The 70,000-nt window shown below is 42.2% G+C and overlaps 4 protein-coding genes across 4 annotated transcripts; 1 reads left to right on the plus strand and 3 right to left on the minus strand.

Annotated features, from left to right (window-relative positions):
- Window positions 1-4,230: 4,230 nt before the first annotated feature.
- LOC117447248 (dynein axonemal heavy chain 1-like) lies at window positions 4,231-39,924 on the minus strand. The gene is made up of 63 exons (XM_071203259.1): window positions 39,831-39,924; window positions 38,720-38,899; window positions 38,537-38,618; window positions 38,215-38,407; window positions 37,113-37,263; window positions 36,868-37,000; window positions 36,622-36,780; window positions 36,256-36,493; window positions 35,978-36,135; window positions 35,685-35,896; window positions 35,242-35,540; window positions 34,445-34,595; window positions 33,810-34,003; window positions 33,467-33,692; window positions 33,215-33,334; window positions 33,033-33,115; window positions 32,758-32,899; window positions 31,426-31,581; window positions 31,111-31,309; window positions 30,759-31,012; window positions 28,432-28,644; window positions 28,172-28,336; window positions 27,976-28,097; window positions 25,668-25,773; window positions 25,397-25,576; window positions 25,143-25,283; window positions 23,755-23,918; window positions 23,083-23,196; window positions 22,816-23,004; window positions 22,632-22,737; window positions 22,115-22,228; window positions 21,884-22,033; window positions 21,641-21,727; window positions 20,881-21,067; window positions 20,448-20,539; window positions 20,183-20,337; window positions 19,910-20,087; window positions 18,999-19,193; window positions 18,259-18,378; window positions 17,028-17,186; window positions 16,815-16,916; window positions 16,570-16,710; window positions 14,727-14,887; window positions 14,484-14,641; window positions 13,972-14,145; window positions 13,848-13,877; window positions 13,045-13,223; window positions 11,879-12,109; window positions 10,705-10,901; window positions 10,153-10,288; window positions 9,805-10,013; window positions 9,138-9,309; window positions 8,612-8,803; window positions 8,409-8,519; window positions 7,592-7,777; window positions 7,319-7,510; window positions 6,946-7,113; window positions 6,672-6,863; window positions 6,360-6,491; window positions 5,124-5,249; window positions 4,879-4,998; window positions 4,485-4,634; window positions 4,231-4,395 (listed from the first exon to the last, which is right to left on the minus strand). The coding sequence occupies exons 2-63, from the start codon at window positions 38,894-38,896 to the stop codon at window positions 4,231-4,233; spliced, it is 9,888 nt and encodes a 3,295-aa protein (XP_071059360.1). The 5' UTR covers window positions 38,897-38,899; window positions 39,831-39,924.
- A 7,164-nt stretch (window positions 39,925-47,088) lies between these two features.
- On the plus strand, window positions 47,089-54,154 carry LOC117447097 (netrin-4). Its single transcript, XM_034083701.1, has 10 exons — window positions 47,089-47,668; window positions 48,306-48,757; window positions 49,375-49,689; window positions 49,975-50,101; window positions 51,012-51,200; window positions 51,940-52,156; window positions 52,581-52,708; window positions 52,807-52,875; window positions 52,998-53,168; window positions 53,702-54,154. The coding sequence occupies exons 1-10, from the start codon at window positions 47,578-47,580 to the stop codon at window positions 53,836-53,838; spliced, it is 1,896 nt and encodes a 631-aa protein (XP_033939592.1). The 5' UTR covers window positions 47,089-47,577; the 3' UTR covers window positions 53,839-54,154.
- Window positions 54,155-54,392: 238 nt separating this feature from the next.
- Window positions 54,393-58,630, minus strand: chchd4a (coiled-coil-helix-coiled-coil-helix domain containing 4a). The gene is made up of 3 exons (XM_034084032.2): window positions 58,429-58,630; window positions 57,110-57,208; window positions 54,393-55,707 (listed from the first exon to the last, which is right to left on the minus strand). The coding sequence occupies exons 1-3, from the start codon at window positions 58,448-58,450 to the stop codon at window positions 55,286-55,288; spliced, it is 543 nt and encodes a 180-aa protein (XP_033939923.1). The 5' UTR covers window positions 58,451-58,630; the 3' UTR covers window positions 54,393-55,285.
- A 1,238-nt stretch (window positions 58,631-59,868) lies between these two features.
- On the minus strand, window positions 59,869-64,911 carry LOC117446824 (protein transport protein Sec61 subunit alpha). The gene is made up of 12 exons (XM_034083278.2): window positions 64,799-64,911; window positions 63,910-63,977; window positions 63,748-63,813; window positions 63,579-63,657; window positions 63,244-63,375; window positions 62,977-63,086; window positions 62,505-62,658; window positions 62,261-62,421; window positions 61,974-62,171; window positions 61,117-61,308; window positions 60,947-61,023; window positions 59,869-60,840 (listed from the first exon to the last, which is right to left on the minus strand). Exons 1-12 carry the CDS (start codon window positions 64,803-64,805, stop codon window positions 60,654-60,656), a joined length of 1,431 nt encoding a protein of 476 aa, XP_033939169.1. The 5' UTR covers window positions 64,806-64,911; the 3' UTR covers window positions 59,869-60,653.
- Between the last annotated feature and the right edge of the window lie 5,089 nt (window positions 64,912-70,000).

A 70,000-nucleotide genomic window follows, 5' to 3' on the forward strand; every position in this document is an offset into this window, starting at 1 on the left:
TCATGAACGGCTGGTGTAGCACCATGAACCACTATGTTGTCCAGGAAGACGACCACGCCCAGGATGCCGGCGAAGATGGTGGACATGATTTTTTGACAACAGCGGGGGGCCGAGCTGAGGCCAAAAGGCAGGTAGCCTTGACGAAGGTCTGGTTTCGTGAACATGAAAGAGCCGTAGAATTGTGCGGCTAGCTCCTCCACTGTGGGCAGCGGATACCTGTCAGCTATCACGGCCTTGTTCACCGGCACCGAGGTCGATGCACGGGTGCAGGCCCCCTGACTTCTTCTTCACCACTACCAGGCTTGAAATCCACAAGGAAGCAATTTCAATGCGTTCGATGATACCCGCGTCCAAGAGTTTTTGCAGGGCTGGTGGTCAAAGGCGGATGAGGCAGCCCAAACCACTGAACAGGGCAGGCCCAGCGCTGATGCCACGGCGAGCCAACAGACAAGATTAGCGGCCCCCAGAATTGTCCACAAGGGTGAAACCCAACTCACAAAAACAATCAAAACCCATGAGGTTGGCCCCCTCGTGAGACACTTGAAAGGTGAATGCGGGGAGAGCCTTAGTCCCGTAACGCACAGCAAAGGTGATTGTGCCCGCCATTCCAATTTTAGAGTGTCCATACCCGTACAGATCCTCTGCGTCGGGCAGTGAGTGTTCGGAGCGGAAAGAGACGCCGGACCGTGGAAACATTCAGGAGCAACTTGGAGGCCCCCCCCCCCCGTATCCAGCTCCACCGTGCAGCACTTTAGCGGTCGGTATAGATGGCGCCCCACTGAGTGGATGGTCGTCGGTGCATGTGGCCCAGGCGTACGTGGAGGGGGGCTGTCGCTGACGGAAACAGAGCGACAGACCCGTTGCAAAATGGTTCTGTCTGCCACAGCGTTTGACACCTCTGTCCCTTGGCAGGGCAGTTCGGAGCTCGACTCTGTTGCGATGGTGAGCCAAAATTACCACAGGCCGGCGTGCTGCCGTACCCTGGCGTGCTGCAAGGTTCACATCAAAGTTGTCTTCAGGGAAAACCTCCCCTGGAGGCTCCATGGTAGCGCCACCGTTTGAGTTAGTAGCATGGGTCTGTGGGGAAAAGAACCGGAGGAGGGAGCTAGCTGGGATGCTAAGGCTGCTGCTGACTCAAGCTGGAAAGCTACCTCCACTGCTCTTATTAAAGTGAGCTTGTCTGTCATCATTAGCAGCTTTTCTCTGAGCGTCGAGCTGTTAGTGTGCTCAGCCAGCTGATCCCATATTAGTTCATCCTCCAGCGCCCCCCCAAATTTTACAGAGGCTGGCTAGTCCCCTCAGATCAGCCAGTAATGGTGGACGGACTCACCCACCTGTTGCCGGCGTTGCCGAAAAACAATTCGCTCGGAGCATTAACATTTTGTGGAGCAGCAAAGTGTCCAGTGAGCAGTGTAACACAGTCCGCATATTTCGGAGCGAGTCCGAGAGTCATAAAAATCCGCTGTCCCTCGCTGCCCAGTGAGTGTATCAGCAGGGCTTACTTCCTGTCGTTGTTAGCTTCAGCTAGCCCCGCGGCTACTGTGAACGTTTCGAAGGACTCAAGCCAGCGAACCCACGGAATCGGTGATTCGCCGGGCCAGTGCGACGAACGGGGGAGGAGAGGTGAGAGTAGAGAATCCATAATCCTTGTCGCCAATGTTGTATATATAAAGACTATGGACTACGACATTTAGGTTGACCGTTTATTGAACACGTTGTTACATACGCTCCCATGACAACACCACAACAACACAACTGTATCCGGTTCACACATCCCAAAACTCCCAGTGCCATCTTAAAGGCACAGTCACACCTGATGTGACACATACATAACACACTGCCTGCTGACCAATCAGAGCTCAGTTGCGGCTTTCACACCAGCGCTTTTCCCTTTCTAGCTCCGAGCGGGAGCTTTTCTGGTTCAGCTCCGGTTTCCCTTTTCTGCTCCCGCTCTGTTCACACCGCCCAGAGCTGCCGCTGCTGCGTCATGAACGTCACCGTTTACGTGCCTGCTTCATAAAATCCAAACCGTGCGGAAATCCCTCACATCAACAACAACAACAATGGCCGATTGTATTGAAGCACTGTTCGCTTTGATTATCCCTCTACAAAACGAAATGGAAGGCCACTGCTATTTATTCAGTTTGAGGTTTTCCATCGTTGTGTACAAACTGGATAAAACGCAGGCATCTTGTTGTTGTATCAGGAGGTTGATCCCGCCCATGCCCCTGCCCCTGCCCCCGCCTCGACGTAAGAGAGACGTAAGAGAGACGTAAGCGACGCCGCCTCTTAGCTCCGAAGCTCTTGCCTCTAGGCCGACAATTCTTTGGAGCTGGAAGTTAACCGGATTCCGGAGCTAAGAGGCGGCGCCTCTGCGGTGTGAACAGGAAAAAAACGGTACTTTTCAGGCTCCAGCTCCGACCCGGAGCTGAACACGCGTTGGTGTGAAAGGGGCAAGTGTGCGGGAGTTTAAAACGATCAAGTCATATTACAGGAGAAAGGAAATACAGAAAAGCTGCCGTTGCAGGAAGACGGCCGGCAAAAATCACCGACTGTGTGAACGTGAACATTAATAGAATATCACCTCCATCTTCAGAGCAATCTGACTATTATAACATTAGCGTTTAAGAAAGCTTACTTAAATATCTGCCACAACATAAGTAACCGGATCAGAATAAACATTAAGTACAGTCCGCGGCATATCACTTCATAATGTATCATATATTTTCTTATCTGAGTCAGCTGAGCCGTATCTGGCCGTGCAACACTCACAGTATTTAATTCAACAAGGGGAAATTCAAGTCTCTAAAGACTGACTTACTACCGCCCAAAAAGATGATGACAGACTTGCAACATCACAAATCACTTAAAATAGAATACAAATGCTATATACTGCCATAAATAAGACAATGCTATCAGAAATGTTGTCTTATAAAACGTTCATATTTTATTTTTAAAACCTCTCCTATTCCTGGACTTGTTGCAGGAGAAAATGACGGCATCCCGATGATTTCCATCCTCAAGATCCGCGAGAGCCAGAGGATGAAGCCCACTAATCCCTGGATGCTGCCCACCAAAGCCTGGCCAAGCGACCACGTGTTCATCTCCACACCCACCATGAACTACACCAACCAGGACTACCAGCGCCTCTTCACAGATATCAACTATGAGGACGGCTGGTAATTTACAGATTTATCTAATCAGGGCTGCCCCTCTGAGTCGAATAGTTATCTCAGTGGTGGTTTTGGTCTCTTTTACATAGATTCTTTGATCATTGATAAGCTATTTTAAGTTCTTCTTCAGTTTTAATGCTGAATGACTTTATCCCAGAAACAAAGGACTATGTCTTTGTCAAAAATAAATACAAATAATTATAGACTCATCAAGGCAATCGGAAAAAAATTACAATTTAAAAAAGGATTATTATTATATATTTATACATTTATTTATTTTGTATATTATATTATTTTATTGAAGTACAGATACAAACAGTGTTACAATTGAAACAGTTTTTCGTTCCATTTGACTTTTCCCCCCTGTCAGAACTACCCTCTTAACACCTCAATCATCCCCTCCCCAGTTGAATCCAAAATGACAACTAAGTAAAAATAAATAAAATACAAATAAATAAAATACATTATTAAAATGTATTGGAAAATAATTAACATTAACTAACAGTGCTTATTACATGGCTTCGTTGAATACCTCGATTCTGATTGGTCAATTCAGAACACGTGACACGTTGTTAATACCGAACAGACAGACCGCTGTCAAGACTTATTGACCGTTGTTAAAGGATGCTCACATCTTCAGAAAGAAGTCCGGTCGATTTAACTGTATACAGTTGGGGCCGAAAAGCAAACTGCATGCAGTTTGCTTTTCGAACTGGGACAAGAAAAACAGCGGAGAAGTAACGGGGCAGAAACCCTCCTTTTTACGCAGCGGTCCAGACATAGACATCAAACAGTTACTTTGGCATTAGGGCAGACCCGGCGCCAGAACAAATCATGTTACCTACTAATACATGCTTGCACTTGTAAAATTGCAATAATTACACCACATGTGTATTTTGGATGCAGTGTCAATTAGGGCAAGACATGAGACTTGTTAGACCTGGAAGTAGCTAAGTAAAATGAGATGATAACTAATCAAAATGGTAAATCTACAAAAAATTAAATATAGCTTAATTTAAACGAACTGGATTTTGCCTTTTTGGGTTTATAACATGTGTTACCTTGGTGACAGGGTGAAGTTAATGAGGGTGACTTTGGTGGCCACCTCTGGAGAGTAGTGTGGGTTAGGCAGCTTGGTGGTGATGTACATCTTGAAGCCTTGTTGGTAAGGGATGACTGTGTCCCCCAGCTTCAGCATGGTGCTGCCTCTCTGCACAAACGTCTATGGGCCAAAGAAAGTGTATCATCAGCCCAGTGAATGGTGGATCGTGGATATTTGCACAAGAGATTCTTGTCTGGGTATGTATTAACTTGTTGCAGCAAGACAGGCTCTAGGGCAGGATCCAACTCCTCTCCTATATTCTCCAAGAGGCAGGGTTTCCCAAAGCGAATGGCGTTCTCAAGACTGCGGAGGAAGTCCCGGTCACTTAACTTAATGACCTCCAACCTACTGTCCTTCTCCTGGGGGACAACAAGAAGCAGGTCTGAATAAACAGAGGATTAAATACAGACACTGAGAAGCTATCACAAGGAGTTCAGGGTAATGTGTACACATATTTACTGAAACCAGTACAATAATATATTTAACATCTGCATTTGATACTCTGCTATTTTAAATCTAGACACAGCTGCTTTCTATCTCTTCTTGTCTCACTGGCACCCTCTGCAGTGATGGTCGGATCAGTACACAGATAAGAGACCGTACCATGTTTTTGATCCAAGTGTTGGCTTGTCCCTGAGGATCGATGAATAAAGGCCAGCGCAGACAGTACTGGGTGATCACACCGTTCTCCACTGAGAGGTTATCCTTGGGCAGACCTGATATCTGTGCACATTAAAATGACAAGGTACGATGACAGAAAAGGTAAATGACCATTAAGTGAAGTCAGCTCACTGGCCCCGAAAAATATATTTAAAAAATCAATAGTTAACACAAAATCTTGTTCCGACCTGCCACGAGCGGATCTTGACCGGGTCTCCGAAGGTGTTGATCAGGTTTGGTTCGGCAGTGTGTGGAACATTGAGCTTTTTGAAACACTGCAGCCACTCCTCTGCCATGGCTGCCCTGTACTCTCCCTAAGCATAAAAACAATACTGATCAAAGTCACACAATAGTGCTGCACTGATTGGGAACCGGAACAGAATCAGAATCCCTTTATTAGTCCCACGGAGGGGAAATGTGCGTAGTTACAGCAGGAAAGAGCCACAGACAGGTTAGTGTTACATAATGTTAAATATGTGACATGCATTTAGTTACATCATTTAAAAAAATACACATCCTGTAACAGTTCTTAGGAAACTGATTTGCTTGACTGTCTCAAATTGTAATGCATTGCTTGAATTGTACTTAACAGACTGTATGTGGTTTGTCTTGTGTGTCATGTTTTGCATTTTGTCTTTTTGTTTATGGATGTCTGTAAGTTGTTGCTGTTGTCGGGACCCCCTTGAAAACGAGATGGTGCATCTCAAGGGGTTTATCCCAATCAATAAAAATGTCTATATATATTTAGCAGCCAGGTGTATATTACAGTTATTAACGGCATCTATATATATTGCATATCTAGCACATATTGCACATAGGTGGTTGGTATTTAACAGCAGCAAGTTACACGACAGGCAGACAAACAGTGACACAATAATAACCTACCGATAATGCATTGCAATTCTTTCAACAATATTTAACAATAATGTACCTGATTATTTAACATAAGTCTAGAAGAGCAAAAACTAAAGTTGTACTTTTTCTCTCCACCAGAAAAGCATGACATTTGAAGGTGGGGTAGGTAGTTCACTTCAGAAACACTTTTTGTTATATTCCATGGAATGCTCTTAACGTCCCGATAGCAATGAATATCTGAAATGCTTTGACAATAAATATATAAAAAAATGTCATCTGTGGAAGCCGTAGCGCTGTAAAAAGCACGACCAATCATCTGAGCCGGCTAAAGTAACTGGATGGCCTACCTGCCTGTCAGCCTTTCATCTGTGCACAGACTTATCTCGTGCCCTCATTGGTCATGTGCGCGTTCATGTGTGTTGGAGGAGGGGCTCTGTGAGGAAGTCTGAAGGAAGGGGCCGATGTTTTCAGCTGCGTACTTTCAAATTCTAGCGCACTCGAGCTGGTTTCTCCATTCTTACCTACCCTACCTTTAACATACTTTGTGATATGTATTCACACATACTTACAGTGAAGGGTCCCAGGTATGCGAGGTATCCAGCAGACAGAAGCACATCGCCGGCCACATTATTGACCATGTACTCCAGATTTAGCACTGTTTCCTTCCAACGCACCTTCTCATCTGCCAGTCCACCAATAAGCTGAGGAAATCAAAGCCAGTTTATTATTCAACTACCAATACAAAAACGAGTTAAATATGTATAGACAATATGACACTAAGTACAGAGACAGTATCCTGTTCCTAACCACCTGCTGGTGTAATTCTAAATTGCCCCCTGGGGAACAGGGAAGTCTTAGCGTATCTTGTCCCTCCTTCTGACCTTGTCTGCTCGGATGAGGCGGGCCTCACACAGTTGATATTTTTGGTCCAGCTCGTCTTTCTTGGCCACACAGGCCTGGTACTTGGCCTGCAAAGTGGCAATGCCGCCCTCAACCACCGCCAGCTTTTCATTGGCGTCATCCAGGATGAGCTGCGTGGCTGCTAAGTCCTCCGAGGCCTCCTTGAGGGCTGTCTGTGAATATTTACATATTTAATGTTAAAGTGGTGTCTTACATCGATGACCTCATGGCTCAAATGTGGATTTCAGTTCTTACCCTCTTAACTTCCACACCCCTGGAAACAAAGTGATATATATGCATGGCTCGCACCCACTGGCAAATAGAGGTACAGGCTTTGGAAACTTTGGCAATGTTGGCTGGCTGGAACTCCTCGTTATCTATGTAGGGCTGGACTAAACTGATCACGCTCTCTGGGATGTTTTCCTGCAGAATGATTGTGAGCAGAAAATGAATACATCTCCTAAACAGGAAATAACCAAATCGGAATTGAACACTGACGTTTTTGAGAACTTTAGGTACTGAAATAAAATCTAAAAGATACTAAAATAATGTTCGTTAGAAGTACTAATGACAACATATACTGTACAAACAACGACTTGGCAATAACTGTACTAGCTAGGAGCCTTACCTTATCAAAGTTAAAGAGGCTCTCCAGAAACTTGCCAGGGTCTTGAAGCTGACCCTTACCAACCTCCCAGTAGTCGTCCACCTTGGTGCCAGGCTTCTCTCCAGGTACCCTTTTGGGTTTGATGCCCTTCATGATGCACACTGCCTCCATAACCAGCTTCACCCCCTGGGGAGGGCGCTGCATGCCTCGCACCTATGGACAAAAAGGTTATTTTCTACATATGTAATACTATTTCAGGAATATGTTCAACTGACCATCATTTAAATCCCTGACCTCAGTGATATCGTTCTTGTTGAGGGACTTGAGGCTGTTGAGCGCAGAGTCGAGGGCGGGCAGAGCCAGGTCCAAGTCTTTCTGGGCATCCGCAGCAATGGCTCCTGCAAAACGAGCTTTCGCTGAGGCCTTGGCTTCCTCCGCTTGCACCAACTTCCGGGTATCCTCTGCAACTACCGTGTCTATCTGGCAAGGTAGAGCATAAATCACACTGAAGGGTAAGTTTTCCAAAAAACAGGCTCATGCAGATATACACACAAACCATGAAGAAAAAAACGTTCTGTTTTTTACTTTAGAGACTATAAGACTTTAGTATGGCTCTAAGTCAGGGGTGTCAAACTCTATTTAATCGCGGGCCACATTTGCATTATGGTTATAACTTCAAGACTATATCAAAATACATATATAAATATTTAATATATATAAAATAATGTATTATATTACATCATTGCCTCTGCATTGGATTAATATCAGATAGGGTAATAACTTAATAATTAACTACGTCTGAAATCAGAAGTCTAGGACAAATAATTGCAAGTCTTTTCAGTGAGAATGTCACAAAACGATTTCAAAATAAAAGCAAAATAAAAAAGTGACATTTTGAAAAAAAATGCAAATTCTGAGAAAAAAAGTCAAATTCGAGATGCATTGTGGGACATGTAGTTTATGGGCAACGTGCTTCTGTAAATCGCCATGTAACCGTATAATAAACATATTATATTCTTTGCAAGCTCTATGGGGCCGCAGAAAATGAAGTCGCGGGCCGGATTTGGCCCCCGGGCCTTGAGTTTGACACCCTAAGTCTTAATTCCCTTACTTTGATGGTCTCCATGGTGACTTCAGTGTCCCTGGTGGCCTCCTCCAAAAGTGGTCTCATCGTCCCCAGCTCTTCCTGCATCTTACTCACATCATCTGCTGTGCTGAGGAGCTATGGGATGACAGAAACGCTTATTCATCATAAGTACACAAAAACAAATGTATTTTCTATTGCTGTTTACTGCCTTTGTTTCAGCGCCTTGCCTTGTCTAGGCCGGTCTTCATGCGCTGACGAGCACTGCACAGTTCTTGCTTCTTGCGCACAATGAGATCTGAGAAGATTTTCAGCAGCTCCAGGTAGCTCTTGGGGGTGACGTAGTTGTACCTGGAAAGCTCGGCCAGGTACTGATCACACTTCCTGGCTACCATCTGGTGGATCTCCACACACATCAATGTCTGCAAAAGGGTTCATTGTTGAGCGTGTGCTTAGTAAAAAGTTATTTCAGTGCGGTTTGATTTTTGATTGTAGTTTATTTTCTCTGCAGACAAACTATATTCCCTATTTATTTGACAAAGGTATAAAACTACATTTGCGCATTTGTTTGGGTGATTTTTCCCCATCCTTGTCAAATGCTGTGCAAACTGTCGACACATTATGAATGACGGTGAGATTTGTTTCTATGTTTTCTTGATCAATTTTATATTCAAGAAAATATTTTTTTGAATGTATGTTACGAAAAACCTTCAAACTTATCAATAAATCCCACTGACACACACGCAGCATGCTCACCAGTCCCCTCATGGCTGTGGGGCTGACGTCTAGCTCAGGCAGCTCATTGAGGAACGATGTAGCCACAGCCTGCAGAGCCTCCTCCGGCCAGGCGCTGAACCAGTCTATGGTGCAACATGTCACCAGGGAGGGAAACTGCCTCAGCCGTGCACGAAACACCTCACCCATAGGACTGCAGAGGAAGGAGAGGAAATGATGAGTAAGAAGAACACATATTAAAGCTCCCATATTATACTGTTTTTCATCAATATATTACAGGTCTCAGATATATACAAAACATGTCTCTGAAGTGCTTTGCTCCAAACACCAAACAGATCATTGCAGCATTACCCATAATCCCCTCTGTTTCAGCCCTGTTTCTAAAGTGCTGATTCTCTGTCTGATACTTTAGATGAAAATAAGGAGCCCCTCCCCACGCTCCTCTGAGGGAGATTTGGTTACAAAGAATACAATGGTGCTCTAGGAGGAGATTCAGGTGATAAGGGGGGGGGTTACCTTGGTTGGTGATTGGCTAATGGTTACTCAAGCCAAAACAACTTTATGACATCATAAAGTGGCCAAAATCTGATCAGCTCATTTTCTGACAAAAAGTGAGCGAATCTTTTTTCCTGAAGCTTTCAGAATCTCTTTACAAAGTCAATGTAACTATGTAATCTGAATGACTAACCTCATGCAGAGGACAGTGTGGATGTTGCTGCGGACCCTCCTGATGTAGGCGGCCATGAGGTTGGGTTTAGTCAGCTGCTGGCCTAGTTCCTCCACCACTGGCTTCATGGCTGCCAGGATGCGCTCCTGCTCATCCGACGCATACAGGTTGGGAACATCCCCGGAGTTCAGAATGTTGTTGATATCCTCCAGGAATGACTCACTCTTTATCTATTCGGACGAATGGGTCTGGTGAGCATTGATTCAACAGCATTCCTCGCACAACGTTACAGTACAGTGTATGTGTCAGGGATGATATTTATTGACTGTACACATGCAGTATACCGTGGAAGGTGATAATATATTGTACCTGTGTGTCCACAAAGAGGAAGGTGATCTGTTGATTCTCAAGGCCGGCTTTCAGCATTATACTTTTAAGATCATCTCTCCACTCTGTCTGACCGTAGTTCTTCGACAGCTCAATCTGGAAACACTCGTAATCTGAACTGAATGTGGACAAACGTACTGTGAGGAGTGGGCCACAAGATACTTATTGGGGCATACTGAAGTTAAGCATATTAGCAGTAATGTGTGTTTGATTAATGGTTGATCAATCATAGATACTTTCCCACCCCAAAATATTACAAAGAATTGCATAAATCTCTGGAACTGAGTGTGGATTGTTTTTAGTGTATCTATCGATGAACAATTTCAATTTTAAACAGTGAACTTCACTAAATGGAACCAGCTGTCTATTAAGCAGAACATTCATGGATTAATCCCAAAATGCGTGGAGGCTTTGGAAACAAAAGATCAGAAATGACTGAAAACCAGCAGTTGGATCCCTTTAACAAGCAGATACGTGGGGAATAAAACAGCCTGATGTTGGCATGTGAGTTGTAAGATTGTGTGTAAATCTCACATATGTGATGCCAGCTTAGTGAGGGACTGGCGCCCGCTCCCTCCCACCCCGAGCAGCAGGGCGTTGCCCAGAGGCTGGCGCAGGATGCGGCTGATGCGGCACACGTGCTCAATGGCGTCCATGAAGAGCACCAGCTTCATCTTGGTGGTACTGAATTGGTTGTAGTCTTCCATATATTTTTCCATCACTTTCGCCAACTAAATAATCAAATGTAAGGGAGAACAAATCAAACATTTTGGTAAAGTATATACTAAACTTTAATGAAGTAAGATGGAAATATTATTGGGGGGTAAAAACACACAAAGCACAAAGTAAAATACACCTAATTAAGTTAAAATGGGACAACAAAAAAATCGACCGTGCACAAAAAATGAAGATTTCATGAAAATATTTTGCAAATATTTTTACATTTAAATGTTGATGTTTTTTAACTGTACCATCACATAAACAAACATTTAAAGGTTTAAAATCCACCCAAAAAATAACATGATCACTACTGATGGTGGATACATTTGACTGTTGACACTTTGAAAGTGTAATTAAGTCAAAATAAATGGTTTTACGGCTGTTTTTCAAAAGGAACATCAGAGCTACTTTCTAAAAGGGATGCAAAAGGATAAATAATAGTGCCATCCTCTGTTAGCACCAAGCCCGCAGGGAGCGCCCCGGACTCTGAGGAAAATATTCGTTGTGTCCAAACGGCGGTACTGCAACTTCCGTCTCAGTCCGTGATGTCCCTGGGCCCGGAAATATTTTTCCCATTGACTAACATTGGGAAAGAGACGTCTGTAAATCGTTGGATTACCAAATAAACTACCCAGTATGAACATTTGTATAGCCCTTATTAAAAACATTAGGTCATCAAGTTGTAAAATGTGCTAATAACGTTATTCTGAGAGTTATTTTCCTCGGCATTATGAACGCGCATCTGAGAGTGGGAGCTCGGGGGGCGGGGCTTAAGGGGTAACTCAACTGCGCATGCTCTATGAGCGCACATACGGGTACTTCTGCTCTGACAGCCAGGCATGACGGGTAATCTGTGACGTTTCGCTCTCTCAAAAGGTGGGCCGTTTTGTCCTCATGCGCCAATGAGCAGCTCTCATAGGAAAGAACGAGACCCAGCCTCCCACGCTGTATCCAGTTCTTATTATACATCCATGTTAGCACCACTGACCTGTTCCATATCTTCTATGAGTGTGTAGACTTTGGGGTCGGCTCCAGGAATCATGAAATCTCCGTACAGAACCGGCTGGCAGGGCACGGCCTCCTCAAAGTTGCAGTCAAAGTCCTGAATGCAGTCTTTGAGGAGCCTGTTGAACCAGTCCACGTCTTCAGCACACACCAGGCGGTCTCGGAAAATCCGACAGCTTTCATGGTACCACAGCCGCAACAGCTGCAATTTGTCCTAAAAAGCACCAAAGTAAACTAATTTTATGATGTGTATGCAAGATATACTTTCAATCCTTTTAAAAGACATTTTCCCTCCAACTTGATACGTGATTAATCTAGCCAGGCTTATATGTGTTGCCTTAGCCATTCAGCCCACTGCTTCCAAATAAATTACATTTGTAAGTACTTAATAGATAAAGTGACTAAAGCTGAAAGAATTTCCGGTACCACTTTATAATTAGACTACCCTTATAAAGGGTTAATGAATAGTTTGTAATTCATTTATTAATTAGGTTGTGAACACTTTATAAATCATGAATAAGCTTTTATAAGACATGAGAGAAACAGGGCAACTGTGACCGGTTGCTTGCCAAATAGTGAGCCCACATTTATCTGTACTGCTAAGCCTTATTAGAAATGGTAGTAACTTTCATTTCATTTAATGATTTGTTTGGCAGGGACAATGCACAGTAATGAACACTCAAAACATTAAAATGTGTCAAGCGTAACAGTGCCAGATTTAGCTTTGAGCTAATTTCCATCCACAGTCCCACATAAAACATTTAAGAAATTTACATTTTACAAACATAGCAAAAACTAAATACATGAATGATATGCAAAAGGTGCAAAAGAGCAAGAGCAGCATACACAAATATTTATGACATGGTAATACAATATAGCAGCAACGACATATAAAGTGCAAGGTGGGTAGCCAATAGAAGACTTAGTCATCTTGCCAAATAGTGAGCCTGTGTCGATGTATGAACACTACTGTATGTTAGAACTGGTTAATAAATGGTTCTTAATGATTAATAAAGTGTTTACAACCTAATTATAAACCTTTATGAATCCTTTATAAGGGTAGTCTTATTGTAAAGTGGTACCGGATTTTTCAACAATTGCAATGTTGTTCTGTCAAATGAATTAGATTCTGTTAGATCATCTGACTACCTCGATCATCCCAGCCTCAGCCATGAGGATGCCCTGGAAGACTTTGGACAGGTCTCTGAGGTTGAAGGTGTAATGGGACTTGGCTGGAGTCGGGAGGAGCTGGGAGGTGATGGTGGAGTAGACTCGGATTGTAGCGTCTACGAGAGGCTCATTCAGAGGCTGGATGGCTGGCACAGGTCCTGATGGAAAGAATTGCAGTATAGAAGGGATAATATTAGGCATGGCAAGGCAATTTTATTTATATAGCACTTTTCAGCACGTGGCGATTCAAAGCAAACAACATTTAAGAACAAATACAGCACAAATACATTATTAAAAAGGCATTTAAAAACAGGCATAATAAGCAAAGGTAATGAAATAAATAAACACAGCACGTACAGAATAGATGACTGAAAAGGCATACTATAGTGTGAGTATGGGCAGCTCAATTAAAAGCAGCGGCAAATAGGTGCGTCTTTAGTCGGGATTTAAAAATAGGAAGTGTTTCGGCGGACGTGCACGAACAGTTTGTTCCAAATTGTTGGGGCATAATAACTAAAAGCTGTTTTATATATGTTTTATATTAATAATATGAAAATCTATTAACTGGATTTCGAGACAATATTTTATCAGAAGACACATCCACAAACTCTGGTCAACACTTGTTGTTTTCAAGTGTGCCTTTTAAATTAGCGTTATGTATATTATGGCTTAAAATGACAATTAGTCAGACATTTTAGTTTTGTATCGCCTCATATACTAACTGATTATAACTGACACTCTACACTCCTAATCTAATTATGTTCTCTCTGTCCCTGACTTACTGCCTGGTTCTCTCTTACTCATACATCCATCTGTAAAAAGCACAAAGATTAAGTTAGAAACTGTTGTAATTATTTTTGCACAGACTAATGTTTGTAGTCACTAACGAGAGAACCCCCAACTCACTCATCCAACCGCCCAGAATGGTGGAGAAAATAGTTTTCTTGCTGGCATCGTCCATTTCAGTGAAGGACAAGAAGTTGAAGTGGCGTGTGAAGCGTTGGGTGATGGGGTTTCGGCCTCCGCCTGGGGGTCCCATGGCACAGGCAAAATTGATGTCCACTATTTGCCTGAATGTCCCTGTTCAGAAAAGACAGGAAAACAACAAAGAAGCTCAATCTGAAGAGATGCCAGCAGTCAGTAACATTATACAAAAGTCAATGATATAGGTTTTCATAAATGAGAAAGAGAGAACAATGTATTAGGCTGATGTGTCCAGTAGTATGCAGGATTAGCAATGAATAGATAGTGAGATGGTTACACATACTAACACACATAACCAAACACATTATCTTCCCATAACGGATCATTAAGACATGAAGAAACACTCTAGAGCAATGTACTGTTAGTGCGATAGGCAACAATGAAAATCAAAAGTAAAGGAACCCATGATGGGAAAAGGCCTCCAGTATTCTCACCTATCTGTTTCCTGTCGTACCAGCCTCCGTGGTCCATCCACTGCCTCAGCAGCTCAATAGGAGGCTGAGCGCCATAGGTCTCCAACATGGGCATGTTCAGGTCATCAATGAACAAGATGAAGTGCTTTCCTATTGGAGGTCCAAACACTCCTTTCCGCCTGACACACACACACACCAATGAAATGGTGGCTGACAACTAGTTTTCGTTGTTAAGTTATATACACAATAGTAGATCTGGCATACCTTTTGTCTAATTTACTGTCAATATAGTCCTGAGTCTGATTGGCCGAGGTGCGTGCAGAGAACATGACGAAGTGTGTGATGAATTGAGAGGGCATGTTCTTCAGCAGCTTGTCGGACATTGTCAGAGTCTTTCCAGTGCCAGTCGGCCCAATACAGAGCACCTGGATCACACACAGGGACAAATATAAGAATTGAAATCAAAGAATGTATTACAATAATTGCATCAGTATAAAATAATCAGGTGATACATGTTGGGGAATAATTTGCCCTGCATGTCCTCCTTCGCCCTCTGACGCAGCTGACCAACCTTGAGCAGCCGTTATCTCCCTTAAGGAGGGGCTGCCCTAGCAAGTTGTTGTTGTTACCAGTTTGTGACCGGGCAACTCTCGGTGAGAGATAGTTATTGTTGTGGGACACCTGGAACACATCCTTCTCGGGGTGTAGATGACCCCGAGCCATAAGCGACAGCAAATGTGATTCAGTACTACTCCTACTCCTACTCCTACTCCTACTCCTACTCCTACTCCTACTCCTACTCCTACTCCTGCTCCTACTGCTGCTGCTGCTGCTGCTGCTGCTGCTGCTGCTGCTGCTGCTGCTGCTGCTACTACTACTATTGCTAATACTACTACTACTACTTGTGAGGGAATAATTCTCCTTTACTCTTAAGATATCTAACCTTTTTGCCCTTTGACCTTTATGACCAACCTGTTATCTGTCTTAAGGAATGGGAGGCCTCAGCTATTGTTGATATTCCCAGTTTATGACCGGGCAACTCTCGGTCACAGATGGTTTATGATTGTGAGAACGCTGGCTTCGAGCCTAAGAGTCAGACAAGTGATTCAGTGTCTCCAGATGTTGGGCTATCTCCAGTGTTCCCAGATGTTTACGTTATCTCCCCCAATATGTTGATTAACCCTCTGTAAACTAGTTAAAAAGGTCTATCGAGAGAGAGGCTCGGCAGAATTGATGTGGCAACTCTCCGGGGCAGTCAGAACCTCTGGCTGCTGTGACTTGTGATGTGAATCCTCCGGCCGATACTTGTAATACACCATCAGTGTTTGACATCAAAGCTCCAACTCTCCTCGTGTCTCTCTGAGTCCGGACTCTCCATTGCTACAGAAGTTTCGCTTACACTACTACTACTACTACTACTACTACTACTACTACTACTACTACTACTACTACTACTACTACTACTATTGCTATTGCTACTACTATTATTACTACTACTGCTGCTACTACTACTACTACGACAACTGCTGCTACTACTATTATTACTACTACTATTGCTATTACTACTACTACTACTATTATTACTACTACTACTACTACTGCTGCTGCTGCTGCTGCTGCTACTACTACTACTACTACTACTACTACTATTATTACTACTACTATTGCTATTACTACTACTACTATTATTACTACTACTACTACTGCTGTTGCTGCTACTACTACTACTACGACAACTGCTGCTACTACTATTATTACTACTACTATTGCTATTACTACTATTATTACTACTACTATTACTACTACTACTGCTGCTGCTGCTGCTGCTGCTGCTGCTGCTGCTGCTGCTGCTGCTGCTGCTGCTGCTGCTGCTACTACTACTACTACTACTACTACTACTACTACTATTGCTACTACTATTACTGCTGCTACTACTACTACTACTACTACTACTACTACTACTACTACTACTACTACTACTACTACTACTATAATACAATAATTGCATCAGTATAAAATAATCAGGTGATACGGTGTTGAATTCATTTGTAAAGTTACAGTATTTGTAGACACACCCGTAAAGCTCAACTACTATCTAAGTACTCACAGGTTTCTTATTGGTCAAAAGCATATCCATGAGGAAAGATATCCTCACTGTGTCAGCGGTGGGAACGATGATGTCAGAATAATTGGTCTCTGGGGTAATTACAACACTCTTTGCATTTTTCATCCAGCTGACCCACTGGACCTGGATATACATGCAAAAAGACAAATTGGTTAAAAACAAAAATGCATGTGATGGTCTTGGATGTTGGAAACATTTTATGGTAAGATACCGCATAATAAGTTTACCTTTTTTTCCCCAGTTTCATCCTCGTCCTCAAAGTTGCTAATGCCAGCATCCTCAAGCCGATAGTCGTACACCAGCGCCTCCTCTGGAAAGCATAGCTGAATCTGAGAGACAAATATGTTTAAATTAATCAAAAATACTGTATACCTCTAGTCAGAAACAATCCTCTGAACTATGTTGGTGTTGGGATGCAAAAGCAGAGATGTCCTTGTCACCTTTTCCTCTGCCATCTTCCCCTTGAGCCAGGCACTGAAGCGCTTACAGCTGGCTGCGTCTCCCGTGGCCCCCACACTCCACACCAGAGAGAAGACGAACCAAGGCTCAATCAGCTCCTTTAGACGATCCAATTTCTTTTTGGGCGGTGGCCTCTCATTCTGAAATACATTATTCGGAACCACTTTACAATAAGACTACCCTTATAAAGGATTCATAAAGGGTTTATAATTAGGTTGTAAACACTTTATTAATCATTAAAAACCGTTTATAAACCAGTTCTAACATAGTTTTCATATACAGGCTCAGTATTTGGCAAGATGACTAAGCCTTATATTGGCTACTTAGCGAGAATCAACTCAGTGAACAACAGATACCAAGGATGCTGGCTGATGAACAAGATGAAGTAAGCTAGGTAGCCAATATAAGGCTTAGTTATCTTGCCAAATAGTGAGCCCACATGTATCTGTACTGCTAAGTCTTATATTGGCTACCAAGCTTACTTTGTCTTCTTCATCAGTCAGCATCCTTGGTATCTGTTGTTCACTGAGTTGATTCCCCCCCATCCATCTTGATGTTTCTTGGCATCTCTTATGACCATTTATTTATGAGTTACTAACATTTATAGTTGCCAAAAGGGAGCCTTATTGTAAAGTCTGAAACAAATCACCATTTATTAATGAGTTACTACCATTTCTAATAAGGCTTTAGCAGTACAGATAAATGTGGGCTCACTATTTGGCAAGATGACTAAGCCTTATATTGGCTACCTAGCGAAAATCAAGTCAGTGAACAACAGATACCAAGGATGCTGGCTGAGGAAGAAGACAAAGTAAGCTAAGTAGCCAATATAAGACTTAGCAGTACAGAAAAATGTGGGCTCACTATTTGGCAAGCAACCGGTCACAGTTGCCCTGTTTCTCTCATGTCTTATAAAAGCTTATTAATGACTTATAAAGTGTTCACAACCTAATTAATAAATGAATTACAAACTATTCGTAAACCCTTTATGAGGGTAGTCTTATTGTAAAGTGGTACCCATTATTATATAGGTGAGGAGAACATAATCAACACTTTTCACTTATACAAAGAACAGAAAGGCTTTTGTCAAGGTGAAATCAGTAACTTCCTGCACATGAATTTACACTCACGACTTGATGACTGCTCAGGTAACATGAAATTGATGGTTAAGATAAGTTGCGTGTTAATCTAACAGAGAGAAGCTGCACACACCTCTTTAATGTTGAAGGGATTGAAGAAGCAGTCCATAACTTTAAGCAGACTGCAGGTGAGGTTGCTGTCCAGAGATGTGATGACCTCCTTTACTGATGTGCGGACAAATGTGATGGAGTCCTGGGTAACAGCACAGAAAAATTAAAACACATGCAGCCAGGGCCGTTTCTAGCTTTTTGGGGGCCCTAGCTTTTTAACTAAAATGGGGGGATTCCGAAGCCTTTAAGAGGATCTGTGGCGATGCATCAATCTGTTACACTTTAAGCGGAAAACAGGCTGATTTCACGAAAACCAAGCAATTGAAACTTACAACAAATTATATTAAAAAGGTAAACAATAAAGCTTCTCTACGTCAATAAATGCAGCATTTTTTCAACAATGTATAATTTACATTTTTCATCTTCCTCAGACGTCACTCATTGGCTGACAGCCCAACGATGATTTGGGCTTTATTGATCCCCAAACACAAGCCACAGCTTTGCTATCGTTGCAGTTTAGTTGGTTTTGTATCCTACATTTGATTTTTAAGCATATAATGCTTCACCGAACACAGGAGGGGACTTGGCTGTCTACAAATAAAGACGGGACATTTTAATTCTCCCCAAATATATTGAGGCTGAACCTGAAGTTTCAGCTTGGGGGCCCCCTACTGGCCTATAGGAAGAAACGGCCCTGCATGCAGTCATAACGAAAAGCTTTTGGATTCCCTGCTGCTGCTGTCTCTCAGCTCCGTCTCTCACCTGGAGGAACCTGGCAAAAAGCGATTCGAGCTGCTTTGTGAACGGTTTCAGGGCTTCAGGGACTCGTCTTAGCCAACACTCTGTGAAAGGGACGAGGCCCAGAACGCTGGGCTCCAGGTAGACCATCCCGCAGCGAGACACTGTGGCTGGGGAGGCCACCGCTAAGTCCTGCACCTCAAACATCATGGTCATCACCTGCAGGGAGAAAACACAAAACGACAGATACGGAAGTCCTTAGAGGCAAGTGAGAAACAAATATCTTTGTGATCCATTTTCTTAGGCTAATCCAAACCTGTTTTTATGATTTAAAAACACATGACATTTTTTTTTTACAAGATCATTTTCTTTTGGTTATTTTCAAAGTTAAATATGAAGTTTTGTCAGGATCATTTTCTAACTTTGTGTGGCAAAAATGTTTTCATGTTTTTTTCCTGGTGATTTTTTTGTTTTTCCCTGCACTGTGAACAAATGGTACATATTGGGTGTTTCTAAATGTCAAAGAAGGAACCTCCAGAGCCACTATTTCAAGGATGCTACGTCATTGAGTCCCGCCAAAGGACTGTTCCAATGTCCAGGCTCCTTGGAATTCTACCGAGCCCGGCGTCCTTCGTAGCGCGAAATTTCGAGGCTGTACATGTGTATCCTCCGCGGTCTTAAAATCCCCACAATGCTTTGCGCACGGACCAATTTCCAAATGTTTGGCAGAAATCACGCTCCATTTAAGGCGGGGCCTCGCATATGACGCACACCTGCACACCTGTTAGCCTGTTCCACCATTCTTTGTTTTCTGAAGAAAGTGACTCGGAAGACATGTCCTATGAAGGAAGCGTCCTCAACATTGAGAAACACCCATTGTATATTGTGTGTTTAGCAACAGGGACAAAATGAAGACTGTGAAAAGGTAACCTTACCTCACTGAGCTTGATGATTTCCCCCGAGCTGAGGCACAGTTTCTTGTTGTCATCGAGCACAGTGTTCATGTTCTCAATCCAAACTGCGTCCACTGGCCCATCAAACATATACCACTTTTTCACAGTGTCCATGGATGATGCACCTGCACGGATAACAGCGGAGAGGATGCCATCTGTCCTGTAGGGGTGGAGAAAAGTGTGTCTGTTTATAGTATATGTTGGAATTTGTAAAGGTTTATTTTGGTAGTTTTTGAGGAAGACATTATAACTTACCACTCGTGTGTGAGCAGGTCAAACTCCCCGTAGAGCTGTCCCATGGTGATAGACTTTGGGTTGAGGACATATATCTGAATCGCTTCGTACACATCGCCGCTCACAGAGGGCTGGCCCTTCAGAGCTGTTATCGCCGCACCTAGAACCTCATAACACTAACACAGACAAACAGTCAGACACAACAGTGATGCTTACATGCAAAAACTAAAATAATTTCCAACGTTGGAGGACTGTGATTTAAACTGTAAACAAGTTAAAGACTCACCTTGGTTTTACCGGATCCAGAGGGTCCCACCAACATCAGGCCGTGTCTCACCACAGTGGTCTCATACAGCTGAATGCACTTAGAAATAAACCCTGCAATCACAACAGTACTTTTAAATACTCATCCTAAAAATACAGGGACCTTCGACAACAAATCAGAGCCTTTATAGATACAACAGATATATATATCACGGAGCCGTGGAAGGGACATAATACTACGAGGAAAATCTCAAAAATATCCCTAGATTAAAAGTAGGAATAAAAAAGGAAAATTTTGACTTCATAATCTCAGATAATATCACAAATGCTTTCTTTTATAATTTCCACTTTAATCCCAGAAGTTTAGATGTTCCTCTTTGCTCTTGACCTACCGTGGCCCTAATAGTTGTCATAGGTACTTAGAACATAATTTCAGTGCTTTCAGCAACACTAACCATCCACATCTTTGAGGTTCTTCTTGGTACAGACATCACGCATGGACTCCTCCAGTGTGCCGTAGTCGATTGGCTCCTGTTTTGTCTTTGGGAAAAGATCGGACACAATACCGTTGAAGAGCTTCAGGTCGTCCTGTAAAAACTTTGGTACGTTGACATCTTGAATGGCTCGCAGACAGATCAGCTCCTGGGAGGTTGCAGAAGAATGAGATATTTAACAGGAGGGGTATTTTTTTTTGTAATCATTTAAAGGTGGGGAAGGTAAGTTTCAGAAACCGTCTCGAGATACTCTTGTTGTTATATTCCATGGAATGCTCTTAACATCCCGATAGCAATGAATATCTTAAGTGCTTTGACAAAAAATCCATAAAAAAATGTCATCTGTGGAAGCCGTAGCGCTGTAAAAAGTACAACCATTGCCGCCCTGTCTGTCAGCCTTCCATCTCGTGCACGCACAAATGTATCTCGTGCCCTCATTGGGCGTGCCGTCATTGGGCGTGCATTGCAGCAGTACTTCGATGACTCGCCAGCAACAGGCGGCCACTTTCACCAGTCTGCTGACGTCATGTGCGCGGTCATGTGTGTTGGAGGAGGTGCTCTGTAAGGAAGTCTGAAGGAAGGGGCGGATTCTTTTCGGATGTGTACTTTCAAATTTTAGTGCACTCGAGCCGGTCTCTGAAACTTACCTACCCCACCTTTAATATTTGCGTCATATTTCTTAAACATTATTTCCATTATCAACAGAAGAAACATTTTATACCTCGTTCATATCAGGATTTTCTCTCTTGAGGTTTCCAGCAGCTGAGATCACAGTCTTCACTGCTCTCATACCGAAGTCATAATGATCCTTCATATAAACAAGAGCAAAAGTCAGTCAAAGTATATTATTACCTACAGCGATTTCCCTTTCAAATTAGCGCATTTTTCTTGGGATATACTGTATAACATGTATTTGGACATTAAACCGATCCAAATTCTGATCTTCTTCAAGTCCATACGAAACCTGAGCGCTGAGCTGTTCGGAGGAGAGCTTGAAGGTGGTGGTGATCTTCTTGGAGAGGATTTTGGCATCACTGAAGCCAAATGAGTACAAGGAGATCTCAGCAATCATAGCGTAGTCAGGTACCATCATCGCCACGGGACGAAACAGTGCCTGTGGAATGTAACATCTGATTAACCCCCCATCTGCTTATCTTTGGTGTGACACAGCGAATTCAAAAGGATCTTTTCACACCTTGAGATTGTCAGGCAGCTCCGTGCGCCCGGCGTACCCAGGATTCATGGTGATGAACACGGCGCAGGACTGGACAAGAGGGATCTCTGCCCCCTCAAACATGAACCGCTCTGCCTGAAAACACAACACACACACATTAGACAGACATTTTATCGGGATTAAAAAGGCTGCCTCTATGTGTGGAATTATATAAAACAATATTTACAAATGTCAAAACTAGCAATGTATGATATTAAACTGTTTAGTAATAACAATAAAAAACAATAATACCATGTTTAATGCTTAACAGATGACTGAAACATGATAACCTATGTTGGTTTTTACATATACTGTAAGGTTATTCAACTCAAAAATATAAAACATATCAAACTAATACAGCAAAACAAACAAACGTCTTTTTAAATGAAGTAGAAATACAACATACAGTATATACAATATGTACATACAGACTGTACTTATACATAACTCAAGCACTCTGTTGAAAAGTAAATGCATTTCTCGTGAATCAGCTTCTCACCCTTTGCATTTGGGCCTTTTGAATGGTGGTGATCTGCTGCGCCACAACAGACAACACCTCCACATCAATACGATTAAACTCATCAAAGCATGCCCAGGCCCCGGAGCTGCGGGAAAGGCAAGAAGGCATCCATGAATGTGACTAACTGCAGATTTTCTTTCACACTTTAGTTACCGCCTCTCACCTGGCCAGTCCTTTGAGAAGCTTGCCCATAGCAATGAAGTCCAGCTGATCAGAGCAGTTGAACACAACGGTCTGAATAGCCAGCGCCTTCCCCAGATCTTTAGTGGTTTCTGTCTTCCCTGTCCCTGCTGGACCTGCAGGAGCCCCTCCGAACTTCAGGTGCAGAGCTCCTGTTAGGGTCAGGTAGCATCTGGAAGGGGCAGGGAGTGGTGTATTAAAAGGGAGAACGATACAAAACAGAGTAGAACACATTATACTTTACACCTACCTGTCAGTGAGCGGGGTGATGACCAGACGTCCGGAGTTACCAAGGTACTCGTATCCGTACAAAAACTCAGCATTCACTGCCCGGATGTACAAGTCATTTTTTGTCCAGTAATATCTACAAACAATCACATCAGTGTCATTCTCATTCTGCATCCACAGTATTGCACACATGTAGCGTTAGAGCTAGTTTTGTGAGAATAATATTGCCACCTAGTGGAGTCAAATGCAGTCCATTAAGATAAAGGACTACAATTCCCACAGCACCTGCCAATTATAGGGCTATATTTGGCAACCTGTGTGCCAATAAGACACAGTTCTCAACCGTAATCATCCAGCAAAAAGAAATACATGTTTGCTGTAATGTTATTTGAGGTATGCCTCTTCTGTTTTTTATCTTGTATATGCATCATTTCTTTGTTGAATGTGTGTGGAAATAACTTTGTTTTATTTTGATTAACCACACGAGCAGCATACCATCAATCCAGCATCACAAGCTGGACATGTTTTGACTTTGAATGAACTAATAACTGGAAGGATAACGTGTTGGACATATCTTTTTGAATTGCTTCTATAGTGGCTTTTAGAAACGCAGGAAAGAAGCTGTGACGGATAAAGTGGACCGCAACGTCAGGAGTTACCGAACCAAAGAGAGTTCAAAATACAAACAGCTAACCTGAGCTGGCTGATCCACTCAAAGTCATTGATGCTGGAGACCTGCTGCTCCACCAGTTTGGCTGCAACCTCCTTAGCGTGGACCTCTATGACGATGAGGGCAGACAGCACCGCCCGCTGCATCTTAGACAGAGGTCCTCTCACCAGCTGCACCAAGTCGCCCAGCTTCACAAACAAGAGGGGAAGCCTTTAGGATGTCAGCAGACTGTGGTGTGCACAATGATCAATGCAATAGGGAGTATAAATGTTTATAATGTTCAATTCTGCAAGACTATATAAGGAACTCCAAGTCTTTAAAAAGTACCAAATACAAAAAATAATCTTTTTAAAGTATAGATTGTAAATATTGTGAATGTCAATCAAGGTTATGAAGCTCAACGGAAAGCCTTTATCAAATGCTCAGAAGCACCTCTCCTAAAGTTATAACTTTTTTGCAAGATTTATACAAAATATTTAATACATTTGGGAGAAAACAAAACATTTGAACTGCGATGAACTCCAGGACTATTTAATTTAATATCCATCAACAGTTCAACAACATACTTATAAAGATGAATGAGTGTAGATGCTTGGACATGTAATTAAATAAAGAAATGACTTGACACCCGACTTATTGGGCATACATCATTTATGATATCTTTGTAATTGAAAGAGTCTTTTTTTTGTTCTATGAGGCCTTTGGGAAATGTAATTTGATAACACTTAAGAGTTTGAAAAATGTGTAGTTCCCTCAAAGACCCTTATCTCAGTTCATTTCCCTTTTTTTAAATCCGAAATGGAAAACATCCTATGCTCTATTATCGTTCTACAATTAGATTGTACAAATCTGAAGAGGTGAAGTATCTGGAGAGGAGAGAGAAGAGAGAGGAGAGAGGAGGGGAGAAGAGAGGAGGGGAGAGGGGAGAGGAGAGAGGAGAGAGGAGGGGAGAAGAGGGGAGGAGAGAGGAGAGAGGAGAGAGGAGAGAGAAGAGAGAGGGGAGAGGAGGGGAGAAGAAGGGAGGGGAGAGGGGAGAGGAGGGGAGAGGGGAGAGGAGGGGAGAGGAGAGAGGAGAGAGGAGAGAGGGGAGAGGGGAGAGGGGAGAGGGGAGAGAGAGAGAGAAGAGAGAGGAGAGAGGAGGGGAGAAGAGGGGAGAGGAGAGGAGGGGAGAGGGGAGAGGGGAGAGGGGAGAGGGGAGAGGGGAGAGAGGGGAGAGGAGATGAGAGGAGGGGAGAGGGGAGAGGAGAGAGGAGAGAGGAGAGAGGGGGAGAGGGGAGAGGAGAGAGGAGAGAGGAGAGAGGAGAGAGGAGAGATGAGAGAGGGAGAGAGGGGAGAGGAGAGAGGAGATCAGCCGATGCCAAATAAAGGCAACAAAGGGTGTTATAAAAGCCTGTCTAACATGAAGGCCATACCTGTGTCTGTAGTTGGGGGTAAAGGCGCTCCGTTAAGTCTCCTTGCTCCAAAGCCTCGGACACCTCCGTAGTCCAAAAGACCTGACAGCCGGCTATCACCACCTGACCCGGCCACGACAACACCCACTCTGTACGAGGTTGCTGAAGAGTCAAGACAGCACACACAGATTATAGAATAACGATTGAAATATGCCTTCAAATTAGAAATAGGCAATACATCGGAAAAGTTCGACTTGAGCGTCAGGGTGTCGGACCTCAGGGTAAACTTGGAGTGAGCGGTTAATGTTATCACTCAGTGTTGCCTTCATAGATTTCTCAACCTCTCTGAGCCAATGCTCCACATTCCCAGTGGGATACACCGGCAGGGCCAGCTTCACCTCCTCCCCCTCTCCAGAGTACATGTGTGTGATCTTTAGATCTGACTGGAATTGAAGCTGAGGGAACCAACAGAAGTCTCAGTTTTATGTGATATGCATTTTACATTTCAGTAGCATATGATACGTGTAATAATGTATCGGAACAAACCCGTGCAATGTTTTCAAAGCATTTGCGCAAGTGAGGTTGAACAGCAGTAGGATCTCTGGTCTGGGACAGGATCTCCAGGAGTTCATCGTCTGACAGGAAGTAAAACCTACAAAGAAAAGATTTAGAAATGTTTAGTTCCAAGCATCTCGTGATTTTGCATAGAAACACATTTTTGCGTCAGAAATCATCTATTGTTAATTGTTATTAGAAGCCATTGCTTCTTTTGTTTTTGGTATCACAGCTACCCCCAACACCCAACAAGTTTCTTCTGCCACTTAAAGGTAGGGTAGGTAAGAATGGAGAAACCAGCTCGAGTGGAGAAACCAGCTCGAGTGCGCTAGAATTTGAAAGTGCGAGGCCAAAAAAAATCTGCCCCTTCCTTCAGACTTCCTCACAGAGCCCCTCCTCCAACACACACGGACGCGCACATGACCAATGAGGGCACGAGATAAGTTTGTGCCCAGATGGAAGGCTGACAGGCAGGTAGGCCATCCAGTTATTTTAGCCGGGCCGGCTCAAATGATTGGTCGTGCTTTTTACATCGCCACGGCTTCCACAGATGAAATATTTGTAATGTATTTATTGTCAAAGCATTTCATTTATTCATTGCTATCGGGACGTTAAGAGCATTCCATGGAATATAACAAAAAGTGTTTCTGAAGTGAATTACCTAGTTTAGTTTTAGTTTAGTTTTATTTATTTTTTTCGAGCGTGTAAAACCAAAGAAAATACAAATGAAACAAAAGATGATACAGACATGATACAGTACTATACAAATGAATGCAATAACTAAACGAAATATTTAAATAATAGTTGAATAATCTGTAGTATCATTGTCTGATAACAATAAACAACAAAACTTTAGCTAATTACACGTCCGAAAAGGGGTCGGAAGAAGTTTACACTTATTTAATCCGACCCCTTCTCCCTATTGTTTTTCCTTTTTTTTCCTTTTACATCTTAATATACGTTAACATACAATATAAATGAATACCTTAACCTCGAATAATTCATATAATCATTCATATAATATATACAGGCAAGTTAAGAGAATTGTCTCTATATATCTATAAATATATATATACACAAATTCATAAACATAAATTCATAAATTGAATACAAAACAAGAAAATAACAGTTATGGTTTAGCAGTTTCCTCCCTGTACCTTGTGAGAATTGTGTCTTTATACCTCTTTTTAAATAGTTTGATGTTTGGACATCCCTTTAGCTCCTGACTCAAATTGTTCCAGATCTTCACCCCACAAACAGAAACACAAAAACTTCTCTTTGTTGTGCGCACCCTAACATTAGTGAATGTAAATGAACCACGTACATTATAATTCCCTTGTCTTTCATTGAACAATGTCTGAATATTCCCAGGTAATTGAATGTTTTTTGCCTTAAACATGATTTGTGCAATTTGGAATTCAACAAGATCTGACAGTTTTAATAATTTTAGCTCTAAGAATAATGTGTTTGTATGATCCCTATAGCCGACATTTGTAATAAGTCTTATTGCTCTTTTTTGTAAAATAAACAGGGATTGTGTTGTAGTTTTATAATTACTGCCCCAAACCTCTGCACAGTAACTTAAATAAGGTAACACCAATGAACAGTAAAGAATGTAGAGAGAATTTTTATCAAGAATCTGTTTTGCCTTGTTTAAAATTGCAATACTTCTTGAGACTTTGGAATGAATATGTTTTATATGTGGTTTCCAGCTCAGTTTCTCATCAATTGTGATTCCAAGGAATTTATGTTCTTTAACTCTCTCAATGAAAATCCCATCTATCTTAATGGATGCTAGTGTATTGCTATTTCCAAATATGATTAATGTTGTTTTATTCATGTTTAATGATAACTTATTACTGTTTAGCCATAACTTTAGTTTGCATATTTCACCTGTGATCTCTTCTAATAGTAGCTGTACATTGTCCCCAGAACAAAATATATTGGTGTCATCAGCAAACAAAACAAACTTGAGTACTGTCGATACATTGCAAATTTCATTAATATACATAATAAATAGTTTTGGCCCCAATACTGACCCCTGGGGGTCACCGCATGTAATGTCCAAATATGAAGAACAACACTCTCCCAGCTTCACAAACTGTTGCCTGTTGGTTAAATAACTTCTTACCCAAACCTACCCCACCTACCCCACCTTTAATGTTGTTCAGCTTTTGATATCAAATGAACATGACCGCAGACCCTCTCCGGGGAATGGTATGTTGAATCATCTCATAATTAATATCAAATATCCGTAGTTGAGAGTAATTTATAAGGACACTTTTAAAAAAAGGCTTACCTGGGGAAGGAGCCTCTTTTTGTTTCCAAGTATTCACTAAGACCCTTCTGGACCTGCTCCAGCAGTTCGTTGCACTTTTTCAGTTTTTCAAGTAGCCTAGAATCTGGGCACACCTCAATCACCTAGAAATAAACACACACTTTAACATCTCCGTATAAAAACTAAAGCTTTCACCTTTCATATGAAGTGCTCTGACCTTTGGATTTTTAAAGGCACTTTTCATGACTGCTTTCCACGTTTGATCCATTTGCTGGTATCTCTTTCCTTCCACAGGCAGCTGCTGGGTGATATCATCCGAGCTGAAGATGGGCTCCAAGTAAAGCCAGGAGCGTTGGCATGTCAACCACTCCTCCAGCACGTCCTGCAGAAACCACAAGAGGGCAGTAGCACGACATAAGACACTGTATAATAAGTATACAATACTCAAGAAGACCATAGGTGTGTTTGTGTGTGTACCTGAGTCATTCTGATTTTGCCCTCCCAGGTGTTGATACGGGCCTCAAAGGACTTTTTGAAGGGAGAGAAGGACATGCTCTGCGTCATGACATTGTGGTCGTCCAGCAGCTGTGAGACTTCATCTGGGCTCTTCAGGATGTAGGTGCCTGTATCCTTGTAGGGCAACACGTCAAAGAATATTGTCGACCACTCGTTTTCCATCTTGTCCAGGGCCTGTGAGAATAGGTGTGAAACAGAGGCAGCAGCCACCACTTTAATGCAGATATCCACACACTGTTTGTGTTCAACAGGAAAGAGCAAGTGAGTGGCTTTAATCTAAAGAAACACGAGTCACTTCGCCTCTGTGTCACCATCCTTTTGGGGTTACATTTCAGTCAAGTGCTTTCAAGTGAAATGCATTTCAAAGCTTTGATCTTAAAGATTTTAATTTGAATATCAATCGGTTCTGTTACTATCCTCCACCTGATGAGGTAACACATGATAGGAGAGATACCGCAGGTCTTTCCTTCCTGCAGCGGTCAGACTATACAACCACACCCCCACACACACCCCCCCACACACACCCCCCCACACACACACACACACACACACACACACACACACACACACACACACACACACACACACACACACACACACACACACACACACACACACACACACACACACACACACACACACACACACACACACACACACACACACACACACACACACACACACACGTGCAATATGTGCAATATATAGATGCCGTTAATAACTGTGTAATATATAAACTGTTACAGGATATGTATTTTTTTTAATTATGTAACTTTTTATTATATTTTTTATTATATCATAACTTAGTACTTTTAAATGCATGTCACATATTTAACAACATCTGTCTGTGGCTCTTTTTCCTGCTGTAACGACGCACATGTCCCCTCCGTGGGACTAAAGGGATCCTGATCCTGACCATGCCGACTGATCCTATGGCCCACTGGTGAAAGCTTTGCAACAATGATAGACTTGCAGTATGAGCAACTGGAAGTCTGTGGCGAAAGTCCAGGGAGTAAATGCTGTATTAAGTTACTGCTCATCAATCATTCTCTACTACTGCAGCTTTACTTTAAAAAATGTATCTGATATTTATTATAAAGTACAAGTTACAGGAAACACCATTTGTTGTCTCTTTAACAGAGCCTGACATGGTCTGCCATCATTCATCAAAAATGTGTTATAATATAAAAATGACAATGTTCATTTTTCTACTTCTTTTTTACAGTGGATCAAATAGAAATAATGAGGTAACGTACTTCTTTCACATTCGCTGTTCGCAGACTCACAGAAGGATGGAAAAGAGCAAACTTCTGTCTGTTCTTATGGAAACATGTCTTTGTTCCTCTAGTATTCTGTGACCTGCAGTATTGAACAGGGGACAACTCCATTTCATCGCTGCTACAACCCTGCTGCTGCAGATACACTCTTTACAACATCAGGAGGATGCGTCCCCAGCTGACCCAGAAAGCCACGCAGGTTCTGGTCCAGGCTCTCGTCATCTCAAGCCTGGACTACTGCAGCTCCCTCCTGGCTGGTCATCCGACCTCTGCAGCTCATCCAGAATGCAGCGGCTCGTCTGGTCTTCAACCTTCCTAAATTCTCCCACACCACGCCGCTCCTCCGCTCCCTCCACTGGCTTCCGGTAACTGCTAGAATCCACTTCAAGACCCTGGTACTTGTGAATGGATCTGGCCCTTCCTACATCCAGGACATGGTTAAACCGTACACCCCAGCACGTGCACTCCGCTCTGCATCAGCCAAACGGCTCGCTGCACCCTCGCTGTGAAGGGGACCCAAGTTCCCATCAGCAGAAACACGTGGGTTTGCTATCCTGGCTCCAAAATGGTGGAATGAGCTCCCATTGACATCAGGACAGCAGATAGCTTACACACCTTCCGGCGCAGACTGAAAACTCATCTCTTTCGACTCCACTTCGAGCGATAGAACTATTAACAAAGCACTTATATACTAACAAAGGACTGGCTTATCTAAAGCCAGTTGAGTAGCACTTGAAATGTTTTTGCTCTATGAAACCTGATGTACTTTATGATTCTGTTTGTATCTTCTTGGTCAAATGCACTTATTGTGAGTCGCTTTGGATAAAAGCGTCAGCTAAATGTAATGTAATGTAACTCATCAACCAGGACTAAAATCTTAAGGATTACCATGCAGTGAATACGACTTGGGTACTTAAATTCACTCTAAAAAATGCAGCTCCAAGGTGGCACGCCATTCATCGCACATCCTGTACAAGCCCAACTTCATGAATCACTGTGTTATTAAGGTACCTGTTCAATGGTGTACTCCTTCCCTGCCACCTCGCCCACATGAGCTATGTCCTCTATGTGGTTCTGTAGGCCCAGCTCCAGGCATCGAGAGAGGGTGAGGTTGGCTTTGGGCTTGACCTTCATCTGAATGCGGTCTGAAAGAATCTCCCAGTGGCGGTTCTTCATCCCCGGGTTCCTCAGGCCCTGAATCAGAGGAATGTATGGCTGGAAGTCCACGATCTTGATGCAGATCGCCGACGCAACCGTCTGGCAGCCTGGCGTTGCGTAAGGCCAACAAAGAAATCGTTAAGCATATTAACAACAATTACACTTCCCTTTGTCAAGCTGTTATGGTCATACGTGCGTCTCCTACCAGGAATGTCCTTGAAGTGTTTCACACATTTGTTCATGGTCTTGTGGACATCTGTAACATTGCGCTCCAGCTGCTCGGAGTCTATGGAAGACAGCGGGTCATTGAGCCAGCTCTCGTGCCAACGCATCCAATCAGAGGTGGTGGTCCACAGGTCCGTGAAAGGCTGGAAGTCCTTCACCAGCTTCTGCAGCCGATCATACTGAAAAACACATTTACGGTGCATTGTCAGAAATACATATTATAATATCTATGTAGTATATTGTATCACTATTTGTTTAACAGTTCAAAACAAACGTGGATATTGTTTGTATTTACATTAGTGACAGGAATACCAAACAGACGCTCTCTGGTGTTGTAGGTTTGAGCCATTGTCTGACACTCCTTCAGTTGCTTGGTTGTACGCCTCACTTCGTTGGCCACCTCATGGGCATGATTGATGTCATCATGACACGCAAACCCAGCAACCAGCATCTATAAACACAGGGTAGTGGTGATTTAGAACAGCTCGTGGCTACCGTTAGAAAAATGCTCAACGATTAGGGCTGCACATTTACTTGTAATATAATTGAAATATTAATATTAATCGCAATATGGACTAGAGCAATATTCAAGAGCCAGTAAGCTCCATATAAATAATTATTAAGTACTATGGTCCTGCAGATATCCTATCCTATCCTATATATACTGTATTATACAGAATTAATAAAAAAAAGTGATTGTCACACAATTTTCATTTTAATATATCCTTTAATGATGATGATGTAAATAATAATTTACCCTCTGCCATTACATTCAATATAATATAAACTACACTGAACAAAAATATAAACGCAACACTTTTGTTTTTGTTCCCATTTTTTATGAGATGAACTCAAAGATCTAAAACATTTTCGAGTGGCCTGTGTTCGTCGTCCATAACATACGCCTGCCCATACCATAACCCCACCACCACCATGGGCCACTCGATTCACAACATTACCCTACCCCTACCCCTCACACCAGATACTGTCTGGTTTTCGGACCCCCCCAGACCCCCCCAATAAAGCAAAACTGCACGTTTCAGAGTGGCCTTTTATTGTGGCCAGCCTAAGGCACACCTGTGCAATAATCATGCTGTCTAATCAGCATCTTGATATGCCACACCTGTGAGGTGGGATGGATTATCTCGGCAAAGGAGAAGTGCTCACTATCACAGATCTTTTCAGATTTGTGAACAATATTTGAGAGAAATTGTTATTTTGTGTATATAGAAAATGTTTTAGATCTTTGAGTTCATCTCATGAAAAATGAGAGCAAAAACAAAAGTGTTGCGTTTATATTTTTGTTCAGTGTATTATACTTTTCTTTCCATCTCGGAAGCGATTCCCAACATTGTAGCTAGAGTTTGCAAAGAAATGAGGCACATGCCTACAGTATGCTCGCACAGTGCAAAGGGCTTCGGACTATATTTATTTTAAATGATGATGCTTTTATTTAGTTGCTCCAGACAACTGCAAACCCTGGGAGACCACTTCTATAAAAACATGCTGAACGGACTCTAGAATTTGTCTAACTGTCCAAGGAAGAAATAACTACCTGCAGGTGCATTCAAATGATGCTTCAAGTTCAGTATCTATGGAACAAAATAACCTATTCGGCTCGGCTGACCTTTAGCGAGTCGAGGTGGTCCTCAAAGTTGTTCTGGTCGGCCAGCTGAATCTTAGTGAAGCGCTCTTCATCCTCCAAATGCTGGGCGGCCGCTGCTTCCATCTGGCTTATTATCTTTTGAGGCCATCTAATAGCTGTCCACCTGCAGAGAGAAGTAGCTTTAGCCTCGATGTAATAACTCCAAAGTCCACTCCATTCACCGAAGACATCTAATCTCACATGAGAATGTACAAACGTAGTTTTCAAAACATTACAATAATTGATGTTACTCTTACTTTTTATCAACATTCTCATTTGAAAGAGAGTAGCGAAGCTCTTCTATGAGCTCATAGTCTGACAGGGTCTTTCCAATAACTTCCTGTGTGGACAGATTGGAACAAACAATCAGATGAAATGACAAATTAACCCTTTATATGACACATAAGAAAATAGCCAGTCAATGATTGTGAATGCGCACCTTGTAACTCTTGAGCTGGTCTGGGACTTGCTTCATCCATTCCCTCTTCTCACTCAGTTCTTCAATGCTGTTCAGTTTCTCACGCAGCTTTCTACTGATTGTGTTGTACTCTTCACATGCCTACACACACGCAAGATACAATCAGTGTTAAACACGTTCAAAAGGAGGTACATTTAGGTCCAGTGTGAAGAAATCAAATCACACCAATTATACCAAGTGTATGCATGTTCTGGCCTTGAAACAATGACTTACTTCATCAACCTGCTTGCTTAGCTTCCCAACAAGGGTGGCCAGCATTGCATTGGCTAAAGCCTTTTTCTTGTTGGAGAGAGCCTGACATACACCCTCCACTCGAATAACAAATGTTCCAATTACAATGGAGGACGGCAGAGAGTGCTCAAGTGTTTCCTTGTCTTTGAGATGTTGTTCCACCTCTTTTTTCACTTCCTGGGATGTCTGTTCTGCATTCGCAGGAGATCTGGCAGAGGAAAGATTAAGGAACTCTCGGTAATGAGGAAAGCATGCTGAGTGGACCATAAATCACACCGACACTTTACCTTGTGGGAAAACTTGAATATGCTTTTAACAGACTTACTTGAGAAGGGTTTCTATGTCCAGGTTGTGTAAATCTAAGTATTTCTCATACTCAGCAGCATAGGCCCTGAGAGGTATGACTCCTTGCATCACAGCATTGGACACCTTTTCTCTCAGCGCAGTTACTTCTGGTTCCCAAAGATTCACTGACTCAAGCAACGGATCCCCAGCGACGAACATCTTCTTCATTACAAACTGAATGAGGAGACAACCATTACATCTTTGTCTCTGAGTTAGGGCTGTACCCGAATATCCGAATATTCGTTCGTTGGAGTACTATTCGGGTTTCAATTTCGTTATTCGTTTTTTTTGGTTAAAATTGAATTTATTGAAATCTCCAATATCAACGTAAGAGCTTGTGCCTCCTCGGGGGGTGCTAACACTTAACCATAAACTTTATCGTTTACTTTCTCCGTCTTTATATGTAGATATGACTTTTCTCCGTTAATCTCCGTCACGTTGTTCATAGCAACAACAACTTACTGTCAACAGCGCTAACTCTCCTTCAAAACTACCGAATATCCCGAGCCCGAAAAGTTGTATTCGGGACAGCCCTACTCTGAGTATGTTTACTAACAGGTCTCATAGCCTTGCATTTTAATGTCATGCTCTGTGATTCAGGTGATAAAAATGTACCTTATCAAGCTGAGGTACTTTGTAAGTGGCCAGAATGGCCTTATCGAACAGGTTGACCATGGATGTCTTAAAGTTCTCGAGTGGAGTGCTGTAATGAACCCCAGTCTGATCCAGAATCAAGTCCAACAGGAACAGAGGAGTCCTTTCTGACCTAGTTATGGAGAATGGAGATAATGTTATTGACAGGTTAAATGTCACACTCACTATCAAACACTCCTTAAAGTTACCGTTCTCTTCTAAATCAGATGTGATGTCTAGTTCTTCCTGAATATAATGAATCTAGATGGCTGTGATTAAGGATCTAAAAAAAACTACAAATAAGAAACTAAACGGCCACAAATGTTCTTTGAATCAGGGCCGGGTTACTGGTTGCTGTTTTAGTGAGGAACTATTTTCTTTCTACCAAACTACACCAGCCAATCGCATCACCACACAGAAATAAATCTAGTCAAGGACGATCACTCGTCGTTCAAAACAAGGGTTATGATTTCTGAAATAGTTTTTTAAGACTACTTTTCGCCTCTGTGAGCACAACAATACTGGTGCCATCTAGTTCCATTATTTTCCAAAGAATGCCGACATTGTTACAGCCGTTATCTTTGACCACCCAGACAAAAATAACCTAGATAGTCAGGTAAGAGGAATAATGTGTATTTTTTAATTGGTTGTGAACTGTCCCGAAAAATTCAATAAGTATAAAATAAATAACTCGAAAAATCTAGAAAACACAGATGCATTTGAGCACAACGATATATGAAGATGTTTAAATACATTTCAATGTGTGCATCATTTCCTACTTATATGGGCTAGTGACGAGGTCGTCCCCCCAGACCAGGTCCTGAGGACATTTCAGCACACTGTGGCAGGTGGTTAACAACAGCAGAGTCAGGCGGAGCAGCGAGGCCTGCACCAGGTGGCGCATGGAGTCCTGCAGGTTGTAGCGCACCACAGCCATCAATCTGTACAGCTTGGACATCTTGTACATCTCCCAGTGAGACTCGTCCACGTTGTAAGTGCCAGGGCCAAAACTCAGCAGGTGGAATCGGATGCAGTTGCTCAGTGAGACCATCCATCCCTCCCTAAGAAATAAGCTTACCTGGAGAATGAGGAGGACACAAAGATTAAAAGCGTCTTTAATAATGTGAAATCCAGATGTTTTTCTTGTAGTCAAGTTTTCTCTTTTTTCAATGTCAGCTACTAACAGTATTGCCAGAAGAAAAGCTACCCAATGCTACGATACCTGAGTATGCATTTGAGCCTGAATGACTTCAAACTCGTCCAGTCGCAGTGGTTTGACCGAGGTGACATTGAACAGCCTCATGTTTGCTACTTTGTTGCACTCAGACGAGATTTCAGATAACACACGGATCACCTCCGGCTTCGTTAGCAGGGACTTGAAGAAGAAAGATGTTTTATACTCCTCATAGGGAAATGTGGGAACTGGAACACGCCCTGTGGGTGGGAAAAAAAGTAGTATTCTTAAACCTTGACCGGATTGACTCAAACAAATGTGCACACAGCTAATCGTCTCACCTGATTGGGGTACACATTCAGGACCCTTCTGTGGCAGGGTGATGTGTGAAAACTCCTCTGGGTGTCTCATCACAACTCTGTCAAATCTCATGCGGTTCATTGTCCGCTCATAATCCAGTTTGAGCTCCTTCTCCAGATCCCCGATACACTTCTCCAAACTGTACACAGAATGTTTTCTTTAGTCACCCGATTAGTAAGTTCACACACGAACTCAGAGGAATCTATTATAAAACAGATAATAATGAGAATAATGACAGCAGTAATATGACATCACTCACATTTTCTGTCCGAGCCCGGGGGCTGAAAGCGTGACTCTTTTAATACTCTGGAGAGCGTGGCTATCAAGAGGTGGGGTTCCCTTCCAGGTCGGCATGCAGTCCACAGAAAGGTGATAGAGAAGCAGAGCTGCTGTGTTTTCCTGCCAGCGCAGGGCAAACTGGATCCGTTTGACAAACACACGTGGGTCCTCAGCACTGAAAACCAATCTGATCCTGGGTACCCAGAACGTTGTGCCTGCTAGCATGGTGTTGAAATATATCACGAGTGAGAAATGGATGGTATGGAAAGTCAAAACGAAAAACAGAGACAAGAGGAAATTGTAGTATAATTCTGTTTCATTAAAGTGGAAAGACTTCACAACCAACCAGGAGATTTGCTCTTTTCGTGAATAGGACGACCTTTTTCATCTGTCAGTTGGCTGTTCTGGCAAACTTTCTGTACAAGGTACTGGCATTTCTCCTTACTATAGTCAAGAACAGCGACTAGATGCCAGCTGTACTCCAGGGAGGAACTTTGTGGCTCATCTTCAAAACAAAAAGGAGAGTACTCATTAAAGAACAGAAAATGATGTGTGCTTCTGTTTACACCGTTCTTTTCAGGGGACATTTTACCAGAATTAATTTCATCATCGGTAGGCAGCAGAGCTTTTGCAGGGATAGGTTTTTGTTCCAGGGATTTTTCAGCAATGCCCAGGGCAAGCCAGTCTCCTGGATTCCGGCATTCAAAGTCCTCATTGTCAAATACCTTAAGGTGAAAACCAGGAAAGATGATCGGGGGTGGTGCAACACAATATGGCATGTAACAGTAATTGGCTACCCAAATGCCAAAGAAACAATGGCAGTTGTAACAGACTTACTTCCAGGGATAAGTAGGGTGAAACAGGATTGTCTGTTGTCGTCTCATGATCATCACTGCTGCTCTGATGTGTTGGCATTAAAAGATTTGAATAGATGCCTTGTTCTGCCAGGAGCTGTTCAATGTCTAACTTCAAATATTCCCTTCGACGTCTTGGAGAAAACAAATCAGTAAAAACAAATATTGACAAAATGTAGATAAAGTAAAACAATGAAAGGACCCCACTACAACAGCTAATTCTGCAATCAGAGATAAAAACGGAATGTGTACTGTATGACAGAAGCCAAATGTCTTACTTACTCACATGTGACCATAGGCGGATTTTGCGGGGGGCAGGGGGGGCATTGCCCCCCCTAGTGGCTGAAATATGTTACAGCATTACTAAGTCTAAAACTGTTCCAATATTTTAATAGATGTAATATAATGATTGTTACAATACAAATCTGAATAATATCATGTTTTGTTTGAAATCATTTCATTTTTGAGCAGTCGCATGTTGTGACGTGTGTGTGTGTGTGACGTATGAGGTTAAGGATACAAGTTCCCTCGGTTTTTTTTGCATACAAGTGATTCAGCTATTGTATTACAATAATTAGCAGTAATGGTTATGTGGCGATTTTTAAAACGTCCAATTTCTGGGACGTTTAAGGCGTCTACTTCTGCACTAAGTAGGACACTGGTTAATAATATTGTAGCGTGTTCAAGTAACCAAGGGATATAGTAGTTATCAAATACGTATAAGATGTGCACAGTTATGATAAGTTTGACATATGTAATGCACTGTTGTTGGGGGGAGAGACCGCCCCTTCCATATGAGTGTGTGTGTACGGCGGGCATGAGGCGTGCATGACGGGACGAGTTGTGTTCGTATGTGGAAAAGTCATACTCAGTGCGGTGAGCGCTGGCTTTATTGCTACTGTATCCGTAGCACCCCACGCAATAGTTGAGACTGTGTACTGACGTCAGTAAAAAAGGTTTGCCCCCCCAAGCGCAAATGTCAAACTCCGCCTATGCATGTGACCAGTAAAAAACAGTATGGACAATACAGGTAATGCAAAACAAGTAAAGCTCCTAAATGATGGATGAAGTGTCACAGTGCATACCTCTCTATCTCTAACTTGCGCGGGATCTGGCCAGGAGCTGTTTGGTAAGGTATCTGGACCTTGGGTGAATCTCCGCCCCGGGGGAAGTAAGAAGTCTGTGATCGCTGTGATTGCTGTGATTGCTGTGAGGTAGGTCCAGGCTTTTGCTTTTCAACATGCTTGCCCTGGTCAGATGGAGTCTTTAAGGTTGTAACTAAGTACAAAAAGGCAGAAGGACATAAGCTTTACACAGGGTGAAATGTTGTATTTAAAAAAGTAAAATATAAATATATAGTTACCCAAAAAGTTAAATATAAATACAGAGTTGCTGTCTATATCTCACCCTTTGTAGTGTTGGGATCACAAAACCGAACGATGGATCGTCCCTGTGACCTCTGCTTGATGCCTGGTCCTGCTGTTAAAGACTAATCAATAAACAGAAGATCAGTGATTTGCATGGGCTTGTTATTGAAATGTCTGTCAGAATTTGAAGAGTGAAATGCATGAGCCGTTTATGTGCTTTTACCTGGAACTTGTGTTTAGTTATACTATCTGAGTAGATCCCCATCTGTTCATTCACAAAGCATGTTCTGACTGGAGCGAGTCTGTGCCTGTGACTTAGAGCTGGAGGCTTGGGCTCTGGAGGTTTGCTGGGTGGATGAGGCACCAAGACACCGAAATCTGGGAAATATTGCCTTTCCATCTTCTAGAAGAAAAAAAATCATTAATGGGTCAACATAAAGCTTGGATTCAATCCTGTATGCTTCCCCCCCAAAAAAGACTGGACTGCAAAGAGTTAGACTATTGTCGAAACACATTCATTCAAAATGTAAATGAAAACTATAATATTTAATAATGTTAGTTTCGGCCCGAGGAGCAAACGACAGAGGTGGAGGAAGTATTTAGATCTTGTACTTACGTAATAGTAGAAGTACCAGACTATAAGAATACACTGTTACAACTAAAAGTCCTGCAATCAAAATGTTACTCAGCATATGCATCAAAATGCAATTCAATACTCATTATGCAGATTGGCCCATTTCAGAATAATATAAACAACATGTTTTATAATGATTATTGATGCATTAATGTGTTTATCAAAGCTGGTAAAGGTGAAGTAAATTGTAACGTCTCTGTATACTGCAGGGTAGCTTGTGAATTTACTCCAGGTGCAACTGAAGTGTTATTTAAGTGTTGTTTATATTTCATATCATTAATCCAAATCTGCAAAGTAACTAAAGATATTAAATAAATGTAGTGGAGTTAAAGTACACTATTTATCTCTGATTTGAAGTGGTGTAGAAGTACAACGTAGCAACAAATTGAAATACTCAAGTAAAACACAAGTCTCTCAAAATGGTACTTGAGTAAATGTACTTAGTTACTTAGTTACTTTACACTACTGGCTAACGATAGCCTATATTTTGTTTACTGGCCTACAGTCTGAGTAACTTTGTCTAAGTTTAAACAGACAGTTTCTGCCAAAAAATACAAAACAGGAATCCAAAAACACAGCTGGCTATAATTAGCCAACGCTAGCAGGTTAGCCGTTAGCGCTAACAACTTTGTCTGACTAGGTAAAAAGTAACGTTTACATTCGCAAACATATTAATACAAACAGCAGTAAGTATACATACCTTGTTTTAAATGTTACTGCAAGTTCTTAAACTCCGTTTCATTGTCCTCTGCATTGCTAAAACGATATAAAACTTTAGAAATCTCAGTATCCAAGTGAAAGTTAACTGCAAGTATGGAACTGTTGGACTCGGCAACGGTTGTCATGGAGACGTGTCGCTCCGTCAACTTTGACAGAGCAACACGGAGCTCTGTGAAAAACCATAGACTGTATAGTGAAAGACTGAATAAAGACTTTTCAAACTACCACAACATGGGAAAAAAAATATATCGTATAATACTTTTTTACAGGTGTTACCTTGCAGATCCAGTTTTTACATTCAGAACGATAACATCGGATTATAATGTTAGACGAAACTACTTTAAGAAGCTAATAGTAGGCCTACAACAGTCAGTGGTGGCAAGCAATTAAGTACATTGACTCAACCACTGTGCTTAAGTATAATGTAAAGTACTTGTGATTAACTTGAGTATTTCCTACTCCACTACATTTTGATGGGAAATAGCCTAATGTACTTTTTTTCCATCTACATTCTTTAAAGATATTTAGCTACTTCTCAGAACTTTTAACCAAATGAATCCCTACATTTTGTGGAGTAACTTTTTAAGGTACGAACATTTAGAATTATCCAACATATTACAAAAAGTCATACTTTTTTGTGTCAGAAGTTCATTTATCTACGCTACTTGATGCAACAATATTATCTATAAATGTCCTATAAAATATATCACACATGGAGGCAATTAGTCTGAAACTAATTGTTATACAAGTTATACTTTTAATACACTAAGTACAGTTTGCTGATAATACATACTTAAGTACGATTTTTTAATTCAGGACTTTTACTTGTAATGGAGTATTTACATACACATACATTGATGTATTGGTACTTTACTCAAGTTAAGAATCTGAATAATTATCCCACCGCTGACAAGAGTAGGAATTGTGCTATATTAGGTATGTTACATTCTAAAACAAAGATTAAATATACATACATTTTCAGACATTTATATACTAGACAGTTTGGGACTTTGTGAGATAACCACCACAAAAAAATGTCCCATGACACTGTTCTCCACATGTTAGCACAAGAACACTCACATCCCATGCTGTTTCCTGGTGAAGATAGTGACGGTAATGGCAGTAATGATAAGCTAATGGAATTTGATTGGAATGCACACTTGCACATATTTACAATCTTTTCCTTTCACACTCATGACAGCTTGAATGTGTCCACAAGGGGGGGAAACCCCGTTGACCCGTGCGATCCCCACACTCCCGGGTCACAGGGGCATCATAACCTCGTCTGTTTCCCATGGCAGATCACAGGCATCATGCACTGCGGCCCCTGTTCCTGCCCCTGGCCTCTTCCGTTGAAACCCATCAGAGCAGCCTGAGATTGGGTAGCCAAGCACAAATGAATAGTCTCATGTGTCTGAACCCTCACGTGTCACTTGCGAAGGACATGGTGCCACGCAGATACGGATAAATGAAGGTCGAAATGGGACCGCAGAGTCACTGAAAAGGCATAGTGTATGGGATCATGAGGACAAAGAGGGTCAGAGGTCACCTACATCACTGTACCGAGCTCCGTGAGAAGGTCAAAACAAAATGTTTTCAGTGGAGCCAAATTGTCCAACAAAGTGACTTAATATGGATGCTATGGAGACCGCAATTAGGTGCATCAGCCATTACTCTGGATGGGCCTGTTGAGAGGCTTGCCACTAAATTAGCTCCTTCTCAATGGAGCTAAGCCTCAAAGCAATGACCTCACCCAATGAGGAAACCAAATGAAAGACTTCCCCAAGGGCCTGAATAACCCACATCTAATAAAGACATTATCATATCTGAGTGACCTCAGCATCCTTACCGCAGCCATTTATTAATCGTTGACACATGTCTAATGGTATCGATTAAACCAGTGAGGAGATCCAGGCCACAGAGGATCCAAAGAAAACCTCACGATAACCACAAGTCTCTGATGATGTGGGGGTCCTCAAAACATGGTCGCCTACCAATTTTTGGTTGGCAGTACTGTATGCAGCTCTGGAGCCAGGAGCCCACCATGGTGACAGGTCTTGATTGGACAGATGTGGCAAGCCGCTCGGGGTGAGTGGAACTGATTAAATCCTTGCAAGCATCGTTACAGCATCGTTACAGCTTTGATCCACCCTGTACTTGTCTTTTTCCTCACTTCTCGTTCAGCAGCAGATATACGCTGACACGAAAGATCTGGCTCACCATCAACCGTGGAAGTACATCAATATTAATCACTTACATAATCGCCCAGATGTATAATCCATCCTCTCTTGCCCTTATCCTTATCCTAATATCATATTAATCATCCACCGCTCGTTTCTTCAGTGTTGGGATGCGGTGTGAGGGTCATGGCTCTGTGAATATACCTCCCATTTTACGCTAATGACATCAGCATGTGCCGCTAACTTTAGCTTCTCCTGAAGGCCAGATGTTGGCTGACGGGATCAAACACTGGCACATTGTTGGGCAGGCCAGGAGGGCTTAGCAGTTGCACATATTCCCATATATCTCCTGCAGAAACCCACAATCCGACCACAAAGGCTGGCAACACCCTTAAGTTGCAGTGTGATTTTATTTTTGCATTTGCACAGAGTAATGGAACCATACAACGGCATGCTGTGGTTTTCCAGTAAAGCCCTGTTAAGCTTTCTTGAGAATAAACTGGAACTTTCTTTGGTTTTATAAAAAAAAAGTGTGAAAAACAGGTCGGGATCATTTGCCACAGAGCTTTAAAGTCTTATTTTTGACTTTGGCGATATGGGGCTAAGAACTCCTGGACACATACCAAGTAAGAATCTTACAACAATAGCCAGCATTTTCCAAGCCCTTTCTCTTTTAAAGGGCAACCGATATGAGTGACAACACCAATGTGGTCAATGAATGTCACTGGCGTCAGTTCACAGATGAAACAGAACCACCATGAGGGTAGCAAGTGTCACATTAACATCACAGAGTTTTGTGGCAGTGCGTTTTACAGCAAGATGAGGCTGCCTCCGTGTAGATTTGGCTTTTGACTTTGCAGTACTGTTGTTTAATGGTAACCCCTGTGCTTGGCCATACATTGAAGTTGCCGTCATGGCTTGGATGACTCACAGGTGGACTATTGGCATGCCAATAAAGCCTTGTTTAATGAGCGGAGAAAGGGCCTCAAAAGAAGCAAAGTGGCCAGACATGAGAGACAGACTGGAACCCCACAACCCGTGGCCCGGGACCTCAAACAGCTGCGTTTGATTTTTCTTCTCATTTGCTACATTTGTCAGTGTGTCTTTTAGGAGGGGAACCAAAGTCCACATATTCAATGTCGTGGGAGAACATCCGTGATGTGCAGTTAGGCTGTTTGTGTGACATAAACATTATGTTTGTGGCTCCCTTTATTTAACTGATGTTCAACTCCAGTGAGTTATCGTAGCCTTTTTTTGCTGACCTCTGACCCCCAGCACACTTAATGCTCGTCACCTTTTTTTAGCTAGTTGGTGCCAATCTACACTCTCTTTGAACCCACGTTCTTTTTGACAGTAACAATAAATTGTTATGTAATATGTCACTACGCTTTATCTCAGTGGGTGTGCGAATATGAGCTGGAAGAATAAGAAAGTCGTGAGTGCAATCTGTAACACGTGTGTGTTTTTTTGCGTGCGCTGGATTTCCAGTTTGTGTGTGGGTGGCCGATGGAGAGCCAATATCAAGAAATTGCATCTGTGTTTTTGTATGTGTGGTGTGTGTGTCGGAGTGACGATGTGTTGAAGTGGGTGACGCACTAAAGTCAATCTTGAGCTTGTTATTAAATGTCATCATTAACAGATATAAAGAAGTCAGACAGGGACACAAGACAAAGGGGGGGGGGGGTAGTTTGAGTGCTTCTTTTCAAGTGTACTTGTGGGAGGGATGTTAATTTGTTGTCCTTTATTAAAAAGGAGTTTTGGCTATAAATAAGTCAAAGCTGCTCAGCTGAAGCCTCCTCAAGCGAGCAACTCTTTAATATTCCTGACATTCCTCCTTGTTAAGAATTAATAAAGAGTAAATGGAAACAGATCTGCGTAGTTCCCACTTACTCATAACCACAAATCCACACACAAGATCACAGATGCACACGTTATTGGTTTGGCAAGCTGCCTGAGTGCCTTGATTTGTCATCCCACCTCATCTGGCCTCTATCAGGAAAGTCTGACAGCTTAATCTGTGTCATTCATCCTCTCACATCAAAGAGGCAACATGCAATCTAAACCTAACATGCTCGCACACAAAGTAGATGTGCACATGCATATGTTTACAGACTTTTAATTGTCTCTTTGTGTGTATTACAAATCCCTCCATGACATGAGGATCATAGCAAACATTTGGAGAGAGGAGGCGTTCTTTGTAAACTGTCCACACTGATTTACATGTTCACACACAGTGACAATGTATTAAAGCAACAGACCAAAAGAAAAAAGAGCCCTCTTGGTTTTATTACACTTGAACGGTAGTCCTTTGCCATTGACCTTTGACTCAGACCTTTTGACTTCAAACTATGTTAACTGAAAGGCTTTTGGTCAAAGTGATTGGGAATTATTGAGAGATTCAAGATATGCATCAAATTATAATAACACATAATTTAAAAAAAAAAACATTAAGAATAGAAATGTAACACAACATACGGCAACATCCACCCCTCAAACACATCTGCATACAATACACTGGGGAATGTGTTATGATACCACACAGTTACATAACATCTGCAGATTTAAAGGGTGCCACTGTCGAAACTGGAATTCTTTGGACCGACAGTTTATATATCAGACATGAAGACTTTATACCGTAAAGCTATAAATCTTTCTCCAAAACCTCCCCAAGATAATTAACTCTGACCTCAGTGCTTAACTCAAACACATCCTATTAACCATGGCGCTTACTGGCGGCTCTTGTGGTCGGTGGATTACGTCATATGAGCTCCTACTATAGTCTCCATAACAACAATACCATAACACACTGAGGCATTTAAATTAGACTGGCATGAACTTGATCGCTCTCCAAATCCACACACATTAACTGGATTTTGTCTTGTGAGGCCTAAATGCGGGTGAAGTCATGTAAGGAAGAAGCTTAATGTTCTTTATCCTCGGGGGAATATACAGACTGACACGCAGGACATGAAGACAGAAAGAAGATGTGGAGGGAGAAGGAGATGGAGAAGTGTGGAGTGACACCATGTGCTCCAAAACACGCAAGCTGCACGGACAAACATGGAGGATTATAATGGCGGGGAGGGGGAGTCCCTGCTCGTCTGACCCCGGCTCTCTAACCCCCCGGCCCCCATTAAGCCCTGTAAATGAGAGAAATAAGAGCAATTAGAGAGGCAGTCACGGTGCAGGTAGGAGATCCCTGTGACCTTTCCTGGCTGGTATTTGACCTCTCACAGCTGGGGGCCATGATGAATATACATGCTGAACATTACCGGAATGTATTCGCTGAAAGGTTCTGGAAGAAAGAAATGTTTCTCTCAGCACCGAGAATGAAGCATGTGTTGCTAACCACGGTGTGGATTCTGTTGTTTATCCACACGCTCTAAACAAGCACTTTATTGGATGTGGGCGACTCTGCATTCCGACATCAGAGAAGTCACCCTTAATTACAATTCAGTCAATTAAGAATTCAATGTGTTTTGCATTTCAAGGCATAAAGCGCAACTAAACAAAGTGAACTTGCACTTGAACCAGCTGCTCTTAAACATTAAACCTTAAACCTTGACCTCAAACCTCAGTGATGCGAATTTTAGTGCATGCCTTTTCAAAAATCAGTCAAGTACAGTATGAACTCCTTTCAGGACCGACCTGACTCTGCAATGAAAGCACAGCCACAGCTGGACCACAGGGATGATTTCACTCAATGTTTTATCCATTATCCATTCCTCTTAAACGCCAATGCACACAGGTCCTCCCATCCTGGCTGTAACCGGTCAAAGGAAATCTGTACAAAGCAGTCATAAACTGTATGCAACTAAGATAAATAAATGGCATCCCCCTCCTAATCTCCCATAAAGCTATTCTTAGCAAATATACTGCACCACTGGAGTGTGACGAAAGGAGAAGCCGTGAGATGCCAGAAGATGAAGAGCCTCTGGGTTTTTATTTTGTGGAGGCCTGCCAGATAGCTGGTGTTCGAGTGGAGAGCAGCAGGAGAGAGAGATGAAAGGAGAGACCTGCGATAAAGACAAATGTAAAACAGATAGATGTAGAGTTGTATAGGAGTTGAGACATGCAGCGTAAAAAGGGGAATAGAACCGTTTACATTTAAATGTCAGAGGATTGATGACCAAGCCAAAATGATGTGAATAATTCATCGCTGACTGCTCATAAACATAATATTGTATTTTCTGTCAGTTCAAAAATCAGCCCATGTGTAATTCCTTTAGTAATTCATTTTGTATATTCTGGGGGGAAAGCAAGCAAGCGTGTCTGTAGACAATTTGCATGACATTATAGACATTTATGAAAACCAATCCCATTCCAATTTTCTGAGCCCTCTGTATTTGAAGTTGAGCCATAAAGCCTAAGAGACATAATGTTTATCCTTCGGGGTGCCAGGCTCAGCAAAGCACTGAGATTTGCTGAGGTGTGTGGTTTAAAATAATTGAAAAAGGACTGTCATGTATCAGACCATGTGTTTATTTATTATCCAGGGCTATAATGAAGAATGGCAGAGTAATCTATCCAGTCAGGCAGACAGATGGGAGGAAGGCCCTTTTCGTGTCCAAGTCATTTGCATGAAAGTCCAAGCTGTCAGATTCTTTGGTGCCACAATGCGCCATCAAGCTGCACATAACTGCACTGGGGACTATTTGTGTCTCCCTCTCAGGTTTCTCCCGGCTAGACTTCAAAGAGAGCTGTAACTTGGAATTACTGCAGCTGAAAAACAGGAGGGCAGAAACAGATAAACTAATTTCCTCGCCCCATTACGAGGCCCTGGCTATAGTGGAGGGACCTAGTTTAGATGGTATGCGCTGTGCGGCTGGTTCACATTAACTGCGTTGACGAATCCGTGCGAGTCGCAAGTCTGTCCTCCCCTGCGCACGGTTTTTTTTTTTGTGCTAAACTCAATGATACACTCGTCCAGAGAAAAAAAAAATACATCATCTCCATCAAGGGCTGGTTTAGTGTTGTTGCAGCACATCGTACTCACAGCGTACTCACAGTGTGTGCGTGCATGAGTGTGTGGGCGGGGAGGGACAGTGGATAAATAGAGCGCACACTCCACTCCTGTGCGTAAACGCGTAGAGAACCTGGCTGGGACACTGAGCTTTCAGATTGGCAGTGATAATTAAAACATTTACATTAATTAATCGGCGTAAAAAATAATAATAATCGCTTTTCATAACACAAAGACAAACCATTTTGGATCAAGACAAACATCTATCGAATTGGAATCAGTAACATTCCGTTCATTCCTGGACTAACCAATGAGACATTGTTGCTGCGACGGGGGCGCGCAATCCACTCCCGTCAGAGAGATGCCATAGCTGCTGTTCCTGAGGACGCTTTGAACTTTATCAAGGATTTTGTTCCTGAGGGTAAATTGGAGAAAAATAAGGACTCATCTGAAGGCTTTGCGCATTGCGTAATGCGCAGAGAAATGCGCTGGTGCGTTAGATAAGCTGCACATAATGTTGGGACACATCTCTGCTGGAAGGCGTTTATCGCACCGTGTATGTTGCGAACACAGCAGAAACAAAGATGAGACAGTTTAGTATGCTGGGGAAAGGTCGGCATCGGATGCTGCTGGCGCTCTGTTGGTTGTTTTTGGTTCTGACGAGGAGCGGAGCAGGTGAGGCGCACCACCATCATCCAATCCAATCCATTTGATTTCAATAGCACATTTAAAAACAACAGAGTTGAACAAAGTGCTGTACATCAACAACTGTATACAAACATAGCATAAATACATTACTTTTTTTTTTTTAAATGATCATGACCATCATCAACATCATGCTCTTTTTCTCTTAATCTCCTGCGTCATTCTGGCTGAACTTGCCTTCTTGTTTTCCCCTATTGTGTTTAGGCTATGTTATTGATTGGGAAGACCGTTGTGGGTGACTCTGCGTAACATATGTATTGATTGAATGACATTATTTCTGCATGGTTATTAGTTGTGACATTTTTAAGACCTAAATGTTAAAGCTACTTGTTGATACATTTGATCTGGGGCTGCTTGTGTCTTGCCTGTACATGTAACCTGAGCATGCTGTCCAATGGGGAAAGGGCAGGATTCTGTGTCACATCAGAGAAAGCATAACTAAATAATTCATGGAAAACACAAAGAGGAGAACCTTGATTTGGTCCATGATGTCAGCGATAGAAAGTGCTTGTTGTTTTGAGCCACCAGATATCTTGTTAAAGCATCTGAATACCTGTATTATATAACTGCTATCATATCACTGACCCTCCATCACCCTCTGTGTCAGTCTCCAGATGTGTGGACCATGCCTGCAGTCCGCCCATTGGGAACCTGGCTAGTGGCAGGACCCTCCTCACCCACTCCAGCTGCTGGGGAAACAGCTCCTTCCACCGCAGCCCTTGCCCCAATGACACCCATCCACCTGCTCACATGACTGATGACCCTTTCCTGCATCCAGACACGTGGTGGGCATCAGGTGCAGGCCCCACCGAGCAGGATGAGATCCGGTTGGACTTGGAGAGCCACTTCTGCATGTCCCACATGGTGTTGGTGTTCCGGTCCCCACGGCCTGCTGCCATGGCCATCGACCGCTCAGCCGACTTTGGAAAGACCTGGGAAACTCTGAAGCTCTTTGCGCACAACTGCAGCGAGGAGTTTGGTTTGCCTGATGACTTCACTCAGCCAGGCTCTTTGTGCACATCCCGTTATACCAGTCCTACACCCTGCGGTGGGGGGGAGGTAAGAGAGTTTATGCCAAGATTTAGTGGTGAAAGAAGCACTTTTACTTTAAAACGAGCTATACCACCGGAGCACTAAGAGAACTGTATGACATCTTACTTATGTAAAAGTAGGAAAGTATTAGCATCAGAATATACTTAAAGTGCAGAAATGGCATAAGAAATAAGAGATATTTGTATTATATTATTGTATAATGGTGCATTAACGTGTTTATCACTATGTTGCAGCTGCTAAAGGCGGGGCTTATTTGCACTGCTTACTGGGTAGCATGTGAACTCTGGGAATAATAGAATCTTTACAATCTTAACATATAATAATAATACTAAATACAGTACATTATTTTGTAGTTGATTTTGTTGTAGTTTCAGTTGTAATCAGCAAAGTTAAAACTAAAGTTATCAAATAAATATGAACAGAATATTTCCTTCTGAACTGTTATGGAGTACAAGTACAAGTACCAGCAAATGGGAATAGCCAAGTAAACAAATAGTAACATAATATTGATAATACAGTACTTAGTTACTTTCCACTACTGCAAAGCTCTAATGTATAATCTTTAGGGAGTTCCTCAGGGTTTGATTCAGCTCCAACTGGTGCTCTGTTTTTCTCCTCGGCAGGTGATATTGCGGACACTTGACCCCTTCAGTGCTAAAACTCTGGACCCTTACAGTCCGGAGGCCCTCGTCCGCCTGACCCTCACTAACCTCCGCATCAGACTGCTGAAAGCTCAGAGCTGCCCGGGACCTCTACATCCTCCGGCAGCCTGGACAAGCCCCACAGACTCAGCTCTCACTTCCACATCCTCCACAGAAAGCGCAGCACCTTACGCTATTTATACTCTATTGGCCAGAGGGACCTGCCTGTGCCACGGACACGCTGAGAATTGTGTAGCAAACAACAGCAGCCACGACACAAGGCAGGACAGTAACATGGTGAGTGGCTTCTCCTGTGTTTCAAAGTCAAATAGTTGGTAATACAATTCGAGAAAGTGAGTCTGCCAGTTACTGCACTGGCCTGTGTTCTATTACAGTGTAGTAAAACACACATCGGGAAGTTAAGTCAAGATGTAAAAAGCACTTACTGATGTTAGAATGGCCAGTTAAAGAGATTTCAATTGTTTGATGTACTCTACACCACCTGCCTGGATCTATTTTATAGCTCTCTCCAGACGGCAGGTGTAGATGAAGTAACTAAGCAACCCCGCATGTGTTTTCCAGGTGTCCGGTAGGTGCATGTGTGCTCACCACACAGCCGGGGATCACTGCGAGAAGTGCGCCCCGCTCTATAATGATCGTTCCTGGAGGCCGGCCAACAGCAGCAGCGGGGAGTCCAACCCGTGCCAGAGTGAGTGACCACCGACACGCTGCACACTAACCATGCTGCTGAGAAAAACCAGAGAGGAGCTTCAAAAGTGGGCTGGAACAGGAACTACATAGTTTTTATCAAGCGTCCATCTAGCAGGGTTTTAAATACATACTCAAGATGTTTTCAAGCTTTTAGATGAGCAATATCACATCCTTACTTTGCAGGTGAAGTCTTTTAACTTAAGTTTTTTCAATGTGAGAACATCATTTGCACAACAGTGTTTTGAACATGGTATACAAATAGGCTTTATAGACTCAAGAAAATCCGAACATACTAAATCCAATACTTATAATGCATTTTTTATCTGCTTGTAGCACTTATAAACACTTTATTGCACTTATAGGATCAAGGTCACTCACTGACAAAGGATAGTGTAGGCTATTATGATTTCCTAATACATTATAATAGCAAACATCTGTTTAAAATACATCAACCAAGTTAAAGGCAGATATAATCAATCACAAGCTGCCTTTAAATCAATTCAAATTGTAATTTTGTGCTTTAAATAAAAAGAAAAAAAAACGTGATTAAAACAAAAATGTCAAAATGTGACGATCAATTATGAAGTGTTACGATACTGGACTTTATAAATCGTAATACAATGCTTAGAAATTAAATATGAATATTTTACAAGTACTTATTACTTTAATAATGACAGGCTAAAAGCAGATTATAGTAAACTATGAGTATACAGTTTTTGACGCATTCCCTGCGACAATACAATAAAACCAGTGATGGTACATTTTCTCAAGTACTGAATGTTGATAATTATAGACATTGGCCTCATTAAAAATGTTACCCAAAAACCTAACCCATAATGTGCCCGTGTCCCCTGTTGTCTCTCCCCGTCCTCCCTCCCCATCACTTTGTCTCCCTCTCACGCCTTCAGAGTGCCAGTGCCACGCTCACGCAGAGCGCTGCCACTTCTCTCCGAGGGCCTGGCTCTCCTCGGGGGGCACCAGTGGGGGCGTTTGTGACGACTGCAGGCACAACACTATGGGGCGCAGGTGCCAGCGCTGTCGCCATGGTTACCACCGCCACCCATCCCTGCCCCTCAACTCCCCCCACGCCTGCACACGTAAGACCCTCATCGCTGAGTTGATCTAGAGTTGCACATTTCTGCTCCGCACTACCTCTTGTTTAAATCTGCATAGCTCTCCACTTTCAACCAACTACTTGTCATATTTTATTATACTTTACTGTACTTAGTTTTTCACATATTTATATTTTGTGTACATTTTGTCTTTATTTTTAATTTGTTACAATTGTTTTAAAATAGTTTCTAAAATAGATTTTATAATAGTACAATTGGCCCTTCTTCTATGTTTTGCTTTGAAGTAAAAATTAGAAGTACTGCATTGAGAAAGTATTTACGTGCAATAAGGAAAATGTACTTAAAGTATTCAGAGTAATCTTCACATTTAAAAAGCTGGAACTGCGATTCATTTTCTGTTGTCGCACTTGTGGTTTTAGTTGCTCTGCATAACATTTTGGATGGTTTTAAACTATACCAAAGTAAAATAAATATATTGGATTAAAAAGTACAATATTGGCTCCCACAATCTAGTAGAAAAGAAGTATAAATTAGTATAAAATGAAAATACTAAAGTACAAGTACCTCACATGTGTACTTGAGTATAGCACTTGAGTAAATGTACTGGTGGTGTTTGTTCAAAGTAAGACAGGTTTGTGGATAAAATAAAAGTAACGTCTTATAGCTCCATCTGCTGGCACTTTTCTCAATCCATAATTTGACAATAATAGAAGAGTAAAACATGAATGTAGGAGCATCATACTTAACTGTGTGTGTTTCTCAGGCTGCTGGTGTGATCCTCGGGGGTCTTTGCCCACTCGTCCGGGGGAGGAGGGACCCTGGTGCCAACCGAGGAGCGGGCAGTGCCCCTGCAGACCCGGGGTCTGGGGCGCGAGCTGCAGCCACTGCCAGCCCGGACACTGGGGGTTTGGAGAGGAGGGCTGTAGACCCTGTGCCTGCCCTCACAGCTGTGATCCAATCACAGGGCAGTGTCTGGACAGGTTAGCCATATCATCTATCCACGACCTAATCACTCACACGTCAAGGCAGAAGCTAAAACTTAATCTCTGTGGTTATTGCTAATTTATACTTCCAGTTGAGCTTAAACCTGCTCAGATGTTCACACTTTTTCCAAATGTGCAAAAAAAAAAATGATATTGAGCAACCAGTCTTGCCAACAATAATTGTACTGTAATTTGATAGGTTAGTTTAAATTAATTCTGAAGATGTAGCTGTTTTGATAAATGTGCTAGTATGTATATTCTAAATATTTGTATTTTGATCTGATGTGTATGTGTGTACCTGCCCAGGGACGGGCATATAGCATGTTCTCCCTTTGATATTAATGATTTTTGTATGCATGGCCTCGTTTCATGAAGACATTATAGTAACAATCACCTGATGGGTTCAATTCCACTATTGCAGCTACTCGAATAACCAGGTGTTCAACGTGCCCATTGGTGGAAAGATCCCTGACCTGGATCACATGTTCACATTAGAAGAAGAGGTTCAGTGGTCGAAGGAGCTCGCCGTCTCTGCTCTGCATTACACAGGTGAGTCTGATGCATGGCTTTAAACTGTGGAATCATCGTGATGTATTGAGGGTAATCTTGGAGGTAGTGGATCAGGAATAACTCACGTCTGGATGCAGGAAAGTGCAGCTGTAAGGAGAAAAGGCTGAGGAGTGCGTTGGACCTCTGTAAGACCAAACATGATTATGGTAAGAAAGGATGTGTAATTATTATTATCACTCGTTTAATAACCGTTTCATGAATTGTGATCTACTTGCTTCATAATGCCTCCCCTCAGTATTCTCTCTTCCTGTGTGACCCTCCCTGACAGTGATCAAGGCCAGTGTGCTGTCCGCTCACGACAAAGGCAGCCACGCAGAAGTGCAGGTCAAAGTTCGCAAGGTCCTTCGATCAGGCCATGTGGCGCTGAGCTTAGGGACCATCAGCATCTACCCTCTGTCCTGGACCAGCCGCGGCTGCACCTGTCCCATTCTAAACCCAGGTAAGATGATTATAATTCAGTTCAAATGAAAATGTACTTAGTCTAGATACTTATTTATATATTATTACAATATGCAGTGCTTATTTTACATAGTTTACTTACAGTATTTCCGTTTTTTTTTTGCAGCAGCATTGTGTTCCTTGCACCATACTCATGTACTTTTTTTATTTCCATTTCTTCTTGAACTATTTTTCTTTCTTTTTATGTCTTAAGAATATTGTATGTTGCATTGTAGGAGGAGCCTGGGACCTAATATGGGACTTGTTACTGCCAAAACTAGCTATTGTGTTTATGACAATTAAGCCTTTGAATTTAAATCTTAAATATGTATTTATCTTCATCTTCTTTTTAATGTTAGACGCATAGGTCAATATCTAAAAATGGAAGAATCAGTTGAAAACATGGCAAAGAAAAGCAATTTGTGAACCAGTACACGAGACAGTCATGTTCTTTCTGGACACATTTTAAAATGTAACAGAGGAATATAGATGTGTTATTAGACCAGGTCAATAATGTCTTACCTCTCTCACCAGGAATGGAGTACCTGCTGGCGGGCCCCGAGGAGGCGGGAACAGGCCGACTGCTGGTCACCATGCAGAGCGTGGTCGTCCCATGGACACCGCGGCTCGGCCTACTGGTGTCAGAGGGCCTGAGGAACGGATGTACATGAACATAGATCTACACAGGCAGGACAGACTGCAGAAGCTTTGGCAAGGACATTTGAGTCAGTGGACAATTCAGAAAGGGGACTGAACATCACTGACGACATGCTGCCTCAGTCAGAGGAGTCAAACTCATGACTGGTACTCACAATGTGTGTGTGTGCAACACAAAATAAAGACTGAAGTGAGTTCCTGGATTTGTTATGATCTGAGTTTAACAAATCAATATGTTATCACTACTTTCTTTTCAGCAAAGAGCAAGGTAACGGTGTAAGATGAAGGTAGTTGTCGTTCTTTGAATGTCCAACTGGGTTTCTCAAAGTTTATTTATACACATGTTGAAGCCTATATGATTTTGATAATAAAATACTATGAAACTATAATATTACTGATATTCCAGAAATGCTAGCTAGTATTAGGCTGTTAAATATGATGGTCGGTTCTGTCATAATACACAGTTTACTTGTACATATTACAGTTAAAAACCTCATTTTTTTTTTTACATTTTCAAGATGTGAAAATGTAAAACTGACTGACTTAAGAAGGCTTCATACGAAACATCTGATTTTTCCACAAATCATTTTAATCTGGACATGTTTGAGAAACACAGATCAAGTATTTTAGAGGACGGTCACTGAATGGTGATCAGAGCAGAGTCCAGACAGTGTTCAGACAACAAAAACATTTATGCACCGACAGTAAAATGTAACAAACCACGTTGGTCTTGGCCAGATACAGTACCAATTATGAAGATGACAACAACTTTTCATATGCTAACTAATGTAGATGGAAACCCTGAAGTTCTTACAAGATGCCAACAAAGGCCGCTAAAAACCTCTTAATTTTACCCAAACAGAAGCCTTGTTTTTTTTTACCAATTAAAAAGGCATTCTGTCTTTTGAGTAATAGAATAAAGGAAGGGAATTAAATGTTAAACTGCAGTAACACAAACAAGAAAAAGAAGCTCCAATCAAAAGAGCAAGTGATTCCTGCTTGGATTACTATCAAATTGCATAATGATCCGAAGCCGGTGCTGTATATTTCTGGACTGTCAACATTATCAGGACAACACACATAATGGATGCCAACAAACAAGCTGTTTTGATTGACACGATAACACACAATAAATTAAATCCCAATTGCCAATAGAGAGACTCTTTCACTGATGTGCCTGCAGTTCAGCCCGCTGTCATTAAATCATACTCTTCAATGATCTTTGAGTGCCAGTGAAACAAAGCAGCCTATACTTTGTACATACGTTACGTTCATCTGCATTCACAAAGTCCTTCACTGATTGCCTGTAAATATGGCCCATTAGAAACAGAGCTATGTCAGTAAGTCCTCTCTGTCTGTGGGCTTAATCAGGTGAAGAGGCCAATCAGAGCTCCTCCTGGAGAGTCAGTTCTGCCGGGCAGTGATTGGACACAGAGAAGCCCGGATGAGCACTGGTGGACCTTAGCTGGCACTCGGGGTTTCTGTGGGCGATGCGCTGTCAGGTGAGGCATCAGCAGCAGGTGGAGCATCAGCAGCAGGTGAAGCATCAGCAGCAGCTGTAGCATCAGCAGCAGCATCAGGGGGAGAGTCAGTTTCAGGGGGCGAGGCGGAGCCCTCAGTCGGGGCAGCAGAACCAGAACCAGAGTTGGACTCTGCTTCGGAGGAGCTTTCTTTATCTTCCTCTTGAGGGTAGAGCTCGGGGTACTTCTGCATGCACTCTTGCATACCGCGGAAGTTGTCGATGCAGTCGGAGCCCTTCAGCTCCTCCTTACTGTAGTGGAAGCAGGAAAAGGCCTCTTTAAACTGAGAGCCGCACGGTCCACTGGCCATGCCGCCAAGGCACGGGCAGTTCCAGTTGATGTCTCCATTAGCCAAAATCAGACCTTAAGGAAAGGAAAGCAGAAGGAAGTAAGTTAAAAGAATACTTGTATGAGGTAATGTTTGGAAGTCTGATCCTGTTTTTCCACAATGACTAGGGTTGGGAACCGAAACTCAGTTCCAGATGAGAACCGATAAGAAAATGCCGGGTACCGGGTACCCATACAAAATACACAATTTCGGTTCTGCTTAACGGTTCCTAAACGCGGTAGACCCTGTATTCCACCAGGTCCGTCTGCGCCGCGGTGACCCGGTGGAATACAGCCAGGGTAAGGGAGGACTGGCCATCTGTGTGTTCTGGAGAATCACACAACGGCCGGTCGTCAGCGGGCCGTTGACGGCCGGCTTGGTACGCTGACGGCCGTCAGCGGGCCGTTGACGGCCGGCTTGGTACGCTGACGGCCGGCACCGCCCTTCATTTTTTTAAACGGCATCATGTAAGTTGCGGCGACAGAGCTCCACAGTTTCCCCGCAGCGAGGTTCGCCCCGCCTTCCCGTAGACAGTTCACAAGCTCAGTCACTTCATAACACCAAAGATGGGTCGCGCTAAACGGTCTGAAGTGAGGCTCCACTACACTAAAAAATGAAAAGACAAGGCACAGAGTAATGCCTGTTAATAGCTTGCCACAGGCATAGCTCAGTTAAAATAAAGCACAGCTATTGTGCAATACATTTGTATTGCATGTATATTTTTTATTTGTAAAAATTTGAGTTAAAGGTGGGGTAGGTACGTTTGAGAAACCGGCTCGAGATCGGCTTCCACAGATGACATTTTTTAATGTATTTATTGTCAAAGCATTTAATATATTCATTGCTATCAGGATGTTAAGAGCATTCCATGGAATATAACAAAAAGTGTTTCTGAAGTGAATTACCTAGCCCACCTTTAAAGGTGGGGTAGGTATATTTGAGAAACCGGCTCGAGATCGCTAGAATTTGAAAATACACAACCGGAGAAAATCTGCCACTTCCTTACAGAGCCCCTCCTCCAACACACGAACGCGCACATGACCAATGAGGGCACGAGATAAGTTTGTGCCCCGATGGAAGGCTGACAGGCAGGTAGGCCATCCAGTTACTTTAGCCGGGCGGCTAAACGGATTGGTTGTACCTTTTACAGTATTACGGCTTCTACAGATGACATTTTTTTATGGATTTTTTGTCAAAGCACTTCAGATATTCATTGCTATCGGGATGTTAAGAGCATTCCATGGAATATAACAACAACTGTATCTCGAGCCGGTTTCTGAAACTTACCTACCACCTTTAACACTTAAAAAAATAAAGATATTTTTGTTATCTAAAAGTTTGACCTCTTTCTTTTACAATTTTGGAATCGAAACGGGGAATCGATAAGAACCGGAATCGATCAATTTCAGACGATACCCATCCCTAACAATGACTAACCCTGTTCCTCATAAGGATCGTCGGGGTCATCTGCAATGAGCTCAGCGTTGCTCGGCGCCTCGTGGTCCTCCTTGGTCACAAAGATGATGCGATCCTTACCTTTGATAACAAAAATAACAAAATCATGGATTTTTCATATAGCACTTAAAACAAAGTAACTCTGTTTTACAAAGATGTATAAAAATGGCAGATAATATAAAATATAACTGATACAGTATTAATGACAAGCAAGGCATTAATAACTTAAACAGTAAAAATAAGTATTGTTTAAACTGAAAAACAACCAATAACATAACAAGTAGATGTGAAAAGTCCTAAAAAAGCATCAGTACCATTTAAAATCCAGTCTGATCTCTGGGTCAGTTATCCAGTGTTGAGATGCTAAACTAGGTGTAATGTGGAGTCTTCATAGGGAGTTGCCTTAGTTACTGCAGCCTATTTGACTTGTTAAATCTTGGAGAGGTTGACAAGAATTCAGCAACAACAAACATGGGCTTATAGATTCCGACATGTTTTTTAAGATATGACACAGTTGCAGAAAGCGTTATTAAATGAATTCACCTGTTGGTAAAAGTCACATTTGTCATCTCTCCTCTGGACATATGTTGTCACCCCATGAAAGACACACTCACAGGACTTAACAGGTGTGTAGCTCAAATACAAATTAATGTTGAAGCCTTCAGTTTAGAAATGGGTGTGGCCAGAGCAAGGGCACCGGAAGTAAGGGGGGAAAGAAGTGGGGAAGACGACATTTCCTCCTCGACTTTACTGGCGTTGTTATGATAATCTCAAGATGATATCATTGTCTCATTGTCTCCATTTGCTATGTAACAGCAAGAGCAACCAGAGTCAGTTCAAATGTATGATAAATAAATAAACTGTACAAAAATAAACTAAAAATGCTCTCTACTAGTTTATATTTCGAGTAGAAGTAGAACACCAGTTCACGAAGCTGGTTAACAGTGACCCCTGTGGGCGCACTGTGCCAGTAACCTGGTCAAACCTGACCTGTCAACTGATAGCCCTGGACGGACCACCAGAGTCAGAGCCAGCCCTTTCGACCAATGTGTATCAACTATCAAATGTGTCCGATCAGATTACGACCATGACCAATGTGTTTTATCACAACAATGCGGACACCCTTAATAATAAGCCTCATTCATTTGCATGCAGCTTCCTCGCTAGCAGCCATGTAACTGTTAGCTAACTTACTGAAATATCCGGCTTCTTCTAGAAGTTAGCCTAGCATGGTGGCTAACTCGGTGACATTGCCGAGCCATGGCCACGGAGTGAACATGAATGAAGGAGATTTATATTACCTTCCTGTTTGCAGTACGACATGTCTGCCGCTGGTTCGGTCCGTTGCCCTCCGTGGTAGAAGATGCCCGGTGTGACAGCAGAGATTACTTAAGTGGAACCGTCTCATCTGACTAGATACCCGGCTTCCAAATGGCCCCGTTACCCGGTTACCCCTCTGACCCTTCGGTCACATGTGGTCGCACAATGATAACGTCACTCGACCGTCATGATTTACATGGCAACTGTTGTTAACAACATAGGCGTCATTTGAGCTGGGGACATGTTTCTGAAATGGCCAATTTTATCCCCACCAAATGTGTAAAGTATAACTTACAAATGTTCTGAAAAATAGCGTGCACAAAGAAATATAATAAACAAGAACACCGGGTTTAGTGTCAAGATGTGAAGCAAGTCAGTTCATTTTTTTTTGTTGCAAAACATTTTTTAATACTATATTTTTTTCACGTTTTATATGAAATGTTGTAAAAAAAATACTCACGTTTATCACTTTATTTATTTCGTTTTCCAAAAAATGTTTTCATATTAAATGTCTTTATAAATATATATTTAGAATTGTATTATGCATTATATTCTTATTTTTTATTTGATGTATTGTCTTTTCGATCCTTCAGGAGGGGATTCGTGTCTGCCAAAACCGTTTGTATGGCAAAATATATGTGATATCTAACCCTACACATATTCTATTTTTTATTGTAAGGCACAATGAGATGCAAAATGTACATTAAATGTCACTTGTTAGATGCTTTTATCCAAAGCAACTTACATACACTCAATACTGTGGGCAATACCCACAGGAGTAATATGGGGTGAAGAGTCTTGGTTGGAACCAGAGCTTCCCTGAAGAAGATCAACGCACCATACCACTGAGCCACATCCTCCACAATGTTTAAAATGTTATGTATTCGTACTATCACCCAATTAAATGTTACCAATGCACTGCCTCATACCATATATGTTATGATTCTCTTTCTTCAGATCAAAGGATTTCTAAATGAGTCAGCTAACTGCAATTCTGGTTCCTTTTTTTTCATCCATCTTATTCATTACAGTTTTCATTGTCACATTAAAGCTCTGTCAGTAAAGATTTGATATAAACATTGGATAAAATGTAAGGAGGTACTGATGCATCAGAACATACAGTTCAATAGCAAAATCCCTCCAGTTATTTTTTACTCTCAACTATTTGAAGTGTGGTCATATTGAACTTCCTACAGGGATCTCTGGTGGAAGTTAAGTGCAAGGTACAACCTAATTAACCTACAGCCAGGTTATAAACCGCAATACAATGGCTTATAAATATCTCATCTCTAGAGGGTAACATCAGCGCAACAAACTTGAGATTTCAGTAACGTGTGTGTTGTGTCACCGGTGGTCACAGAACATGCAGGATCAAAGCACAACAAGGGGATAATAGGAATAAAAACACATTTTCAAGTATGTTGGAAAAAAAATCTTGTTTTTTTTTTTAATAACAATGTCTGTTACATAAAGTAAAAACCAAAATGAAACCCTTTCTCATCCCTATCAAACCCACCCTCATCCCGACCACGTCGGCAGTTTTGTGCAGCAATACAGTCTGGGAATAAAAGAGCATGACGACACAGACACACACTTTCCTTTGAGGACCCAGACAGAGGACAACCACATTTGCCCTACATAAGACCAGAGTGAATATAAACATAGTCCATCATTAAAAATAAAACCATAGACGGCTTTGTCTGAGATTACCAGAGACCTCATCAGGAGTGCAAGCATATTTTATTTATACTCTTCAAACCCTACTATAGGCCCCCAGAAACCTCAGCCATGATTGCTACTTTGAGATGAACCTGACATGGCTTTCTTTCAACTCCCCCAAAAAGTCCAGGCAGTGCTTTCAGCTTAAAATTAGCACTATCACGTCGTCTCTGTCTCAGTGTTCCTTGAACATGCTGCGATGAACAATGCCCGAGGTAAATCAAAGACAGCTCCTCACACTGATGTGCTTTTAGGCTTTTTTCAGCTTTTAAGACAGTCAGTGGGGACTTAGGCAGCCTGCTGGGAAAACGGTTTCAACTGCTAAAAAAGTAATGGTGGAAAACACAGATAGCGGAGAAAATAAAAAACCTATTCCAGCTGCAAAATGAACTGATTGTGCGAAATTGCAAAAAATTGCAAAATTAAAATAATGATGGGGGGCGGGTGGATGCTTTGTGTCTTATGTGTGCCCGAAGGTTGGTATTTTTTAGAAGAGCAGTGCTCCCATGCTGCCCATTTCGCTCTGCTCCTTCACAAAGATTTCAAAGTACTGGTAGATGATGGTCACAGCCAAGAGGATTCCTGTCCCCGAACCAATGGCCCCCAGGAAGTCAGCCATGACCGACAGCCCTCCTATGCAGAGGCCACCGAAGGCAGCAGCTGTGGGGATGTACCTGTGAATAATAAATCCAGCGTCAATACAAAAAAGTTTTCTGAAGGACAACTTTCCATATGCTGCAGGTAACACACATGCCACCTGAGACTCAGAATGCTATGTACCTGTTCAGCTCATGCACCATGGAGGTCTCTCTGTGTCCCCTCATCACCATCTGCTGCTCCTTCAGCTGCTTCGCCACCTGACACGCACAAAGTGACACACGAGGGTTCATTTCATGCGGGATTGATGCAAAGCAAAGTCGTCAATGCTTTTCGAAAAGCTCAAGACTTACATCTTTAGCAGAAGATCCTGAGACCTCGATCCAGGTCTTTGAGAAGAAGGCGCAGGAGCCGAGCATGAAGACGATGTAGATGGCAGCGTGAACCGGGTCGTCCAGGACCGAGCCAAACGACTCCGGAGGGGAGAGGTAGTAGCAGAGCCCGGCCACAGGGTAGGCTCGAGCGGGTCCACCACTCGTTGCATCCTAATCACAATGAGATATTAAAAATAAGATGATGCAGGTCCAACACGATAGACAGAACCCAACCGTTCCCCATTTATGAAAATACCACATTTTAACTGCATGGTTTCAGTTAAACTCACTTTTGGTACCCGTTCTATTTCTGTATTTTGCTTTACACTAAGGATTATTCCCCTTAGTGTAAGAGGGATTCTCAGCGGATCACCTTAACAACGACACATTCAGCTGAAAACTTGTTGAATACTTTCACCATAAAAGAGGAATGTCTGCACTCCACAAAAAATTGCAACGCTTAACCGGTAGCTTTACTATTTAATAATAGTAGATTTGTGTAGGGCCATGGTCTCCAGGCTTTTATATTCACCCTTTAGTATCGGCTCAGATTACTTGGAGCCTTGTCCCAGTGGGTACCAAAAGCAAGTACAAGATATTATCCAAAACTCTTGCTAGTTTAAAATCCAAAAAGTCAAGCTGTACTATACTGTGCGGTGGAAATGCAGCATAATATGTAATTCAATCTCCTCTAGTTAAACATAGACTAAGACTGGATATATCTATTGTCTCAAGCATTATATGCACCACAGAAGTGTCACCAATTTGAATAATAGTGTACCGTTGAATTTAATTGAATAAACGTGCTGGAGGTGCAGCTCCACTGTCATACTTACAGACCAGGTTCCGAGGAGGTTCACGAGGAAGTTCCCGCTAAAACGAGTTGAGAGCATCTGAGAGATGACGTAGAGATTGGAGACGAGGGCAGACTGCAGGATGATGGGGATGTTGGAGGTGTAGAACAGTTTGATGGGGTAGGTGTTGTACTGACCACGGTAGCGTGCTGACTTGATGGGCAGGTCGACCCTGAAGCCCTGGTGAGGTAAAGAAGCGCGCCATCAGTAATGCCATCCTAATTCTTTCAGTGCAATAACATCAGGTAAGACTCTTAGTGGCAGCTCACCTGGAAGTATATGACCACAGCGAACACGAAGACAGTGGCGATGAGGTTCAAGATGTTGGGCAGGTTCTGTCTGTAGAAGGCTTCTCTCAGGGCGCGCACCTTGTCTGTGCGGGTGGCCAGGAGATGGAAGAGAGCGATGATGGCTCCCTCAAACTCCGTACCTGGAAAACAACAGCAGTGACAGTGTTATCCATTATCATATGGATTAATATGCATATATGTTACCGTCACTAGCTTTAAATACCTCTGCCGGTGTTGACCGTGGTGGGGCTGAAGGCCTTCCAGACGATGGTCTCACAGATGTTGGTCGCAATGAAGAGAGAGATACCAGAACCCAGACCATAACCCTTCTGGAGCAGCTCGTCCAGCAGCAAGACGATCAGACCTGCAACGAAGAGCTGTGGAAACACACAGGAGGTTAGTATTGGGCTGAGACAGAAACAAACAGCTATTTAAAACAAGAAAAGATAACAACTTTTTGATTTATGACTATCCCACAAAGGAAGATGATCAAATTGTATCTTAAATTTGAAAAATATGCAAATAAAAAACAAATAATGCAAAGAAAAAACATGAACTGCAGAAGAACAAACATGCTTTATATTCAGGTTGATTGGCAGATTACTACAACAAATAATAAGTACAATTTTTGACCACTTAAGTTTTTAGACACCCTAAATTAGCTTTATCCTAATTTATTTGGAGTTTGTATTAACCTGGATGATGATGAGCAAGCAGATCCCAGCGCCCATCTCTGAAGGGTCTCCATACATGCCGGTCATGACGTAAACAATGGCCTGTCCGATGGTGATGATCATTCCAAACACTGCGAAAAGAAAGACAACATGTGTTGCAATTGGCAGGAACAACAATGAGACATTACTGAAGACGTATCTGTTAACTTCAGAGGAAGCCAAAACAAATCATTTCAAAGGTTTGTCAAGTTTTCTTAAAATAGCAAATATGATCAGCAGTAAACCTACATTTCTGAGCTCCATTGAAGAGGGCTCGGTCCTTGGGGGTGTCTCCCACCTCAATGATCTTTGCACCAGCCAGTAGCTGCATGATAAGACCTGAGGTGACAATGGGTGAGATGCCCAGCTCCATCAGAGTACCTGGAGGAAGAAAGCATTATTAGTGTTAGTATAATAACAGCAGCAGAAACTATGCATACAGCCCTACTTTGTTGACCTTTGACTTATCACATGTGATGATGAGATTACATAAGGTCTGATAACAACACTGTTGATTATTTCAACTTGTTGGAGCTGCACAGAACTCAGCGGTTAACTCAGTTAAACATATACAATTCAAGCACCTCTGTTGGAAGCCAGGATTACTCTCATCCAGTAAAAGGGATCTGCCGAATCTGAAGACATGATGCCAAAAAGGGGAATCTGCACAGAAACACATTTGTAAAGTTAGTGTCACAAACGACAATAACAGCTTCCGGAAAGAGCATGTTGTCATATGGACGTCATATTTACCTGGCAGCAGACCAGGAAGATGAAAAGTGTAATGGCAGTCCATAGTACTTTTTCTCTAAATTGAATCTGCAAGGAAAAAAGACAATAAGTAACTGTCATTCACATGCAAATTGAATACAAAATTCAACATAATAATTTTGTTTTGAGAAGACTCAAACATACCTTTCTTTCTGGTTTCTGGATTTCTGGCAAGACCGCACAGAACGGCTTGATGAACTCCAAAAATTTAACTGAAGAAAAAAAAGATTCAAAGTTAAAAAACAGATGTAACACATTACAGTCCTTATCAGTACATAGCATCACACATATTTGTGCAATCTGAGTTATTCATCTTCTCAACCGAGTTACATTTGATGCAACGTCATCACTAACCCTCAGCTAAACAGCTAACATCTGGCCAAAGCATCAATTAATTAGATTTTCTCAGCAATATCTGCATATACTAACAAATACATTTGAGGAAAGTTGGAGTAGCTAGTACTTAGTGTTTGCAGTCATTTTACACCGTTTTGCAGGATCGCTGCTGAATGTTTTGTCTTAGAGCCGATCAGCTGTTTCAATCACAGGGATTGACTTTGACAGCAAGCTATTTAACATAAACCACTAAATTATGGTATGGCAGTAGACTAGTCAATCTGGCATTGCAACGTTTTCATTTTAAAACAAGGTGAAACCAGCATCCATTTCTATTTACAGTAAACTATCACGGATGTAGAGTCCATACAGCTAGCATGATGCTAACTAGCCTTTAATCCCACAATACTTTAAAAGACAGTACTTTTGGACGCGTATTTAAAAGACAAATGCAATGTGTTGTAAATGTGCACTAGTTGAGAATCACATCTGACTTAAACGCAAGGAGACGCAATTTCATTAGAATAAAATCTTCAAATTAGCTCAAGCTAGCTGCAACCTTAACCTATCCAAGGTTAGCTTAGTTAGTAGCTTACCGGCGAACGCTGAATGCCTGCTATTGTTCGCGATTGAAAGAAGGCAGCCGGTATATTCAAACAAACTCAAACCGTGAATAAAATAGAGTAATGCCACTTACTCCCCATGGTGTCCTACGTGAAGCTCCTGTCGTGTTCCTGGTTCAGTCTGAGTGCTGATCGGAGTCAGTGTGGCTCCATCAAGCCGCTCCGGGAGAAAGAGAGAGCAGCAGAGACACGTCACCAGAGTAGCGGCTAACACACGTCACTTCTCTAAGACACACATCAACAACAAACAGTACATCATTAAACACACATACAGTCGTTTTCTCATGAGGACAGCATATTTAAGGGGATAAACAAATCCAGTAAACTCGGAAAATCCACTATTTTAATATTGAACAGTTATAATTTAACCCCTGAAGTCTGAATTCTCCCATCCTCTGGGGGCGCCATACTCCAGACTCATCATGCTGACCAGAGATGCTATATGGTAAAGATAAGCAGCTGTGCCATATCAAATGATGCACACTAGTTGTCTACTAAATAGGGGTGGTTAGATGTATTTATTTTTATAAATGTATTTATTTTTACAAGCTACTTAGCCCTGTAAGGCCCACGGTTGACATCTCATTTGAACAGTCAAAGCAAGTAAAATCAAGGGGTGGCAGAGAGAATGACACCTGACCTGGGGTCATGTTATAATTTTGCAGTAAGTTCAAAGATAGTGCTTACTGTACATGACTGTATATCATAAAAATGCTTGCCATGTAGGCTGTGTTTACTGGAGATGGAAATGCTTTAGTCAGTGTTGTAGTTGAGATTCTTCCCGTTCCAAGATGTATGGGATGTATTGGGTTGTATTGATTTGATACAAGTAAGTGAGTGTTTCATTGTGTACTTTCAACTAGTATATGGTCTGGACCCACTGGTTCCTCTACAAGCGGGAGTGCAAAGCTCTAAAGATGCCAAAGCAGGAGACCGTTTCTGGCAGATCTAGCATCCTCTCTCATCCTGGTAAAAATGCATTTATGCTGCCGTTTGTAATATTTGTTTATATTTCACTGTAATATTTTTGACTTGTATCCTAATGTATATTTGACATGTATCTTGATTGATTCTGTTCTAATCAGGGGAACACAACTCCTCTGAAAACACCCAAGAGAGGACGACCATCTTCAGGCAACGGGAGCCCAGCAGCGACGGTGACATCAAGGAGCCCGTTGAATACTCAGAAGAGACCATCCTCAGGTGACGGGAGTCCACCAAGCGGGGCCCCATCCAAGAGATCACAGCCTCCACTGGATGTACGGAAGGACCTAGTGGCACATTTTCCAGTGAAGACAAAGAGAGGATGCTGCAGACCCTGCAGTAAAGGGTACACAAACACACAATGCACCAGGTGTGACGTCCGTCTCTGCTTTTCCGACGATAGGAATTGTTCATTGTATTCATATTTAATAAATGACTATTCATACAAAACATGACTGATGTGTGATTATTATTCATGATATACTGAGAGGGCTAAGTAAGCAATCAATCCTGCAAGTCAACCCTTAGGACTTGTTCAATATATTTATTCAGACAATGTGAGTAGAAATAAAGAAATTCTGCTCCCACCGAAGCCCAACGTTGCAATATTACAACATTTCCCTAAAACGTAACTTTATTTGGGCTTTACATGGTTAATGTAATATGATTAGATACTATATGTATTAGAGAGAGATCTAAGCAACAACACGTTAAAGCGCTGTTGCCAGATCTCGTGTGTTACCATGAAAGACACATCACACAAATTGGTCGAAAAAAGGTCATTTTCTCCTGATCTGTCCATCTAAGAATTTGTTTTTACATTCAGAAATGTCCATAAATATAACACTTGTGGAAATTGGGTCCAATAGTTATTCTGGTGACCATGAGGCAAACTAATATGTCCAATCTGTGTGTTTACGTTTTCTCCCATTGGAGTAATAGAATCTCTCAGTGCTGCGTCTCTTTAAGCTGTTGACGCCTTCCTCTGAGAAAGACTAAGGCTATATCAATGTATGATTTGATCTATTGATATATTATGAATAAATAGGGGATCTTATCTCGATTGGGAGAAGAAAAGTGACTATGTAAAATGCAGTTAAGCGATTAAAGTTTGCTCCAGTCTGTGCATGCGTTTTTAGCCCAGGTCATGTTTTAATCTCATCATCAGGCATTTGTTTTTTGATAATTACATTCGCTATTGTTCCATAGGGTGTTAAGTTTTCTCAGTACTAGCGTTATCATAGCTTCCCCACTGTGGCATTGGAATAAAGAGATTACATTTAGCATATTGTTCAGTTTTAACAGTATCCGATAAGTAATGGAGCCACACAATATGTTCTCAATGTTCTACACCCCTGAGTATACCTTCCGGTACGAGTGAGGGAGAATGATGCTTATCCACAATATTAAAAGTGATTTACTCTGTGATGGAACACTATTACCAATCCAATAATATCTTTCATTTATATACACACACATTATTTGATTGTAAAATGCAGTATTGTTACTACAAATAAGAATGTGCCATGTGGTAAATACTTGTGTATGCTGCTCTTGCTCTTTTGCACTTTTTGCATATCATGTATTTTGTTTTTGCTATGTTTGTCAAATGTAATTTTCTTAAATGTTTTATGTGAGGGACTTCGGATGGAAATGAGCTCAAAGCTAAATCTGATACTGTTACGCTTGACACATTTCAATGCCAAAATAAACGATTAAATAAATGAAATGAAATGTGCTGCGTTGCATTGTTACATTTTATAATGATTACATATTTTAAAAGCTCCATATTTCCTTTTGCCTTTAGTACCACTAGAGGTCAGTGTTTGTGTGTGTGTGTGTGTGTGTGTGTGTGTGTGTGTGTGTGTGTGTGTGTGTGTGTGTGTGTGTGTGTGTGTGTGTGTGTGTGTGTGTGTGTGTGTGTGTGTGTGTGGACTAGCATTACTATACTTGTGGGGACCTAAATCTGTTTACATAGTCACGTGTGGGGACTCACCTCCCTTATGGGGACAAATTGGAGGTCCCCATAAGGGGGATCATTAATTTTAGGGTGAAGACTTGGTTAGGTTTAGGATTAGGGTTAGGCATGTGTTGGTTATGGTTAAGGTTAGGATAAGTGTAAGTGTAATGCATGTAAGTCAATGTAATGTTCCCTGCAGTGATGTATACATGGTATGGGTGTGTGTGTGTGTGTGTGTGTGTGTGTGTGTGTGTGTGTGTGTGTGTGTGTGTGTGTGTGTGTGTGTGCGTGCGTGCGTGCGTGCGTGCGTGCGTGCGTGCGTGCGTGCGTGCGTGCGTGCGTGCGTGCTAAGAACATTTCATCACTTTGTTAGTTGTCATGTTCCTGTGGTATTGATCGGTGGAGAGTAGCACATTCGACTGCACAGTACTGGTGGCACAATTAGCCAGTGACCCATAATATTGGCACAAATAGCAAGAGGCTTTTTGTAGCGTATACCATCTGTACATTTGATCAGTCTAAACTCCCCAGCTCTACTCTCACCTATCCCTTGATTTAAAGTCCAGCAGTAAAAACACACTCACACTGGCGGATGGTGGGAGCTTGCACGTCTGCTGCCAAGATAGAGAGATATCTGGACATCCCTTTATGTTATGACCACACTACAAAGAGGTGAGGACGCTCAAACCCCCCAGTAGTCTCTGCGGTCACAACGTTTTTAACAGCCTGATAATAATCTGTCAGTCATATGGAACATTTAAGAGGTGTGCTTTCAAATGTAAAACAGTTATTTTTAATTCGGGATGAATTTGTTTTTAAATGAATCACACTCAAACTTCAATAAAAAACGAAGCAATCCAGAAATAGTTGTTTAATCTACAGAGCTTTGTTGATCAGCCACTCAGTTCCAAGTAATGATTTTTGAAGTCGATGGTTTATTAATCAGACACAAAGTGAGCAAAAATATACTGAATAAAGGGACAAAACATCCATAACAAGGGACAGGAGAACCACAAAATGACCAGACGATTCGAAAGAGACTCAAATCTGCCACTGCAAACACTGTAGCCTATATGAAGGATTTATGTAAACACACCACGGAGGATAGATAATGTCCATACGTAGGGGAATGGGGCAGAGATATCAGCGGGCAAAGAGGATCCCAGTGTTGTGGAACAATGCAGAGAACTAAATATAATCCCTGCAAGCAATATGTCAAAACACGTTTGTCAAATCCATGTCTGGCACCTCCCTGAAAACATGCACATTGGGGAAAAGCTGTTTGGAAGACACAGCTAATTTCACACGAACATGGTTGCACAATGTTTTCGGAGTATTCATCAATATTTAAATCCAAATATATAACCCTAAACCAAAACCTGTAATCCCCCGACTATAATCCAATGGAGGGCTGGCTGTGCAATAGTGAAATGAGAGCCAGAGTAACACACATGGAGTGAGTCAAGAGGGCAGAAGAATAAAGAGTGTGTTTAATGCTAATGTGTGCCTCTGATGGTTCATTATAGTAATTAAGATGTCAGTGTAAATGTGTTCCACAGTGGGTACGACAGAGGCCTCAGGCAAGGTCGAAGCCAACGCCTGGCCGACAACGCCACCGTTATGCAACATTCCAATTATACTATGGCTCGATTTTACTTTTCCTCTCTCCCCTCTAATTCCTCTGCTTCTGTGAGTAGCCTGCAGACCGATCCTCCATGCAACAAGCCATATGATTATTTTTGAAGGGTAAAATACTGTTAGTACTGACATGGCAGCAGAGGCTGGGCATGTGTGAGTGCAGGATCAAGCCAGGGATGGGATTTTATAAAACTGAATGATTTAGATGGGAATTAGCTCATTGCATCATTTTATCTGCAAGTGATAATCATTGGTTTCTGTTATTGTATTGGAATGTTTCCTCTGATTATTGCGTGAAAAAATCCTGGAAACATCAGAAGTCTCTTAAAGGTCCCATGTCATGGCCATTTCTACTGGTCATAATTCCATTGTTGAGGTCATGTGTGTTCACTCTGTCCTAAACGGCTCGTTGGAGCTCCTGCCCCCTCCCCCCCCTCCAGCCCAGTGTGCTCTTATTGGTCAGCTCGCCCACTCTGTTCTGATGAGTCCACCACCGTTACAGCGGAACATCAGTGATTATGTGTTACAATGGCGTTTGTTAGCAACCAGGAAATGACACCAGTATGACAAACAGATGAGAATGCTGCGTGGGGTCTGGGTGCCGTGTTGGCGGGACGTTGCGGGGCTCGCTGCTGCGAGGAGCGGACAGTGTGAGCTGGCTTGCTGGTGTTGTATCCTGGTTGCTGCGTGGGGT

This window comes from Pseudochaenichthys georgianus, chromosome 5 (genome assembly GCF_902827115.2).
Source record: "Pseudochaenichthys georgianus chromosome 5, fPseGeo1.2, whole genome shotgun sequence".
NCBI lineage: Eukaryota > Metazoa > Chordata > Actinopteri > Perciformes > Channichthyidae > Pseudochaenichthys > Pseudochaenichthys georgianus.

Bases quoted from the DNA above. Each gene is read 5' to 3' on its own strand.
- LOC117447248 (XM_071203259.1), bottom strand. From the start codon at position 38,896: ATGGAAAGGCAATATTTCCCAGATTTCGGTGTCTTGGTGCCTCATCCA. The intron at 33,116-33,214 runs GTGCGCATTCAC...CTGTCCACACAG, and splicing joins ACCAGCTCAAGAGTTACAAG to GAAGTTATTGGAAAGACCCT. The intron at 8,520-8,611 runs GCAAGGCGCTGA...GTCATCCCATAG, and splicing joins TGAAGACCGGCCTAGACAAG to CTCCTCAGCACAGCAGATGA.
- LOC117447097 (XM_034083701.1), top strand. From the start codon at position 47,578: ATGAGACAGTTTAGTATGCTGGGGAAAGGTCGGCATCGGATGCTGCTG. The intron at 48,758-49,374 runs GTAAGAGAGTTT...TCTCCTCGGCAG, and splicing joins CACCCTGCGGTGGGGGGGAG to GTGATATTGCGGACACTTGA. The intron at 49,690-49,974 runs GTGAGTGGCTTC...TGTGTTTTCCAG, and splicing joins CAAGGCAGGACAGTAACATG to GTGTCCGGTAGGTGCATGTG.
- chchd4a (XM_034084032.2), bottom strand. From the start codon at position 58,450: ATGTCGTACTGCAAACAGGAAG. The intron at 57,209-58,428 runs GTAATATAAATC...TTGTTATCAAAG, and splicing joins GTCGTACTGCAAACAGGAAG to GTAAGGATCGCATCATCTTT. The intron at 55,708-57,109 runs GTTAGTCATTGT...CCTTTCCTTAAG, and splicing joins CGATCCTTATGAGGAACAGG to GTCTGATTTTGGCTAATGGA.
- LOC117446824 (XM_034083278.2), bottom strand. The intron at 62,422-62,504 runs GTATTTAAAGCT...GTTGTTTTCCAG, and splicing joins CACGGTCAACACCGGCAGAG to GTACGGAGTTTGAGGGAGCC. The intron at 60,841-60,946 runs GTACATAGCATT...TATTATTCACAG, and splicing joins ATGGTGCATGAGCTGAACAG to GTACATCCCCACAGCTGCTG.